The sequence below is a fragment of the Panthera uncia genome, chromosome B1 (assembly GCF_023721935.1).
Source record: "Panthera uncia isolate 11264 chromosome B1, Puncia_PCG_1.0, whole genome shotgun sequence".
Taxonomy (NCBI): Eukaryota; Metazoa; Chordata; class Mammalia; order Carnivora; family Felidae; genus Panthera; species Panthera uncia.
In genome coordinates, this window is record NC_064811.1 from 111,405,328 (window position 1) to 111,477,416 (window position 72,089).

A 72,089-nucleotide genomic window follows, 5' to 3' on the forward strand; every position below is an offset into this window, starting at 1 on the left:
TCTTTTTCACTGACAAACCTCACATACATTTTTTGTCTGTAATGTGGTGTGAAAATGTTAAATATAAGTTATTTCTGAAATATTAAAAATATTTAAAAGTAGATTATACCATTGATCATCTGTAAAATCTAGCCTGAAATTTACAAAGACATTTATAAGCACACTCTGAACAAGAAAGTCGTTTTTTTTTTTTTATTACTTTCAATGAGATATTTCCACAGTTCATTTTAAATCTTATTCATTAGTAGGATAAGTCATAATAAATTTCATAAATATTAAATATTTTTAAAAAGTATGTATAGTAATAAAAACAGAAGAAAACCTGAGAAATTAAGTATATCTCTAAGAATGTTGAGCCAATAGAAAAGTGGCACAACAAAAAAATATAAAAGGACTAGAGAACAAAACTATAATATCCAACATATAAGTTAAAAGGATTTCCAAGAAGAGATAAGTGATAAAGTGAAAAATCATTAAACAAGCAATAATGAATATTTCTGAGTTATATAAAGATTTGAATCTTTACAACAAAAGACAGGCTGGTATCAGGCAGGGTGAATTGAACAAGACCACTATTTTCCGCATATTGCTGAATTTTCAGAAAATCCTCACATCTATCAGAGTTGGGAAAATATAATATACAAATGAAATAAGAATTGGAATGACATGAAACCAGTTATCACACAAACCAAACATTAGAAAAACAATGAACCAAAGATCTTAAAAAAATTATCTTGAACTTTTGAACTCAAAAGTCAATATCCATCAAAAAAAAAAGAAAAAACTAAAAAACAACAAAACATGTAAGAATAAGTCAAGATTTCTTGACATGTAAGGCTCAAGTAATTTTAAGTTTATTGATTTATGATTTATTTATTTATTTTTTTATTTATTTTGAGAGAAAGAGAGAGAGCATGTGAGCAGGAAAGGGACAGAGAGAGGGGGAAAGAGAGAGAGAGAGAGAGAGAGAGAGAGAGAGAGAATCCCAAGCAGGCTCTGCACTGTCAGTAGGGAGATCCAACTCTTAAGATCATGACCTGAGCAGAAATCCAGAATTGGATGCTTAACTGAATGAGCCACCAGGCGCTTCTCAAGTAATTAACTTCTAAAGAAGTATAGAGAAGTTGGGGGCGCCTGGGTGGCTCAATCAGTTGGGCGGCTGACTTCGGCTCAGGTCAAGATCTCACAGCTTGTGGGTTTGAGCCCCGTCCGGCTCCGTGCTGACAGCTGGGAGCCTGCTTCAGATTCTGTGTCTCCTTCTCTCTCTACCCCTCCCACGCTCACGCACTCTTTCTCTTTCCCTCTCAAAAATAAATAAATGTTAAAAAATTAAAAAAAAAAGTATAGAGACATTGAATTACAATGTTGTAAACCTGCAAGTAATGTAACATTATTTCTTAATTATACTCCAATAATATTTAAAAATATATATATTTTTCCAACTTTAAATCATATAAAAGTAAATAAATAGGGGTGCCTAGGTGGCTCAGTCAGTTGAGCATCCAACTTTGGCTCAGGTCATAATCTCACAGTTCATGAGTTCGAGCCCCAAATCGGGCTCACTGCTGTCAACACAGAGCCAGTTTCAGATCCTCTGTCCCCCTCTACCCCTCCCCCCCACTTGAGTGCATGCGAACGCTCTCTCTCAAAAATAAACAAACATTTAAAAAATAATAAATAAATAAGGGACACTTTTCATAAGGAGAGAAAAATGGAAAGTAGAATATACATTACTATATAAGTTATAAAAGACAGAAGACATATAAAGAGAATGAAAAGAAAACCCAGGAGGATGACTTTGAAATAATCCTTACAGTAATCATTCTAAGTTAGAATAGGAATGTAATAGACAATTCTACTTTAAAATGAAATATACAATAAAATAAATTGCATTGACTACCCTAGAGTTACATTCTAGAAGATCTTCATAATATGATAAAGAAAGCATGTCTCAGCAAGATAAAAGAAAAAAAAAAGTTAACTGGACTGTCAGTGGAAGGAAAAAGAAGTCATATGACCAAGTTATGGTCCAAATATAAATACTAAATAGCAAGGCTTTTTCAGTGTTGAGCATTATAATAAATTAGAATTTAAATTTTGAACTTTTAGATTCAGTTTCTAGAAAACTACAGTAACTGAATCAATTTATAAATAGGGTAATACTGACAATGTAAAAAATAAATAGTGCATTATTATACTTTTAGTCTTTGTCATTATTTCAAATTAACATGACCCACTGAGGGCAGTTGCCAATATTGCTTAAGTAACAATCTTTGTTTGGGGTGACTATTAAAACCACCAACCTAATAAACTTAAGTCCTCCCCAACCACCCCCTTGCCATCTTTCCCTAACCTCTCTGTAAACTCCCTTGGCTTTTGTGACCTACTATAATGTTCATCCATTGTACTAATAATGTACTAATATACTAAATACTTATGATATGCTAGGCAATAGAAAATTTTCATGGCACTTTTAAAACAGATAAAGATAAGTAACAGATTTTTCAATGCAGTGTTGTAAATCCTACATAGATATAAGCCCATGTTTGACAGGTAGTTTATAGAAGTAGTCGATACCTCTATTCGACAACCTGTATAGAAGTGGTCAGAACTTCTGCTTATAGAAGTAGTCTATAATCGCCATAATCTCCATTAGCTCTCAATGGAAACTTAAATATCAACCCAATCATTTATATATTTCATCCTTATCAGCTTGTATATTCTCTGTGATTCTCAATTCCCTTCTTTGGAATCCAGGCTAAGATAGCAATTATATAAAGTTTTTATAAAGATGTTATCAGAAAAATGGTACCTACCCTGGTGTCTGGCACAAAGTAGATAATTCAGCAAATACACATTTTTCCTCCACTGCAATCATTAAGCACTTATGATGTATAGGCATACATTGAAGAAAAGCATTATTTGGTATATTATACTATAAAAATAATATATTTTGAGTATGCTGCATTTTTCAAAAGAACACTTTAATATAATTTTGTATTTATTAGTGACAATAAAATTGTGGGGAAGATATTTTTATCCACAGATCTAAGTATAGCATGAGCAGGATATTTAGAATAACATAAAATACTTTGACATGGTTGGTTAGATTTTTTTATACAATATCTGCATATTTCCAAGTACTAAAGAAAACCGTGACTTAAGTTTGATCATTTTTCACTGATACAGCATTATCCTGGCAATTCTATCACTTTTTCAGATTCAGGTTTTTGTCTCCTCTGGGAGGTTAATGGGAGAATGTGTGCACTCCAGTGGTTCCCCTACTTCAGCTGTTTCTCCTGACTATATACTTAGCTCTGGTGCATCTCTGGCCATGAACAAACCAGAATGCCACTGAGTCTTTCTGCAAAAATTATTCAAAATGGAACAGCATTCTGAAACCTCATTTTTAACATATGTCAATAGCAAGTTTTACGAAACAAACTAAACAAAATGAGAAGGCATAATGTTCAAATCATGTTAAGATGTATATTTATATACATTTTTTTTAAATTTCCATAATACAGAAATAAATGATGTTTCTCTTAAGTATGTATCTTAAAACTGTGATGCTTCAACTTCTTCTGCGCCCGACGTGGGGTCAACCTCTTGGCACAGTTGACCTCAGAAGGTAATGACTATATTAGGGATGTCACTGTAATGTTTGGATACTGGTGGTGGGGAGAGAAACAACAGAATGAATTCAGATGGGAATATAGACAAATATACAGCTTTCTTTCAGTAATATCTTCTTGTTTTACTTCATGAGAAAATATGTATTTTTATGTGAAAAGAAATAGGTTTTATGCATTTATTAAAACAGTGATGTTATTAATACAAAGAGGCTAAATAACTTGTTAGAGATCAAATATATAATATTGACACTTTAACAAATTAAATGTTAATAGGTAAATCCTATAAGAGAGGGATTTAGGAAATGAGAATGAATGTGTAGGGGAGGACAAATTTTACTGTCCTTTGAGATTCTTCCACTAGACTAAGAATTAAATTGACATGAGACAGATTAACATGAGAAAATAAAATTTAATTTTGCACCAACTGGGAATTCACACAGACATGAATTTCCAAAGACAATCAGGTCAAATGAGGAATACGTTTCATTGTGAACAAAGAAAAGGGATAGGGGTCCAGGACTTCAAAGGGAAGGAATGCAATTCACAGAAAGATGTGAAAGAGTGCATGTTTGATAAACAAATGTTTGCTGAGATGTTCAAAGACAAAGAGACAGAGAAGATGATCAAACAGGCCCTGCTAGGTTCCTCACTATCTACCATAACTAGTTTATATTATAACATAGTTATCTGTGGTAACCTGGTGATGGCTCTTTTCAGGGAGTGGGTCTTTTATTTATATGTTGCTGTTGTGGTTTTGTAAACGTGCCCTCAGGAACAAATATTTCGTAACACTATCCTGTATGTCACACCAAAGCATGAGCAAGAAAAGAAAAAAAAAAAAAATAGAAAGCAGATTTCTATCAGAATTAAAAATGTTTGTGTACCAAAAGATATTATCCAGAAAGAAAAAAAGACAAGTATACAACAGTTAAATTTTTAAGTTTTTATTTAAATTCCAGTTAGTTAACATACAGTGTAATATTAGCTTCAGGTGTACAATACAGTGATTCAACACTTCCATACACCGCCTGGTGCTCATCAGAACAAGTGCTCCCCTTAATCCCCATCACTTATTTAACCCATCCCCCGACCCACATCCCTTCTGGTAAGCATCCGTTTGTTCTCTATAGGTAAGAGCCTATTTTTTATTTTGCCTCTCTTTCTCTCCAACCCCCCCCCTTTTTGCTCATCTGTTTGTTTCTTAGTTTTTTGGGGGTAGTTTTGGGGGAGATGTCAAAGTTTCTTTCTGAGTCTTTTAGGCCTTGATTATTTTCAGCTAAGCATAGTCTGCATGCCAGTGTGGCCCTTCTTGGGGCTGCCTGCCCTTGGCCCCCACAAATGGATTCAGAATTTCTTCATTTCTATGGTACACAAGCACAAAACACTCATTTTCCTTTCCTTTTCTGGTGGAGAAAATAATTTTTACATAAGAATAAATGAAGCTATTATTAAAAACATTGTCTGAAATGAGCACTCCAAAATACTATTTAATTATCTATAAACAAAAGAAAAAAAGTGTCAAAACACATCAGTACAAACTATCCCGACTGTGTACTAATGTCAGAATCTGGAAAGTATTTGCACTAAATATAAGACTAGCATGCCAAAAATGATACTTAAATTAAAGGATTTACACATATTTCTCTATAAAACAAAATATAACTTTAAGTCTAGAAAAAGATAAAAAAAAAAGGTCTTGTCATTTCAAATGCTAAAATATAGTGAAAGTAGACCAAAGGCCCTTAAAGATTTTAGGAAATGATGGACTCGCAAAATTCAAAGCTGTATTGAGACAACAATAATTTGAATTGACACAGTGCTGAAAAGTATACATTTTAGAATTTCAGAGCACAGAGAAATATTATACAGACTACTCTTAAGATTTTTCTGGGAAATTGATGTCACCCAGAATTTTATACCTAAATCTCCCTTATTGTTTGAAGGCCACTAAATTACACATTCAGCTATTTAAGACCAAGAGAAGTGAGCAATTAGCTATTTAAGACCAAGAGAAGTGAGCAATTTTTCTAACCTTTAAAAAAATGTTAAAATCCTAGAGACTGAGAGAAAATCGAGTCTATAGTAGGCAGTGCCTAAGAAGGTCCCCAATGATCCTTGCTTCCTGGTATTCGTGTCCTCATGCAATCTCTTCCCATTAAGCGTATGCAGGTTTTACTGACACACTTCTAATGAAAAGCATATGACAGATATAATGTTATGTCATTTATCAAGATTGGGCTAAAAAAAAAGACTGTGGCTTCCGTATTGGCAATTCTCTAAATCTCCCTTGGAGCATTCATGCTAGGGGAAATAAGGGGTCATTTTGTGAGGAGATATCCAGCTATGGAGAGGCCCAGGATGTATAGTAAAGAAGTGGTGTCCTAAGTCCAAAAGCCTGTAAGGAACAGACACATGCCAATAGCCAAGGGAGTGACTTTGGAAGCCGATTCTTTGGCTACTGTCAAGCTTCCAAGGGTTGCAGCATTGGCCAACAGCTTGACTGCAAAATCATAAGAGATGTTGAGCTAAAGGTACCTGGCTAAGTTACATCCAGATTCCTTGTCCACACACAGTATAGACAATAAATACTTGTTTTAAGCTGTTAAATTTTGGAATAACTTGCTACTCGGCAATAGATGACTAATACAGGGTCCATGAGGGACTCATAACTGTGATTGGTTTTGATGAGAATATTTGGTAGTAAACATTAAAGCTAGTTAAATAACACTAAGTCTGATTTGCTGTTACAACTATAAAGAATTAAGTTTAAATATTTCTCTTACTATACATACTATAATCTTGCCCTGCACCCTATGCTTACAGATTATATGTGGAGATACAGCTTTTAATTACTTAAAAGGTTCTCTCTAGCTTCTGATGATATGAAAATTGAATTATTTCTACTTTAATGAGCAGTTTTCATCTTTATACATGTGCTTTGTTCTTGAGAGATTTTCAACTTTACTACTTTTTTTTTTTTAACACTGTACAAACATATGGGCATATTTATATAACAAACAGGCACATACATATTTATAATGGGACAATACTTCTTATTTTGATTACCTAATCTGAACTTCAAATTTGAGGTTAGCAATAATGACCATTTCAAAAAGTACAGTCTCCATATCTTTTTAAATTAAGGTATGGTGTAATAATTGAGTATTTTACATGGAAAGATATCAAGCATATTGAATTGCTGCTGTTCTCAGTATAACTCAGTATAATAACACGTTTATTCAAGGTTATAAAATATACAGTATAAAAATCCAATGGATTTAAGAATTTGTGTGCCAGTGTTCGCCCATAAAATAATAAACTCAAGAAATATAGGCCTACCACAAAACATGTATGACAATAATTCAGCATTACATGGAGTTTCGTGTAATAGCTCAATTTTAGCTTTTTAGGGTGAATTGAGGACTATCATGCAGCACGTAATTATAAGCCTGCACCAAATCAAATTATTTGCTATTTTATAGCAGATAATCACTTGCATAAATGCATTTTTATTAATACCTTCTATGCTTGCTATTCTGTTTAGCATTAAAGAAATTAGAAAAATATTTACTCTTATATGCCTTCTTTGCTATTAAAGAATCACATACTATATAAATATCCATCAGAATTTAATTCATTTTAATTGCTGACATGCTTACATTATGTAAATATACACCTAATTGTTTAGCCATTTTATCATTGATAGGCATTTCAGATTTTCCTAGTTTCTAGATATTATGAATAATGCTGCTTTGAAAACTCTTGTACATGAATTTTGATACCCATTTATAAGCATTGTGCTGTGTGTAAGCCCAGGAGTAAAACCACTAAGTTATAAGATCAGCTTATGTAGTTACTGACAAAAAGATTTCCAAAGTCATTGTATTAATTTCCACTCCCACCAGCATTTATGACACCACTTGATTCTAACCCTTGTCAACATTTGGTGTTGTCAGTTTTAGTAATTGTAGGCATTCTTTTGAATACAAGGTAGTATCTCATTTTGGTTTTAATTTACACTTATTTCATTATTAATGAGGTTGAAACACTTTCACATAATTTGTAATTTATTGGGCACTAGGCTTTGTGTCTATGTATATATCTATGGGGTAAGTGGGGAGGAGTGTTATCTTCTTTTCCCAATTGATTTATAGAAATTCTATATGTAACCTTGTTATGTGTTCTTTCTTTTATATGTATTGTTAATACACTCTTTGATTTTGTAACTACTTTAGTCACTCACTTAGTGTTTTGTTGTTGTTGAACAGATTCTTTTAATTCAATGTACTATAGCTTAAAATTCTTTCCCATTATCAATTTTTTTCCTGTATAAGAAAATTTTGCCTACTCTCAGGTCATGATTAATTTCCAATTTTATCTTTTAGAACAGTGGTTCTCAAAGAGGAATGATTTCACACATATACATACACACACACCCCTCTGGGTACTTTTGGCAGTATCTGGAGACATTTTTCTACTATCACTACCAGGGATTTGTGCTATTGACATCTAATGTATAGAGCTCAGGGATGATACTATGTATTTATATATATGTATTATATATAATATATATGTATATATACATACATACACACACACATATATCTGGATTTTATGCTATGCTTGGATATTTTTGTTTCCCCTTATGAATATGTAGTCATTTAGTAAGAAGATCATCCTTTCTCCACTTGTCTGAAGTTTCAACTTTGTCTTAAATCAAATGTCTGTATACTAGAAGGGGGCTATCTCTGAACTCCCCAATTTTTTTCTATTTCTCCATTTTTTCCAAGCCTATATCAATGACACTGTCTTCATTTCAATAATTTTATAAAAATATTTTATATGTGGTAGTGTATGCCTCCAAACTTCTTTCACTCCTCCTCCTTCCTTTCTTGCTCCTTTCTTTTCTTCTCCCTTCCTTTCCCCTTCTCCTGCCCCTTCCTTCCTTCTTCTTGTCTTTATTTCTTTGGCATTTTCCTATTACTTGAGTGTGATTGTAACATCAGTCTGTCACTTTGCTCCAAGAAAATTGGGATTGAAATGCCTTGCACTGATTTCATAGATCAAATAGGAGAATTTGATATATTTCACTAAGAATCTTTCCATGTATATGGTGTTTACCTTCATTTAAGTCTTCTTCAATGTCTCCCAGAAATGCTTTAGAGTTTTCTTTGTCATGGGCTTGCACTTCTGTTATTCCTATTTACAGATCTTTGAAATTTAAAACATTATATTGTAAACATCATAATTTACCTTTGCAGCTATTATTTGTATTTTGTTAGGATATAAAAATATAAATCACTTTTATACTGATTTTATATCTAGTTATCTTAAAAAATACTTATTAATTCTGATAATTCACCTGTAGATTCTTTTTGGTTTTCTTGGTATACAACCATCAAGACAAGATAGTTAATACTAAAAGTGCTATCCCTTCCTTTCTGAACATCGTCTCTTTTTCTCTTTATTATCTTGTTGTAGCTTTAAAGGTTCTGATCACCATTTCCCCATTTCATGTGGTTTCCCCACACGACCAAGCAATTTAGTTTGGGGAAAAGTGTGAAGTTTCCATGCCCTCTCCAAGCATACATTCTCCCAAAATCTCCACATGCTCACCAACTCACAAGTTCCGTGAACTCCATCCTATTTGATTTTTATGGAGATTTTATTACACAGGCATGGTGGATTAGATCATTGGTCATTGGTGATTGATTCAATGTCTTGCCACGGAAATGCCAAAATTTTAAGAGCTCTACGCTAGAAATGGTGAGGAAGACTAAATATATATTTCTCTATATATAACAATATGACATAGCTCTAGTAGAATTCTGAATAGAAATAAGAATGGTCATCTTTGTCTTCTTCTTGCTATCAGGTAGATAGATTTAAGTATTTTTACCATCAATTTAGATATTTGTTAGATTTTCACATTTATTAAATTTTAATTTTTTCTCTAATTATTATTTACTCTTTATTTTAAATTATAAGTAGATTTAGATTTTATCAATTTATTTAAAAATATCCACTAAAAAGAACATGAAGGATTTTTTTTTTCTATTTAATCTATTAAATGCAATGAACTACATTGAAGTTGTATATAATTAAATGATATTTCTGGACAAAATTGAACTCTTTCATATTATTCTTTTCATATATGATGGATTTCTTTGATAGCTTTAAAAGTATTTGTGAACCTATGTATATAGATTTTTTTTTTGATGTCACATTTGCTGTACAAATTATGCTAGTATGACAGAATGAGTTGAAAATGTTTCATTTTTTTTTTTCTCTTCCATGGTAGGCTTTATGTATACTTGATCTTATTATTACTTCTTCATGTTTGTTTGAAATCATAAGTAAAATTATTTATGAATTCTTTATGAGAAGCTTTTGCTTTAAGTTTCACTTTCTTTAATAGGTATTGATTAACCATAGTATTTTTATTGTCCCGTTTCTCTAGGAATGAACAATTTTATCTAATTTTCAAATTGTAAGTGTTAAGTTGTTCAAAATATCAACTCAATTTTAAAGACTATAGTATCTGTAGTAATCGCACTTGTCAGTTTATCAATTTTTTCAGTCTCTAAAAAAACTCTGTTATATATTTATCTTCTATTTTATACATTTCTGGATTTATCTTTATTATGCTCTTTTTCTTGTTTTTTTTTTTTTTTTGGTTTCATATATCTTTTGTACTTTAACTTATTCATAGAGACACTTAAACAGTGGGTTTTTACACTTTCTTCTTCTATGTATTTAAGGATATAAATTTCTTCTTAAGCACAGTTTATCCAATTTTACTAATTGTTATTGTTATATCTTCTTTGATCCAACAGTTATTTAGAAATGTGTAGCTTCATTTACAAACTTCTAAAAAATTATCATCTTGCGCTTCTTTTCTTCTAAAAATTTATGAACAGTGGATATATTCTCAAATATTTCAACATAAAAATTGTTGAAATTTCCTATGTAGATTTGGGAGAAACAATATGCATTTGAGCTTAGTATTCTATATATGTCAATTAGGCTTTGAAAGCCAAGAGGAAAATCTAATTATAACTCTTTCTCTAAAATCGATTATGCTCTACACCAATATTTGAAGTGATGAGTACCATGCATAGTTTCTGTTATAACTATTCAATTCTGTCATTGTAGTGTGAAAGCAGGCATAGATGGTATATAAATAAATGAGCATAACTATGTTCCATAAACTTTTACAGAAAGCGCTTTACACAAACTGCTATTTGATTTTCATATACTTTTCATTTTCATAAAACATTATTATTTTGACTTTTTTCCAACATTTAATAATATAAATACCATTCTTGGGGCACCTGGGTAGCTCAGTTGGTTAAGCATCCAACTTCGGCTCAGGTCACGAACTTGCAGTTAGTGAGTTTGAGCTCCATGTCGGGCTCTGTGCTTACAGCTCAGAGTCTGGAGCCTGCTTCTGATTCTGTGTGTGTGTCCCTCTCTCTCTGCCCTCCCCCACTCATGCTCTGTCTTTGTCTCTCTCTCTCAAAAATGAATAAACATACAAAAATTTAAAAATATAAATACCATTCTTAACTTGTGGGTCATACAAAAATAGATGTTGGCAAGAAAGACACATTGTTTGTAGTTTGCCAATTTCCGATCTATATCCTTACCTACTTTTGTCTGTTCTGTAAAGTACTAGAAAACCAATTTAAAACTTTTATTATGATTTTTGGTTTATCTATTCTTCCTTTAATTTTGTCAGATTTAGCTTCATAAATTTTAAGGCTATATTATAGATACCTAAAAATTTAGACTTATTATATCTTCTTGTTTGGTTGATCCTTTAACATTAGAAAATGCTTCTGTTTAACTTCACTAATGCTTTTGCCTTGTTATGCTGTTCTTATATTACTGTAGCTAAACCACATTCCTTTTGGTTTGTACTTGCACGGACTTTTTTTCTATCCTTTTTAGACTTTCTGTATTCATATTTTAATAGTGTTTTGTGAGTATCATATAGTTGAACTTTGTTTTGTGAAATATAGAGTTTTTATTCCTACCATAGTGCAACTGAGTATTTGCTTGTTTTACATTTAATGTAGATAATGATGCATTTATGTCGGAATTTGAATTTACTACTTTACTATCGTTTTGCTATTTGCACTGGTCATTTATGTCTCTTTTTTTTTTCTCTTCTATTATGTCCTTTTTCTCTTCTTCTATTTTCTACATTTTGTGTTATTAAAGTATTTTATCAATCTATACTCTCCTCTTTTACTTTAGGTTATTTTATTCTTCTTTTAGTGGTCATCCTAGAAATCATAAAAAAAAAAAAATCTTTGAATTAGAGCAGTCTAACATAAATCAGCATAGCTTTTAACTTCCCAGACAATGCAGATTCATTAGAAGCTTTAATTCTTATTTCTTTAAAGATATTTATTTTGTTTTCTTTCTTCCATTGTTTCTGCGGAACAGACACTTCTCAATCTTATTGTTGGTCTGTAAACTATGTCTTTTTGTTTGTTTGTTTGTTTTCATCTGGCTGCTTAGTTTCCCTGTCTTTGGTTTTTTGCATTTTTCTTATGACATGTATAGATATGTTTTCTTTGTATTTATCTCACTTGGGTTTTATTGAGCTTTTTGAATCTGTGGTTTAATGTCTTTCATCACTTTCAGACCATTTGGTCTAGTTCCTTTTCTCATATTGCTACTACCCGTATACTTGCTCCTATCCTTCTGGGTTTCCAAACAAATGTTAATACTATGTTTCTTATATTCAACTTATTTTTTCTGTATTTTACATCCATGTCTCCATTGGAAAATTGTCCATCATTATATATTCTGATACTATAATCTTTTCCACTGTTTCTAATCTATTGTTAAGTCTTTTCTTCAGCTTTTAATTACAGGGACTTTTTTCCCAGTTTAAGAACTATCACTTGAGGGGCACCTGGGTAGGTCAGTCAGTTCAGCATCCAACTCTTGATCTAGGCTCAGGTTATGATCTCACAGTTCATGAGTTTGAGTCCCATGTCAGGTTCTGCACTGACAGTGTGGGGCCTGCCTGGACTGGAGTTCTCTCTCTCTCTCTCTCTCTCTCTCTCTCTCTCTCTCCACCCCCCCCCAAATAAATAAACTTAAAAAAAAGTATTATCACTTGAATTTTTTTTTAAGTTCAGTCATGAATATTACATATTGACTTCATCTTTTTTTCTTTTCTTCTTCTTATTCTTTTTTTTTTTTTTTTAATGTTTATTTTGTGAGAGAGCTTGCACACAAGCTGGGAAGGGGCAGAAAAAGAGGGAGTGAGAGAGAATCCAAAGCAGGTTCCATGCTGTCATCACAGAGCTTGACACAGGGCTCGATTCCATGAACCATGATCTCATGACCTGAGCCAAAACTAAGAGCCAGATACTTACTGACCAAGTCACCCAGGCACCTCAACTCCATTTTCTTTATGTATTAACTACATTTCAAAATAAAGGTTTGATAATTTCAATATTGAGATTATCCGCAAATCTATTTTCTCCTTTATATTTTATAAATTTGGTCCCATCGTCTACCATTCCTGAAAATTGTTTTATTATACGCTGAGCGTGGTGCATTAAAATGTATAGTTAATTTGAAGCATAGCTGAACTGTCATCTTCCAAAGAGTATTTTTTACTTATGGTGAGCAATTAGAGTAGGGATATATCTCCTATTTCAACCTGAAGTAAAATTGTTTTGAAAGTTGGTATATTTCTTATTTGTGACTGATCCTACTGTGTTTCTATAGGAAACTGTGTTTACTGGGATTTTGAGTAAGACTTTTCTACCTTGGCTAATCTCTAATTTTTATCTAACCAGGATCATGTGCCATTTTATTTATTTTTATTTATTTTTCATCAATTTTTAACATTTATGTATTTTTGAGAAACAAAGAGAGAGAGAGAGAGAGAGAGAGAGAGAGAGAGAGCACAAGCAGGGAAGGAGCAGAAAGCAAGGAAGACACAGAATCTGAAGCAGGCTTCAGTCTCTGAGCTGTCATCACAGAACCTGACAGGGGGCTCAAACCCACAAACTATGAGATCAGGACCTGAGCCAAAGTTGGATGCTTAACTGATGGAGCCACCTGGGCAGCCCTCATATGCCATTATAGCTGTTGTTTCCTGATTGATTCTTACTTTTTTGGATGCTTATGAACTGGATAATGTCTTCAGGAAAAAGGTAGTGTAGAAAGTTGGAACCACCTCAATGTACTTCCTTTCTCTCAAAAATCAAGTGCAGCCTGCACTTGAAAGTAGTCATGAACACTAAGTTTGTCTCTGTCTTTAGAGGCTGTTGAGAGCTCAACTAAGTTTCTGAAACCCTGTGTACTACTTACTATATGTTCAACTTTTTAGCCTCTCATATATTGCCACATTTAACTGAACTTTATGTTCAACATTTAACCTCTAAATGCTATGCCACATTTAATTGACAAGTACCTTGAGAGAAATTGTCACAGTGATGCTGAGCTCACTTCTGTCTGTTTTCTTACTCTTTGGGACCCTGTTTCTCAAGTCTTGACTTGTCTGCTTTCTTCATGCCTAAAACATATGTACTTTGGTAAATTTTTCTGCTTTTGTATTTGTACATGGGGAGAAAGAATGATATTATCTGTTCTTAGAAGTAACCCAATGGTCTTGCCATATAAGTCTACTAGAGTCTACTACACTATTCAACCAACAGATTGAACAGATTTTACAATTCTCAATTTCTTTTGATGGTATTAAAGGAAAACTCCATTAAGAGAAATAATGACAATTTATGGACAAGTTTTTATTTTTTTTAATTAACTTATTTATTTGAGAGAGAGAGAATACACAAGTGAGGAAGGAGCAGAGAGAGAGAGAGGAAGAGAGAGAGAATCCCAAGCAGGCCCCACACAACCAGTGCAGAACCTGATGTGGGGCTTGAATTCACAACCATGAGATCATGACCTGAGCCAAAGTTTGGTGCTTAATGGACTGGGCCACCCACATGCCCCTATGGGCAAGTTTTTAAAACCCATTCTCTAAACTTACTTTTATACTTTCCAGAAAATAAATAAGAAAAGTAAATTTCTATAAATCCCGAGACCAAAGAAAGAAAAACTGACCCTAAAAGGAATCTGGGAGGATTTAAAAATAAGGCAATGCTGGCAGCATTGGCAGCTAAGGAAGCTATCAATGGCTGAAATCTCCTCTACTGGTTCTGTAGGCAGGCTTTCTAGAAGGCAAGCTAATGATTTATGAATACCTACTAGAATTCTTCTGCACCAGTATTGATTATAATTGGGCTAGGACAATCTAGAGACCATGATTGCTCTCTAGTACCAGATAAATGTCTTTTTATTCAAGTATGAATGAACAAAAAATGTGCCTTGAGGATCATGTGTTAAGGTTTGACATTATTATTATTGTTGTTGTTCCTTCACGGATGCATACACTATAGGATGTGAAAGTAACCTAACATTTACTCTTTATTTCACCACCACAGAATATAGCTGTGATGAGAAATATCAGCCAATAATTGAATCAACGTGGTCAGAGGCAATAAAAAAAGAAATGTGATCCTTTGTAGTATTGCATCAGTATGTAAAAATATGAAACTTGAGAAATATCAACACTATAGAAAAACATTTAAAGTGGCAGGAACATGGAGCATGCCTCAGAACTTTGCATAAACTATATCCTCTGTATAGAAATTTCTATGCACAGTTATCCATGTGGCTTACTCCTGTACCTCCTTCAGATTTGCGCTCAAATATCAAAAAGGCCAAATTTGAGTATTATAGTAGTCACAGCCACAATATTTTTAGACTCTAACATTTCATAAATGAAAGTGTACCAAATATATACGAGTCTGGAAAACTTTGAAAAATACAAATAAATAAAGGATGAGAATTAGAAAACAAATACCTTAAGAAAGCATGCATGTAACAACCTCTTTTAGTCTTTCTTATAGCCTTCTCCAACAAACTGAGACTCTGTATCTCATGTACTTATAAAAGGAAAACTTTAAAGGCAATTGTAGTTAAGCTTCAGGCTAATACTAATTCTGGGAAACCAGAATTTAAATGAAGTTCAGTGTACAGAATGGGTACTGTGAGGAGTAAATTGATAATTTAAATTCCAACAAAATTTGTCTCACATTAATTGCAGTGATTTTCTGAATCCAATGTGATCTTTTTAGCAATTCCTCAGTCTAAAAGTAGAATGGGATATTTGTTACATAATAGCACTCCTGTGATGGCTAACTAACTTTTGGAATCTAGCCAATTTGTGATAGGGAGGACACACTTAATAAAAACAACAAAATGTTGCTATTTTTCTTACCCGAGAGAATTAAAGACTTTTGCAAACTTCAAAACCTGGAAGGGGGCGGCTGGGTGGCTCAGTCGGTTAGGTGTCTGTCTGACTCTTGATTTCGGCTCAGGTCATGATCTCATGGTTTCTGGGATTGAACATCAGGCTCTGGGCTCACAATGTGCCTGCTTGGGATTTTCTCTCTCCCTGTTTCTCTCTGCCCTTCCCTGACTGGCAAACGTGTGCATCCTCTGTCTCTCTCTCTCTCTCTTTCTCAAAATAAATAAATAAACATAAAAAAAAAAAAAAAACCTTGAAAGATGCCAGCCTTGTGATTCATGGCATATCCTTATTCTCTTAACTACTTCAATTACTGTAAAATACTAATACATCTTTAATAATAAATTACTGTAGACTTATTTAATAAGTCCAACTGTGCCTGCTATTCAGATGCATTCTGCTTATTAGAGCATGTAAATATATGACTTGGCAACTGGTATGATTTTATTGATCTAGCAATTACATTTTCAGTGGAATACAAATTAAAACAGAGTAGCTTGCTTTCACCTGGCAGGATGGCCTCTGAGATATTCTGCTTCTGGGATATTTCAGCCCTCTAGTTCTCTGCCATAATACAGTTTTCAGTTATCTGATTCACCATCCTATAGGATGTCATTACTTCCACTATATTGTTGACATCATGTTGATATCAACATGAATCTGAATCTGCAATAACAATAATAGCACCAACAAATATTTATTGTTAACATATTTACTACACTCAGTTAATTCTTAGTAAAAGCCCAATGAAAGAGTTAACATGATATTCTTATTTTTTTAATTGAGGAGCAAGTGTCACAGGGCTATTAAGTAACTTGCTCCCAATCACATCTAAGGAGCTGAATGGGATTCAGCCCCAGGCCATCTGATGTCAAGCTGGGCATTTATTCACTATGAATAACTACTAGTGAAGGCAGGATTTACAAATTCCCATTATGCCATAATAAAAACACACATGAGAGAAAAAGGAAAGTATGTTTCTTGACAATGTCAGTACTCGCAGTGGTCCTGAGCAAGCGTACTCCTAGTTTTCTGTTACCGTGTGATAAATTAACACAGACCCAAAAGCTTAAAACGACACAAACTTATTATCTGACAGTTTCCAGAGGTGAGGAGTCTCAGAACAGTTTTTCTGGATCTTCTGCGTGGGATCTCACCAGGCTTAAATCACTGTGATTCTCATCTAAGGCTAGGGGTCATCTTCCGAGCTCACTGTTTTTCAGAGAAGTCATCTCTTGCAGTTGTATGTTTGATGCCCCTGTTTTCTTGCTAGGTGTCAGTAAGTTACCATCGTTAGAGCCTAGAGGCCACCTACAATTCTTGGCCACAGGAGCCTCCAACCTGGCTGATCTTTTCCTTCAGGCCAGCACACGAGCGTCTGTGAGACGTCCTTCTCTGCATTCAGCTGGGGAAAATGCTCTATCTTTATTTTATAATTTTATTTTTAATGTTTACCCTTTGACTGTTTTCTAGTTTTAAATGGCTCTCCGATTAGGGTAGGCCCATCCTTTTGCCAGAGAATAATAGTGAGATCTTAGAGTCACAAGTTCCTTCCACACTAAGGGGGATCAATCATAGAGGGGAATTCTGAAGGAATTCTGCACATCGCAGCATGTCTGCAGTTTTTCTCTAAGGTGAAGGTTGTGTTGTTCCTTAAACCCACATCCAAAAAAGTTGCCCATGGACTTTACCTTGTACTCTGTTATTTGCAAATTGTTCACGATTTACTAAAACTCAGAGAACAAGGAAGCAATTGACCTGGTGAAGACAAAAGAGTCAGCAGCTCTACTACTCTTTCTTCATGACCTAACAGGTCTAGTGCTGAAGGAAGTGTTGATGGCAGGTCAGTATTGTGTAAAACACACAAATAAGAATGTGATAGCAGGTAATCCTGAAATTTGGATTTAAAAAAAAAATGGATTTAAAATGGATTTGAATTTTTAAAAAATTATCAATGAATATTCTAATTTTGAAAAACAAAATAAACAATAAAGTAAAAATAATACTTGCCTTTCAGGGAAAACTGAATATGCTGACGTGGGATACCCAAGTAAGGGCATCATGCTCTCAGTGCTTTTTGATCTGCCTAACTATACATTTGGGCATGACCAGAAGTACTCCACCATTATGTGCCAATGTATATATGAAAGTCCCTACCAGGCTTTGAAGGTACGAGTGAATTATTTGAATGAATAGGTTTATCACACTCTTAGGACACAATCTCTTCTTAAAGGACCTCCCCTCCCCTCAACTTCAAACTATAAGAGATAACTAATAAATGCATGAGCAAAAATTAACAATTACAAATATAAAACATAATATACACATGTTTTATTACTTACATTGGCATTACTCAGAAATAGACAACTTTTACTTTCTCTCTTAAGAGTGACTTGACCATGAACGGAAAAGGAAAATTCTTATAAGAGGAAGAATTTTGAATTCTACATTCACTAGTTCTATTTTTTTAATATTTTATTTATTTTTGAAGGAGACAGAGAGCAAGCAGGGGAGGGGCAGAGAGAGAGAGGGAAACACAGAATCCAAAGCAGGCTCCAGGCTCTGAGCTGTCAGCATAGAGCCTGATGCAGGACTCCCATGAACTTTGAGATCATGGCCTGAGCTGAGGTTGGACATTTAACCAATTGAGCCACCCAGGTGCCCTTACATTCACTAGGTTTAAAAGGAGTGATGCCTGGAATGAGCATCTATGTTGATTCCTAAGCAATGGCTAATGGTTTGTTTGGATAGCTTGAAGAGAGAAGATTAAATAATTGGTCATTAAACACAATAAGGATGAATCTCACAAATACAATGTTGAGCTAAAGAAGCCAAGCACAAAAAGAAAGGAAGGAAGGAAGGAAGGAAGGAAGGAAGAAAAGAAAAGGGAAAAAAAGCCAAATTATGGAAATAGCCCAAATGTACAGTGACTGATGAATGGATAAACAAGATGTGATACATATATTATATGTGATATGTTATGTACATATAGATGTGTGTGTGTGTGTGTGTGTGTGTGTGTGTATACTCAATGGTTGTGGTGAATATTGATCAACCATAAAAAGGAAAGAAATCTTTCCATTTCCAACAACATGGATAGAGGTAGAGAGTATTATACTAAGCAAATTAAGTCAGTCAGAGAAATACCATTTGATCTCACTCATATGTGGAATTTAAGAAACAAAATAAACAAAGGGGAAAAAAAAAAGAAGGGAAGGTAAACCAAGAAATAGACTCTTAACCACAGAGAACAAACTGATGGTTGCTAGAAGGAAGGTGGGTGGGCAAGTAGATAAAATAGGTGATGGGAATTAAGGAGTGTACTGGCTGTAATGAGCACAGGGTGATGTATGGAAGTGTTGAATCACTATATTGTATGCCTAAAATTAATATAACTGTATGTTAACTAACTGTAATTAAAATAAAAACTTAAAAAATATAAAATTAAAAAGAACTATTTTATTATATTCACAGAGAGTTCAAAACCACACAAAACTAATCTATGTTAAAAGAAAGCAGGAGGGTCACTACTCTTATAGATATAGAAACCGGAAGAAAGTGTACTAGGGGCCTCCTGAAGCATAAGCAATGTTTTATTTTATGTTCTCAGTGCTTCTTGTACAGATGTGTCCAGTTTGTGAAAATTCATTGAGCTGTGCCCCGATGGTTTGTGTAGTTTTATGAATGTATGATGTTATCAAATAAAAAGCCAAATAATTTCAGTGAATAAGTAATTAATCTCAAGAAATTTTTTGGAAGAAGCCTGTAGTTGGACCTCTAGGAGTGGGCCCAGAACATGAAAATGTATCTATTCTTATGTAGAATAATATCTTAATAATCAGGTTACGGGATAACAGATTTTTTAGATGTCAGTATCTTCTATGAAGACCAGAATTTGCATAATAAGCTCATGATTAAAATGTGCATGATGGTAGAAAGGAACTTTAAAAACTAGATTTCCTCTTCTCAAGATACCCTAGCCACAGACAGTAATGAATGTGCAATTAACAACAAAAGTAATTAAATCTTATACCTCAATATGTCTCAATACTTCAGGTGAATCGCCAGCTATGTGGTGGCTTCCTGATGCTTACATTAGAAACTTTCCATGGCTTGGGGGGGGGGGGTGTGGTGTGGTGAAGATTTGTTTTTTTTAATCAGATAGAAATTTATTGTAGACGTGGATTTTATGTTCAGACTATAAACATGCTTTCTCAGGAACCTCCAAATTTGGATTAACTAAATGCTTCAAAGATTATTATTATGCCTATTCCATAAGCATTGTCTCCAATTAAGAAATTTACTTGATGGGGCAACCGGGTGGCTCAGTCGGTTGAGCTTCCGACTTGACTTCGGCTCAGGTCATGATGTCGCCGTCCGTGAGTTCGAGCCCCGCGTCGGGCTCTGTGCTGACAGCTCAGAGCCTGGAGCCTGCTTGGGATTCTGTGTCTCCCTCTCTCTCTGCCCTTCTGTTCACGCTCTATCTCTCTCTGTCTCTCAGTAATAAATAAACATTTTAAATAAATAAATAGATAGATAAATAAATAAATAAATAAATAAATGAAATTTACTTGAAATTAAAGAAACAATGCTTTGAAACCATTTATTCTGCTACTCCAATGACTCAAGCAACTGTCTTTATTAAAAAAATTAATGAAGATTCAGCTATAGTTCCAGGAGAATGACTTATCTGATAGTAGATAAGTAGAATGACTTATCTGATGATCAAGAAGAAGTGGAGATTTTGCTACAGAAATAGGAGTAGAATCCAAGCAATACTCTGGGGTGTTCCCATGTAATAACAGGCCTACTAATAAATATTAGATAAGACAATGTAATAGGATCAACAGAGGCTCCAATAACAAAGGATGGATAACTTAGTTCAATTCACAAGTTAAATAAATAAAGAAATATGACTTGAGAATATTCTGACCAAAGATAAAGTTATATGAAATAGAAATTAGGAAAAAAATCAGTGACAAGTTTCCTTCCTCTAATCATTTGCAGCATTGTTTATGCTTACTCTATGTCCTTTCTCTTGCTTTTGTCCACTATTAAACACAGAGTGTATTGGCTGAATTTGTCCACAGATCACAGAATATTGAGATACTATAATGATCGAGCAACGAAGAAATAGACTTAACCCAGAGAACACAGGCTTCATCTTTGGAAGTAGCAACCAAAAATCACTTTTGTTTTTCTTTTCCTGTGGTAAATAGAATAAGATTTTTTTTTTTCAACTGTTGAGACACACTGTGTAAAAGAGGAATATTTTAGGCATTATATACACAGAAAAAAAAGTGAGTGAGTATCTGCCTAAGACTGTGGACAGGTAGGGTATGGAAGAGGATTTCTATTGTTTTTGCCTGCTTGTTACCCCTTCTTCTCCTGGAAACAGATCCCAATATCTATGAAAACAGGCAGAGGCAGTATGTGATGCAGACTGGCTCAAAATATCTCCTGCCCCTGACACTCATATAATATGCAATTCTGTGAATATTAATCTATCATAAAGAGGCTGAAGATTTATTAAATTACTTTATTTTAAGGCTTCACCCTGGTGAGACTGCCCTTAACTCTGCTGTCATTCCCAGTGTTTCCCTGAGCTACCTTTCCTCAGACATGGATATTTAGCTTTAACTATTTCACTATTCTTCATATAATTCTCTTTCATTTGTTTAAGTTAGCTGAATCTGAATCTTTCTGTGATCATTGTTAATCTGGGAAACCAAAGAGTGTACATGCTACTAAATTAGAGTAACAGCCACAGCAATGTGATTTTAACATTTTGTATCATTTTTACCAGCAATTAGTTCGCCAAACATTTAAGAAGGCAAAAGAGTTCTGAGACACACAAATCTCACTGAAAGTTACTTTCTGTTTCACTGAGAGATAAATCAAAATTTGGTGTCACTGATGGTGGTAATTATGTTGCACAAATTTTGGTCACCAACATCAGAAACTATTTAAAGTACTGAAATATGCAGATATGGTTTAAATATAGTTATTGAGTTAAAGCTATTTTACTAAAGCTTTCTATGAGCCTGGATTAGTGGTTAGAAAAACATAAAGTGATTAATTAAATGAACTAATGTAAAGATGAAAATGTTATTAATATTGCCATTATAGAGGAATGATCGGGTCCATAAATTCTTACTTAGAGGTAAACAAAGTGTTTCTGAAGATCCACACAGTTATAGGCACATAATAGGTGCTTGATGTATGTTTTCTAATTGTGTGAATGACTTAATAGAAATTAAACCTTGAAGGATATTCTTCCATTGGATATAATAAAAAAAAAATATCTGAGATAAAAGGTTAATTATCTAAAGAAAATTAGATAGAAAAGAAAATATAAATTTAAAAGACAAATAAAAATATTGGGAAAATAGTCATAGGTAATTTAATAAAAATAGATATTTTTAAAAATATAAGATTATATAGTCTTTTCGCCTCTCCAAACATTTACTGAAAAACATGCAAAGGATTTCACGTTATAAAATAGTAAAAAACAATTGATACATATTTTGGAAAATGTTCTGTGTTCTCTGATGTTCTACTAGTGTCAGAACAAGAAAATGCAAATTTAGCCAAAAATTAGATGCTGTCTTAACCACTTTAAGAAATAAAAGTCCCAAATGAGAGTAATAAGAAACCAACATTCTTTTGGAAAGGATTTTAGAGATTTAAGAAGAATCTTTTTTCATTCCCCTCCCCTAGGCCTCTTCTTCTAAGCAGTAGCTAAGTGCAATTCATTCTATTTTCTAAAATCTTTCTCCAATCTCTACTCCTCTCCACTGCCCACAGCTGCCTCTTCAGCTTAGTTTAACATCATAGCTACCTAAACTCCACAATTACCTTCTATTTTTTCCCTCAGCCTCCAGTCTTATTCCCTTTGATACATTCTCCTCATTCTGCCACAAAGCAAATTAGATCGTGCCGCTCTTCTGCTATTGTAATACGCTCTCTTTTACCTTACTTAAAATCAAACTGATTAATATGTTTTTAAGACACTTCATTTACTTTTGTGTTTCTGTTCCATTACTTATCCAACTTCATTTTCTCTTTTCCCTGTCCTTCAACACCTTCTCCCATTCTAAAACTCCCGAATCTGAGTTCCAGGCACCCCAACTTCCATCTCCCCGTGTTCTAACCTCTTGACCTTGGCCCAGGTTTCTTTTTGCAAACCATGCTTCCTTTAATCTGACTAAACTCTAAGCATCCTAGATACAGATTCAGTTTTGATATCAATCACTTAGCCATTAATACAACTAGTTCCTTTCCAGTAAACTCCTATGGAAACCTACAATTAGCCTATAACAGCTACCTGAATTTGGTTTCATTTAACCCAAATCAAGTGTAGATTTTAAAACTGCATCAAAATTTACTTTGATTTACCATTTAAAAATGATTTGAAAACCCCCCTTTACAGCTTTTAATATTTTTGTTTTCCTTTAATGATTTCTCTACAAATCTAATCTTTTCTTATCTGTAGAGTTCATGTTACCATCTCTGCTTTTTCTGCTTTTTTGCCTTCTTATGATTTTTCTTTAATTAAAGGCATACTTTTAAATTTTAAATAATGCTTTCTAGCATGTAAATAATTTTACCAGGTCATACCCTGAAAATGCCAAATATTTATAGTTTATTCAGAAGCCATAGATATTTTTGACCATATAGTATTTGCAAAGAAACACCTGAACACTCCGTGTCCTTTTCTATGGCATATGTTAACATAATTTTTAAATAAAAAGAGACATTTCATGAACATCAACTTTTTTACCCAAATATACTGAAAAGATCAAGAACATACTGACATTACATTTTATTGGTATTTATAGAAATAGGTGGCATAATATAAAAATGTAAAACTTGATCTATTTATCATTTTCCCCACTGGATATAATATGACTAGTTTTACTCTAACCTCATTCAGAATAACCATTCATGAAAAGTATCCACAAAAAAGACTGCAATAGAAGATTATCCACATCTATTCTAACATACACAATTTTCTCCCCTTTTTATTTAGCAGGAAAGATTCGACTTAAAGGAGAATGAAATATGACCTCACAGTTCGTTGAGTTCAGCCCTGAAACTGGCTCTGCACTGATGACATTAAGCCTGCTTGGGATTCTGTCTCTCGTTTTCTCAGCCCTCCCCAGCTTGTGTTCTCTCTGTCTCTCTCAAAATAAATAAATAAATTTTAAAAAATAAAATAAAGGACAATGAAATGCATCCTTTGATAAATACAACAAGCTCATATTCTGAGGAACATGAGCTTTTTAAGAACATAAAAGTGTCTTCTGAAATATTCTATAAGGAATACTATCAGCTGAATTTTTCCCAGAGAGATATCTATAATATTCTACTTTCATTGAGAGGAATTTTGAATGTTTAAAAAAATATTTAAATAAAAAAATAAAGAGAAATGCATGGTTAAGATTCCATTCAGATTTAAAATGTTAGGTATTACATAGCAATCCTCTAGTTCAGGATCCATTAGGGAACATGGGTGTGGAGGACGAAGAAAGGGCCATTTAAGATTATCTCCATTTCATAAATAAAGTGATGGAATCTTAACTTTCATCCACCATAGAGTTAGCTAAGTATAGAAACAATATTCAAAACTAGATCTGTCTCGTTCTCTAGTCTGTGATTTAAAACAACATGTACTTCCCACCATCCATTGCACGTGTAGTGATTTTATTGTAATATTTGATTTAAAAATCTTATGCATAATATTTTATAACTGTATTACTCTACTATTAAGAGATAGTCAGTGGTTAGCTAATTACTCCAAGTAACATTTAATTATATTAGAATGACTAATAGGGATTCAAAATAAATAATTAATCAAAAATCTCTAACACCGCCCTGTCTAACCAGTGTGTCAGGACATAGTGCTGGGTCACAGGCAGAGGACGAACAAGGAAGTGGAATCCAGGAGGCATCCTCCTGCCTAGGATTTACCTTTTGGTGTTGTATGATAGGGAAATATAGAGATTTGGGACTGGAAAGCCTCTTTGGTAGGAGGGGCACTCAGGGGATTTGGGAAACAGGCTATTGACCAACCGGAGTAGGAGAATTTTAATAGTATAATAAACAATGTGTATTCAAAAAGCATGCTGAATCTTTATCAGCCTGGTTTTAGGTGTGCTGAGATGCTGATTGTCTCAGTATCTCAGGGCGGTCCAATAAGGCCTGGGTAGTCAGTTGCCTCATCTGCCTGGAACCCCTGTTGTAGTCTCCTCTAGGCACAAGTAGCCTAGGTCGGAAACCTCACTGAGCCATACTAATATTATTTTTCTGTGTCTATCTTAATGGCATAATCTGTGAAGAACTTTTCTAAGTCAAAATAGAAATGTGTCACCCACTACTTTATGCAATCATTACTTTTTAGCTAATTTAAGTAACGTGCTTTATTATATTTATCTGTATTTATAGTATCTTTGCTGCTGTTGTTTATTAACTAGAATATAGCCAGGTGAGGCAAGAAGCTTAGGTTCTAAATTTAGCTTCTGTAAAGTACTTTGTGAATATAGAATATAATATTGATTCCTTTAAAGTTATATATTGCCTCATCAGTAAAAGAATGAGATTGTAAGAGATTTATTCATCCAATTAACAATGATGTGTTGAGTTTTTGCTAACTTTAAAATATCCTGTTTCTGTGGCATCAGAAACTTAGATGTTTGGAAAAGAGGAATTGTAAAAGAAAAATTTGAAAAAAAATTCAAAATCATACGTTAACAAATTTCTTTAGGTGAGGTGGATTGTTATTGGAGAAAAACCAATAAAGGAACCCAAGTGCTGAAGTCAAGCACAACTCAGGTTTCAACTTAAGTTTTCACACACAGTCACCAAAACAAGTCATTTCATCTATCTAATCTTCAAATTATTTAGAAGATATTTGCAAATGACATATCAGATAAAAGGTTAATATCCAAAACCTATAAAGAACTTATAAAACTCAACACCCAAAAAACACATAATCCAGCAAAGAAATTGGCAAAAGACATGATTAGACACTTTTCCAAAGACAATATGGCTAACAGACACATGAAAAAATGCTCATCATCACTCATCATCAGGGAAATACAAGTCAAAACCACAATAAGATATCACCTAACACCAATCAAAATGTCTAAAATTAACAACTCAGGCAACAACAGTTGTTGGCGAGGATGCAGAGAAAGAGGAACTCTTTTGCACTGCTGGTGGGAATGCAAAGTGGTGCAGCCACTCTGGAAAAGAGTATGGAGGTCTCTCAAAAAGTTAAAAACAGAACTACCCTTTGACCTAGCAATTTCACTACTAGGTATTTATCCAAGGGGTACAGGTGTGCTGTTTCAAAGGGGCACATGCACCCCAATGTTTATAGCAGCACTATTGATAATAGCCAAAGTATGGAAAGGGCCTAAATGTCCATTGACCAATGAATGGATAAAGAAGATGTGGTATACACACACACACACACACACACACACACACACACACACACAAAGGAGTATTACTTGGAAATAAAAAAGAAATGAAATCTTGCCATTTGCAACTATGTGGATGGAACTAGAGGGTATCATGCTAAGTGAAATTAGTCAGAGAAAGAACTATCATATGACTTCACTCATATGTGGAATTTAAGATACAAAACAGGTGAACATAAGGGAATGGAAGCAAAAATAATATAAAACCAGGGAGGGGTACAAAACATAAGAGACTCTTAAATATAGAGAACAAACTGAGGGTTGCTGGAGGGGCTTTGGGTGGTGCAATGGGCTAAATGGGTAAGGGGCATTAAGGAAGGCATTTGTTGGGATGAGCACTGGGTGTTATACATAAGGGATGAATCACTGGGATCTACTCCTGAAATCATTATTGCAATATATACTAACTTGGATGGAAATTTAAAAATTAAAAAAAAAAAAAAGAAAAAAGAAAGAAATTGGATTAGAACAGTACATACTGGCCATTGGCCACACCTGGTGCTGTACTGCAAGACACCTAGGCTCTCGCAACCCACCAAGAAAGTCTGTTTATGCCGACCGTCTCTGCCCCACAGAACCCGGAGCTCAGGCTGCCAACATGGCTGTGCAGATGGCACTTATGGCAGCGGGGACAACCTCTGCCAGTGCGAGAGATTTAATCTGCGTGTGACGGGCTGGCCCGGGCACCTGCTCCCATAATGCGGTGCATGGTGCATCATTAATGACAGACCATCATGGCTCCAGCAAAGCTGTGAAACTCACCAGTTCAGCTCAAGAACCTGGCCAGAGTGCTGATATCACCACCTTCTGCTATCACCACCTTCCCAGGTCAGTAACGAGCAATGTTAGCATACGTAGCACATTTCTGTCACTTAGGAAATCAGTGTCACAATTTACAGTTTATAAGCATATTTTCATACTTCATTCTTTGGAAGTAACAGCTGAAGAGAGGAGAGGAAAGTTTGTGAAGATTGTAATAGGTGATGAGCTGCCACCTGCCCAAAGTATCTTCTGAGAGACACTAACCTCTTTGTGGTACTAGAGCAAGGTCACTGGATTAAAAAACAAAAACAACGGTGCCTGGGTGGCTCAGTGGGTTAAGCATCTGATCTTGATTTCTGTTCAGGTCATGATCTCAGGGTCCTGAGATCCAGCCCCACGTAGGCATCCATGATGAGTAGAGATTCTCTCTCCCCCCTCCAAATAAACACATAAAAGGCATAAAGCAAAATGGACTATGTCCTCTTTCAAGCTGCCACAGCCATACTGGAAGCAATTGTCTGAAAGTGGATTCTTTTGGAAAAAGCTAGCATCGAGTCACTATCAACATTTCTTTTAACCTAGGCCTAACCTCCAAAAGTATGATCGAGAACAGATTCTATTTGCAGTGGCATTAATTGTAAAAGGAGGATTGTTAGATAAATCTGTTAACTACAAAAGCATTTTTCATGAAGTCAGCTAGTTGATTAGTGGCAATCCCACTGTGCAAACTACGGCCCTGTTTTATTCTAATTGCACTATTGAGTGAACACTCAAATTCAAGTAACATGGGCAACATTGAACTGAATATGGGATTACAGAAGAGTTTTTCAGGAAGAAGACGTTGTCACATCTTCATGGTAACTGTTGACATTCTACAGGAGTTCATCAGGTGGGGCAGACTCAGTATTCAGATGTCTTAAGTATTTCAGCAGCAGTTACCTTGTACTCCCCAACCAGGCCTTTAGCTGGAACTTTCTCCCTCCAAATTTGGGTATACACTATTAGCTATGTTTGAATCTTCACAAAATGTGTTCTTAAAGCCAACAGAGCCCAGGCAGGAGAGTCTTTTGGACAATAGGGTTTTGAATCTTTTCCTCACAGTACGTGGAAAAATCAAAGATTCAGATATGGCACAAGGTTCTCTGCAGTGCCTTGCACAGTTAACATCTCTTCATGGACCAATGTTCAACCATAAAATATCCCTAGATGATTGTGGAAGGATTACTGAATGCTATCGATGAAATTGAAATGAAAGATCTGCAAGCTGTGGGATTCTCCAGCATTAATCAGCAACATGATAACTCCAAATGTCTTAAAGGCCATTCCAAATGAACTTTTCTCCTTTGTTAACTGCCTCAGATACCTCACTTATTCTTTGGATGAAATGCTGCATTAGAAGTTTTGATAAGGATGACATGGTATACATGGAAATTTGTGACAAATTGCTGGAAGGAATACTAGCTAACTTGAATCCAAGATGACAAACATTGCCATAAAGGCTTTTTAAATTCAATATGCAGTTCAAGTTTTTAATTCCTGTATTTGGTGCTACCTAAGAAATTTGACTGCCAGTGGTGTGGAGGAAGAAGAAATAAGTAAATATATCAAAAGAATGATCAAGACCAACTTTCAGATCAGCTGCTAATCAGGCTCTGTGCTGACAGCTCAGAGCCTGGAGTCTGCTTCAGATTCTGTGTCCCCTCTCCCTCTGTCCCTACCCCATTCATGCTCTCTTTTTCTCTCTCACAAAAATAAATAAATAATAATTTAAATAAATGCTCTTGAGTCTGCAAGTGGAGGCTGATTAGCCTTCAAATATGAATAGTTACATAAAAAATTGAACTAGCTAAACCAGACCATATAAACTTTTAAAAGAAGATGTAATAGCTTAGAGTTATCACTTGACGTATTTTATTACTTCTTTCCTTCCCAATAGGTAATTACTCCATTGTAATGTTAAAATTCAGGCTTATAAATGCTGTTTATGAGACTATAAAGAGTTTTTTTTTTTTTAATTTTTCTTCCTTTCACTAATCTCTCTTTGTCTTGCAGCCAGCTCAGTCTCTCACCATGAGAAAGAGACAGACGTCAGCAATATGTGGTGAAACAAGATTTAAAAAATAGAATACTCTCTAAAATAAGATAGTTTTAATGTTAATTACTCATAATTACTCAAACTTTTCATTGAAATCCATCCAATGAATTAAAGAATAGTTGGCTTGAAATTAGTGTTTGAAAGTATTCTATCTTGAAAAATATATGGTCATGTATATGTATATTTTTATAGATTAGATAGGCTATGCCTAAATTTTACCAATACAATTTAACAAAAAAAGTACTAAACTTATTTTCTTATCATAAATTTATACCTAGTTTCTAAGAAGATTCTGTCATGCCACTCTGCTGCCCTTCCCTGCTGGTTACATGAAATTAACAAAATTGATTTGCTGAGATATTTTTCAGATATTCTTCAAAGTCTTCAAGTTGGAGGGGAGTGGTCAATGAGATATGAAAACAATTATCATGTGGATTTTAAGCTCCAACACTTACTAGGTATGTGAATTAGATAAGATAAACCCTCTGAACCTCAATTTCTACATTTTAAAAATAGAGAATAAATTTACTGCATAAAGATGTTATGTAGATTACATCAGATGATGTCAGTCCCTCTTACACGGAACCTGGTAGCGAGGACACACTGGAGGTGTTCTTCTCCTGCTCTGTTGTTGAGGATACTAGTGAGTAAATCTGTGTCTAAGAGGGAAGAATGTAGGGGCTTTTATGGGTGGATATTATTACTGCTAGTAATAATAATAATTAGTATTGATTGTATTCTGGATGACAATTGAAGATACTAATGACAGGTGTCAGCCACTTTTCATGTATAACATGAATGGGGTGCTTACACTCCCGTTTAATATTATATACAGAATTAAATTCTTGTACCCATTTGCACTACCCAAATAAATAAGGAATTGATTAAAAGTGGAATGCTAATTAATCCTTGAATTGAGAAATATCCTTAGCTTAGATTTATTTAGCTTTCCAAATTAATATGAATTTCCTGGTTGCGTTATCGCCCTTTAAGGACCTGTAGTCCATATTATAAGGAAACAGCATTCCCTGTTCTGGATAATTCTAAAAATGTCAATATCTATTTCTATTCTTTTTAATTCAGGGATTTAAAAAATTACCTCCTCATCAAAGATTTATACAGAGTCCTATGTATCATGGCCCTTTATATTCATTGAAGTTACACAATTCCCTGTACAAATCAGTATTTTAGAAGATATCCTTGACCCCATGATGAGATTTGAAAGTCACTTTTATGTTTTCTGAAAAACACCAGCAATCTGACTATGGATAATTTATTTTGTGTATCAATAGCTCATTCCTTCCTATTGCTGAGTGGCATTTCATTATGGATATGCCCCCATTTGTTTATCCATTTCCCAGGTGGGGGGCATTTGAGTTGTTTCCAGCTGTTAGTGATTTGAATAAAACTGTTAATCATACAAGTATCTGTGTGAACACAGATTTTTTTCCCCCTTGGATAAATATCCAGAAATGAAATGTCTGGAATGCATACATAATTATATGCTTAGCTTTATAAAAAACTACCACATTATTTTTCCTAATGGTTGTATCATTTTGTATATTGACCAGTTATATATGAGATTTCAAGTCTGAATTATTCCGCCTATGTCCTTAACCCAAACTCCATCCCATTATACCCCTTGAAAATTCCTTCCTATTACAAATAATATAATAAAGCTTGTAGAATAAAATGATCTTATTTTTTTTTTCCTAATTGAACTTAAAAATTTGCTAAAGATGTTCTTCATATTAAAGGCCTTCTTTAGTACAGGGCCACACGCCATCATTTACCTACACCATCAGAATAAACGAGTCAGGCAAGTGTGGAGGTGAGGGAGTCAGCATTACTTTGTTAGTGCCACTTCTGAACCTTTACTTCTCTACTTTTATGTAAAAAAATAAAATAAGTAATAATAATAATAATAGGAGGAGCCAAGATGGCAGAAAAGCATGGAAGTTTTTTGTGTGTCTCATGTCCATGAAATACAGCCAGACCAACAATAAACCATCCTACACACCTAGAAAACTGATTGGAGGCTTAACACAACAATCTGCACAACCTGAACCACAGAAGTCAGCAGGTACGTGGCGCAGAGAGGTGAACTTGGGGAGAGAGAAGCCGGCGGCAGGCAGGGCCTTTGCAGGTGGAGAAAGGACGGAGACTGGGGCGGGGGAGAATACGGGAAAAGCACCCCTCCCCAAAAGCAGCTGGAGAGAAAGTGGAAAATTGGAAATAGACTCAGGGACTAAACTAAAAAGGGAGAAAAGAGAAAGGAGAGGGTTTAAATTCCATTAAGACTAAACAAGGGGAGCGCAAAGGCTGTAACTCTGCAGCTCAATACCTGGCGGTGCTCTGGTGGGAAATGTGAATCCTCAGGAACATAGTGGGGTCCGGGAGGTCCTCGGGCCACACAGGGAAAAGCAGTTCCACTGCTGGAAGGACATTTGGTAGAGACTGTTGAAGCCGCCTGGTCACAGCAGAACCCAGAGAACAGCCACATTCGCTGGTGCTGGAACAAGGTCGTTACGAGCGAAGTCGGGTGCCAGATGTGTGCTGTGATTTTCCATAATCCCTGAAAAGCTGCTGCTACACTATCTTGCGAACTTTTACCGGGGCGGGATGTCACCTGGCCGCAGTCTCAGGGCACCGGCAGCAGCAGGGTTCAGCAAGGGTTCCTGGGTGCAGCCGACATTTGGCCATTGCTCAGTGAGACCCTCCCACAGAGGGGCGGAAGGGGCCAAAGCCACAGTCCTTCAGAAGTAAGGGGCCAGGGAAAACAGCCGCATCTGAGACAAAACTCGGGAGAGGTACTACCTGAGTCTTGGTCACAGACAGTGAAAAAGCAGGGAGAGGATAAAAGCTGAAGACAGAGGATGGGTGCGTGATTGCTGATCGCAGAGAACAGAGTCCCCATATGAGAAACAGAGTAACTGAGTGACGCCATTTTCACTTCTACCGCGCATGCGCATACGCACCTACCTGCTCTGCAACAATACACCCCAGTAGCCTAGCAGTGCCATCTAGTGGAAAATGGAGCCATTACACTGAGCTCCGCCCAACTGGGCCAACCTCTCTCTTCAAGAACACAAGCCTCACCGCCTACTTAGTTTATGGACTATAAGGTGCTACATCGTCTGACTTCTAGGGGAAAATGAAGCAATTTCAGTTCTATTTCAATCTGTTAGCAGGTCCAGCTATTCGATTTTCTTTCTTAGTTTTTTCTTTTTATCTTTTACACTATTCTTTTTGTTGAATACAGAAAGAAAAAATTCATTTTTGTTTTCAATTTTTATTAAAAATATTTTTTTTAGGGGCGCCTGGGTGGCTCAGTCAGTTGGGCGCCTGACTTCGGCTCAGGTCATGATCTCACAGTATGTGAGTTCAAGCCCCGCGTCAGGCTCTGTGCTGACAGCTCAGAGCTTGGAGCCTGCTTCAGATTCTGTGTCTCCCTCTCTCTCTGCCCCTCCCCAGCTTATGTTCTGTCTCTCTCTGTCTCAAAAATAAAATAATAATAATAGTAATAATAAAATAAAAATATTTCTTTTAATTTTTTACTATTTTTTTTACTTTTGTGTAATTTTTTTCAAATTCTATCTTACTTCCATCATTCTATTTTAGTCTACTTCAGTGAATTCACCTTTTCAAATTTTCAAACGATTTCCTTCTTTTCTTTTTTCTTTTTCTTTTTTCTCTTTTTTGTTTCTTTCCTTTTTCTTAAATGCAGAAAGTGAAAAACTTCATTTTTACCTTCAATTTCTATAAAGATATTTTTCTTTAATTTTTTCACTATATTTTTGGTTTTACGTAATTTTTTTCAAATTCTATTTTACTTCCATCATTTTATTTTTGTCAAATTCAGTGTATTCACTTTTTCAAATTTTCAAATGATTTCTTTTTTTTATCTTTTTTGTTTCTTTTCTTTTTCTTGAATACAGAAAGATAAAAAAATCATTTTTATTTTTAAATTTCATTAAAATATTTTTCTTTAATTTTATTCCAACTATATTGTTTACTTTTGTGTAATTTTTTTCAAATTCTATTTCACTCCCATCATCACATTTCAGTCTATTTCAATGTATTCATTTTTTCGAATTCTCAAATGATTTCTTCCCCATCCCTTTTTTTTCTCTAATTTGTCAAACCACTTTCAACACCCAGACCAAAACACACCTAGGATTTAGCATCATTTATTAGATTTTTTTTTTGTGTGTGTGTTTTTAATTTTTTAATTTTAATATATTTTTAATTTTTTTTGATTTTAAGTTTTCTACCTCACTAATTCCTTTTCTCACTTCAAAATGACAAAATGAAGGAATTCACCCCAAAAGAAAGAGCATGAAGAAACAACAGCCAGGTGTTTAACCAACACAGATACAAGCAAGATGTCTGAACCAGAATTTAGAATCATGATAATAAGAATGCTAGCTGGAGTCAAAAACTGATTAGAATCCCTTTCTGCAGAGATAAAAGAAGTAAAAAATAGCCATAATGAAATGAAAAATGCTATAACTGAGCTGCAATCATGGATGGATGCAGCAGCGGAAAGGATGGATGAGGCAGAACAGAGAATCAGCGACATAGAGGACAAACTTACAGAGAATTACGAAGCAGAAAAAAAGAGGGAGATGAAGGCAAAAGAGCACAATTTAAGAATGAGAGAAATCAGTGACTTATTAAAAAGGAACAATATCAGAATCATAGGGATGCCAGAAGAGGAAGAGAGAGAAATATGGGTAGAAGGGTTATGTGAGCAAATCACAGCAGGAAACTTTCCTAACTTGGGGAAAGACACAGACATCAAAATCCAGGAAGCACAGAGGACCCCCATTAGATTCAACAAAAACCGACCATCAACAAGGCATATCATAGCCAAATTCACAAAATACTCAGGCAGGAGAGAATCCTGAAAGCAGCAAAAGAAAAAAAAAAAAGTCCCTAACCTACAAGGGATGACAGATCAGGTTTGCAGCAGACCTAGCCACAGAAACTTGGCAGGCCAGAAAGGAGTGTTACGATATATTCAGTGTGATGAATCAGAAAAATATGCAGCCAAGAATTTCTTTATCCAGCAAGGCTGTCATTCAAAATAGAAGGAGAGACAAAAAGTTTCCCAGACAAACAAAAATTAAAGGAGTTTGTGACTACTAAACCAGCCCTGCAACAAATTTTAAGGGGGACCCTCTGAGGGGAGAAAAGATGAAAAAAAAAAAAAAAATATATATATATATATATATCAAAAGCAACAAAGATTCGAAAGGACCAGAGAAAACCACCAGAAACTCCAACTCTATAAGCATCATAATGGAAATAAATTCCTATCTTTCAGTACTCATTTTAACTTTTTTTTTTTTTTTTAATTTATTTTTGAGACAGAGAGAGACAGAGCATGAATGGGGGAGGGTCAGAGAGAGGGAGACACAGAATCTAAAACAGGCTCCGGGCTCTGAGCTGTCAGCACAGGCGCCCGATGCGGGGCTCGAACTCACGGACCGCGAGATCGTGACCTGAGCCGAAGTCGGCGCTCAACCGACTGAGCCACCCAGGCGCCCCTCAGTACTCATTTTAAATGTCAATGGACTCAATGCTCCAATCAAAAGACATAGAGTAACAGAATGGATAAGAAAACAAGATCCATTTATATACTGTTCACAAGAGACCCACTTTAACCTAAAGACACCTTGAGATTGAAAGTAAGGGGATGGGTAGCCATCTATCATGCTAATGGTCAACAAAAGAAAGCCAGAGTAGCCATACTTATATCAGACAATCTAGACTTTAAAATAAAGACTGTATCAAGAGATGCAGAAGGGCATTATGTCATAATCAAGGGGTCTATCCACCAAGAAGACCTAACAATTGTAAACATTTACAATGTGGGAGCACCCAAATATATAAATCAATGAATCACAAACATAAAGAAACTCATCGATAGTAATACCATAATAACAGGAGACTTCAACACCCCACTCACAACAATGGACAGATCATCTAATCAAAAAATCAACAAAGAAACAATGGCTTTGAATGACACACTAGACCATGTGGACTTAACAGATATATTCAGAACATTTCATCCTAAAGCAGCAGAATATACATTCTTCTCCAGTGCACATGGAACGTTCTCCAGAATAGATCATATACTGGGACACAAATCAGCCCTAAGTAAGTACAAAAAGATCAAGATTATACTATGCATATTTTCAGACCACAACTCTATGAAACTCAAAATCGACCACAAGAAAAAATTTGGACAGGTAACAAATACTCGGAGAATGAAGAACATCCTACTAAAGAATGAATGGCTAACCAAGAAGTTAAGGAGGAAATTAAAAAGTATATGGAAGTCAATGAAAATGATAACACCACAACCCAAAACCTCTGGCACGCAGCAAAGACAGTCATAAGAGGAAAGTATATAGCAATCCAGGCCTTCCTAAAGAAGAAAGAAAGATCTCAGATATACAACCTAACCTTACACCTTAAGGAGCTGGAAAAAGAATAGCAAATAAAACCCCAAACCAGCAGAAGACAGGAAATAATAAAGATTAGAGCAGAAATTAATGCTATTGAAACCAAAACCAAAAACAAACAAAAAAAGAAAATAAAACAACCAAACAAACAAACGAAAAAACCCAGTAGAACAGATCAATGAAACCAGAAGCTGGTTCTTTGAAAGAATTCACAAAATTGATAAACCACTAGCCCGTTTGATCAAGAAGAAAAAGGAAAGGACCCAAATAAATAAAATCAAGAATGAAAGAGGAGAGATCATAACCAACACAGCAGAAATACAAACAATAATAAGAGAATATTATGAGCAATTATATACCAATAAAATGGGCAATCTGGAAAAATGGACAAATTCCTAGCAACATATACACTACCAAAACTGAAACAGGAACAAATAGAAAATTTGAACAGACCCACAACCAGTAAAGAAATCAAATTAGTAATCAAAAATCTCCCAAAAAACAAGAGTCCAGGGCCAGATGATTTTCCAGGAGAATCGTACCAAACATTTAAGGAAGAGTTAACACCTATTCTCTTGAAGGTGTTTCAAAAAATAGAAATGGAAGGAAAACTTCCAAACTCTTTCTATGAAGCCAGCATTACCCTGATTCCAAAACCAGACAGAGACACCACTAAAAAGGAGAACTACACACCAATTTCCCTGATGAACATGGATGCAAAAATACTCAACAAGATATTAGGCAACCGGCTCCAACAATACATTAAAAAAATTATTCACCAAGACCAAGTGGGATTTATACCTGGGATGCAGGGCTGGTTCAATATCCGCAAAAAAATTAACGTGATTCATTACATCAAGAAAAGAAAGGACGAGAACCATATGGCCCTCTCAATAGATGCAGAGAAAGCATTTGACAAAATACAGTATCCTTTCTTGATAAAAACCCTCAAGAAGGTAGGGATAGAAGAAAAATTCCTCGAGATCATTGAATGATGCAATGCTAATATCCTCCTCAATGGGGAAAAAAATGACAGCTTTCTCCCTAAGGTCAGGAACAAGACAGGGATGTCCACTCTCGCCACTGTTATTCAACATAGTTTTGGAAGTCTTAGCCTCTGCCATAAGACAACACAAAGAAATAAAAGGCATCCAAATCGGCCAGGAGGAGTTCAAACTTTCACTCTTCTCAGATGACATGATACTCTATATGGAAAACCCAAAAGATTCCACAAAAAAATTGCTAGAATTCATTCATGAATTTAGCAAAGTTGCAGGATACAAAATCAATGAACAGAAATCGGTTGCATTCCAATACACCAACAATTAAGTGACAGAAAGAAAAATCAAGGAATCGATCCCATTAACAATTGCACCAAAAACGATAAAATACCTAGGAATAAATCTAACCAAAGAGGTGAAAAATCTATACACTGAAAACTATAGAAAGCTTATGAAAGAAATTGAAGAAGACACAAAAAAATGGAAAAAGATTTAATGCTCCTGGATAGGAAGAAGAAATATTGTTAAAATGTCGACACTACCCAAAGCAATGTACATATTCGATGCAATCCCTATCAAAATAACACCAGAATTCTTCACAGAGCTAGAACAAATAATCCTAAAATTGGTATGGAACCAGAAAAGACCTGGAATAGCCAAAGCAATCTTGAAAAAGAAAACCAAAGCAGGAGGCATCACAATCCCAGATTTCAAGCAGTACTACAAAGCTGTAATCCTCAAATCAGTATTGTACTGGCACAAGAACAGACACTCAGATCAATGGAACAGAATAGAGAACCCAGAAATGAACCCACAAACGTATGGCCAACTAATCTTTGACAAAACAAGAAAGACTATCCAATGGAATAAAGACAGTCTCTTCAGCAAGTGGTGCTGGGAAAACTGGACAGCGACATGCAGAAGAATGAACCTGGACCACATTCTTACACCATACACAAAAATAAACTCAAAATGGATGAAAGACCTCAATGTAAGAAAGGAAGCCATCAAAATCCTTGAGAAAGCAGGCAAAAACCTCTTTGATCTTGCCCACAGCAACTTCTTACTCTACATGTCTCTGGAGGCAAGGGAAACAAAAGCAAAAATGAACTACTGGGACCTCATCAAAATAAAAAGCTTTTGCGCAGGAAGGGAACAATCAGCAAAACTAAAAGGCAACCGACTGAATGGGAGAAGATATTTGCAAATGACATATCAGATAAAGGGTTAGTATCCAAAATCTACAAAGAACTTATCAAACTCAACACCCAAAAAACAAATAATCCAGTGAAGAAATGGGCAAAAGACATGAATAGACACTTCTCCAAAGAAGACATCCGGATGGCCAACTGACACATGAAAAAATGCTCAACATCACTCATCATCAGGGAAATCAAAACCACAATGAGATACCACCTTACACCGGTCAGAATGGCTAATATTAACAACTCAGGCAACAACAGATGTTGGCAAGGATGTGGAGAAAGAGGATCTCTTTTGCACTGTTGGTGGGAATGCAAGCTGGTCAGCCACTCTGGAAAAGAGTATGGAGGTTTCTCAAAAAACTAAAAATAGAACTATCCTACCACCCAGCAATTGCACTACTAGGCATTTACCCACGGGATAAATGAAAGAAATTTATTTTCGAAAGGACACATGCACCCCCATGTATACAGCAGCACTATCAACAATAGCCAAAGTATGGAAAGAGCCCAAATGTCCATCGATGGATGAATGGATAAAGAAGTGGTATATCTATACAATGGAGTATTACTTGGAAATCAAAAAGAATGAAATCTTTCCATTTGCAGCTATGTGGATGGAACTGGAGGGTATTATGCTAAGTGAAATTAGTCAGAGAAAGACAAAAATCATATGACTTCACTCATATGAGGACTTTAAGAGACAAAACAGATTAACATAAGGGAAGGGAAACAAAAATAATATAAAAACATGGAGGGGGACAAAAGAGAAGAGACTCATAAATATGGAGAACAAACTGAGGGTTACTTGAGGGGTTGTGGGAGGAGGGATGGGCTAAATGGGTAAGGGGCACTAAGGAATCTACTCCTGAAATCATTGTTGCACGATATGCTAACTAATTTGGATGTAAATTTTTAAAAAATAAAAAATAAAACAAGTAAAAAAAAATAATGTTTTTGAAGGTCATCTCGGTTAGTCTATTCCAGTAATGTCTTGCCTCCTAATCATTTTTCCACAATAATCAGAGTCCTCGACATTTATCTCCTCCTTTCCTTTTTTTTCCTGAGTTATAACACCATAATTTCAATGATGGTCATTAATGTTAGTCATCAAGTATTTTGTTCTCTCCTTTCTGCGCACATGTTAGGATAACATGCAAGTTCCCCTGTTCTAGCAGAAGAGTTGTGAGCAGAAGTGATCTGTCATTTCCTAGTCAGATAATTTAATTGCCAATTTGTGATACTCTAGCGTATTCTTTCCTACTAGTATGTCAACAAGCAATAATTGAATTTATGGTTAAAAAAATTAAAATAATGGTTACTGCTTCAGCTAGATTCCTAAATGGTTATTAAAAATTGAGCACATAAGCAGACTTGTCAAGGACTAGTAGTATGAGTGAAATGTAAACCTTTGTTGTTTTAAGCCACTGAACTATATCTATTGATAACTCAGCATAAGTTGTCCCATCCAGCCACTGAGTAATGTAGATATTGTTATGTAATGTATAAAAGAAGAATTAACATATGTAGTATTGGTTTATAAATTGGCTGCAGGTGGTGAGCAACTCTTAGGCTAAGCTAGAAGGATGGCAATACCTATTATACAGTGGCAAAACAGTGAAATTCTTACCTATGATAGGAAATGTATTTTATGAACTCATAAATCTAGACAAGAGGTTGGTAAACAAATGCTAGTATGTGTTGGCTATAGCTGTTAAATTACTACAAGAAAGAGATGATCTTAAAAATCTTTCTATGGTAGCAAACAGAACTTCTACTAACCCATAAGAGTCATACATGATCAGGGAATAAAATTTTATTATTTTAAATCACTGAGATACTGAGGTTGCCGGCCCCCTCTACTTATGCCTATTCTGACCAGCATACTTGAAAAACTCAATGTCTAATTAGATAATCCAATCACAATTGTCTTCATTCAGAAAGTCATTCTTGGCCTTACACTGCTCCTTTTTATAAACTATATTTATTTTACCTATGAAATCTTAAGCTTTATCTTTGTTTTCCTGCTAAACATAATTTTACTCTTTTGAAGGATTATATTTCTAAACATTCATATTGTAGAATTCTGTGCTATCAGTAAAATTGCCTTTAAATTCTGTTGAGTTAATTAGTCTATTATTTCTCTGAAATTCCCAGCCCTGGTCTATCACTGAAATAATAAAAACTTCCAATCTTGGCCCTTGTAAAAGTCTTTATTTTTTTTCATTGTTCACATTTGTCTGTCTCCTGCTCTGTATCCCCACCAGCATGACAATGACAAAATTGAATTTAGCTCAAGCCCCATGATCCTGGAAAACATTATAATTAAATAAACCCCCTTTCCCACACCTTTGTTTTCCAGGAATGGATTACAGCAAGGTATCATTCTTCCCTATATGACTTAAGTAAAACCCAAGAATATTTCATTTGTTTACCTGTGAGAAGGCCAGATGCAGGCCCTACAAAATGCCATTCTTTGCCTCATAAATGATTAATTGAATTGTTCAGACTCAGTGACTAATCTGGATAAAATATCTGCTATTTTGACTTGACCAAACTTCAGCTAAGTTTCTTTCCTACTTCCTGCTGCCTGGACTTTGACCCCTGCTCCCCACCCTGAGTAGGCATATAACCCCTTCTCAACAGCTCCTCCAGAACAGAAACCTATCTCTGGGGAAAACATTCCCTAATCAACTATCTGATTGGATCACATATTTATCCCACTTAACCATACCCATTCTTTCTAATCTTTTTCAACCCTCCCTCTTTAAAAAAGTCCTTTTTGCCTTACATTTGAGATATTTGTTGATCCTGTGGTCAGTGTGTTCTTCCTATTAGAATAGTTCTCCTCCCCCTTGGACCCTGCAATAAACCTTTTAAGTAGTTTTTTCTCATTTACGTCCTGATTTATGTTTTGACACAAAATACACCTTTGGCAAAATTATCACAGTTTCTGAAGTGTTATGTCATATATCAAGGTAATGTAAACATTATCACCAAATATAAAGGAATTCTTATGAAAAATTTAAATTCTCAAATTTAGTATGCCATGTCCCCATAGAGGTTCTCTGATATTACCCCTGCTTAGCCTGGTAACAGCAAATTTTGATAATGCATTTTTTTAATTCTTTTATTCCAGATTCATTGTCCTTTCCTTTCCTCAGTGGCACAACCCTACAATCACATTTGCCTATAGAATTTTGTCTATACTATTATCTATGCTAGGAATGTTGCCCCCACACTCTTCACTATCTCATTTTCCTTTTCAAACGAAACACTCAATTTGGAAGTCAGTTCTTCAGAGAAACCTTCCTCAGACCTGCACATCTGTTTGCAGTCACTTTTTTATACTACCTCATTACTAAATACTTCTCCCACCAAGCCCTGAATTGTAATTGTGTCTTACTTGACAGGTGGAATGGTCATTCCTTTCAGGGGGGAAATTACTAAAAGATAATGCTGATAATAATGCATTCTGCAAAGCCTGAGTTATTCAACCTAGAGTGCCCTTATAAGGAAAACAGTGGAAAAGTCCAGAGTGGTTTGACATTATCAGTCTGGTCAACTCCTATGTGCCCCAATAATATGTGTTCAAGATAAGCCCCATTTCCTATGGATTTGCTCCTAATCTCCTGGAGAGAATACAATTGATTCTAATAACAATTTACACAGGCAGCAAAGTACAAATCTATATCAAGGGGAAATGCTCCTAAAGGCAATCACATGTGAAAGATGTTACCTATTACCAGGCACACAATAAAGAAATCTTTTTATATTATTATGCAGAACAGATAGACCCCTATTGAATGTTCCTGAATAGGATCTTGATTTTAACTTTGAACAGAGAAGGCCTACTGAAATGTTTGATTCAAACAAGAGATCCCTTTACTCCAAAGGTGAATTCAAGCAATGCAGAGAGGTTACAGTGCTTTTTCACCCACTTCTTCTCTCTTTTCCTCAACAAAACTTAAAAATGTTGACAAACTTTAAACCTTTGTCCTAAGCTCTCTTCTATTTGCATTATTTCCTAGTGTGATCCTATTCATAACCATGTGTTTTAGTAAACAATGACTCTTACATTTATTTATTTTTTATTTTTTTTTAACACTTATTTATTTTTGAGAGAGCATGAGCAGGGGAGGGGTAGAGAGAGAGGGAGATACAGAATCTGAAGCAGGCTTCAGGCTCTGAATTATCAGCACAGAACCTGATGCAGGGCTCAAACCCACAAACTGTGAGATCATGACCTGAGCCAAAGTCAGAGGCTTATCCGATTGAGCCAACGAGGCACCCTTAGACTCTTACATTTAAAACATAAACTAACAACTCTGTTTAAGTAAGTTTTATAAGTATTGAGGGATGAATGTATTTAAATCAAAATTGTACATTCATATCCTCAGTATCTTTCTTTCTTAGTAATTTGCATAAAGACAAATAGCACTAAAGGCCCAACTGCACAAAAGTCTTTGAGCAGAAAGAGACCCAAAATTTTGGATCTGAAGCTTTTATATCTGGTGGTTAGGATCCATAGGAAATATTATACATAATTATGAATATAAAAGTTAGACATAAAAGATAGTATTTGTTTGCAATGAGAAGGTAATTGCCACAAATTCCAAATGTAAAGAAGTTGATGGATACTATGAACACCATTCCAAAACATCATATGTCATCAGGGCAAGAAGCATCAGATGCACATACATTCAAATAATTTGGATGCCCAAAACAAGTGATGTTGGACTCCAACATAAAAATTCTCTATTGTACTGAGAGATTAAATATACAAAAGGACAAAAGTCAGACTACCTGTCTGTATCTATCATCTATATTTGTATCTATATCTATGTCTATCTATATCATCTATATCTATGTCTATCTATATCTATATCTATATCTATATCTATATCTATCTATATCTGTAACTCTAACCCATAATCTTCAGCAATGAACCCAGGAAGTCAACCTACTATCTATAATAATCAGAATAGGGAGTCAGACTACTATAGCCAACAGCCATTCCCAGAGGCTAACATACAATCCTTATATTATTTGGTCCCACACAACTGGGTTTTGATTTATAACTGAAAGCTCCTCTAAGTTTTGCTTCCTTTTCCAACTTAGGCACTGGGGAAAGCCAAATATTGATTTTACTAATCACATAGGATGTCTTGCTTCTATTAAGCTTCTCCATGCCAACGGCTGTCAGTCAGTGCACATCCGAAGTCTTCTTTACATCCTACTATAAAGTCTTTCCCACCCTCTGCCTGTCTTTGAATCTCTGCCAAACTCAAGAACGGTGGCTGTCATGAGCACACTATGAAGGCACACACATGATCTGTATCTTTCTACAATGTCAGCTTTATTCACTCATGAAGCAAGGTTAACATAATTATAAAGCAGATTCAGGATTCCAAACTCAATTACATTTCACCACGTGTTTAAACTTGGCTTCTCACACATCACACAAAGCAAAGCACAAGACAAGTTCCACAACACAAACAAGATAGAACAGGGGGTAGGAAGAGGGGGTAGGAGGTTAATGCAAAGTCAGTCTATGAGCATTAGTTGAGATAAGGCCTTGGTCTGGTCTAGATCGGCTCTCGGCACTTACTGTTTATTATGTTTAAGCAGTGGAGGATCTCTGTTCTGTTCACAGATCAACTGGGCAGATTCAGAGCCTTCAGTGGCAGCTGCCTTTTTGATGTGGTCAGAGGTGAAGGAGTCAGTGTCAAGAAAGTCTGACAGTTTGCTCCAAAATTCCTCCCATTATAAAGGGATTTAATCAGTCTTGAGGCTTCACCGACCTCCTCTGTTTCTGCTGGTTATCAGTTGTGAGTGTTATCAGGCAGGGCTGGCTTCAGAGATATCTGGTCTTAGCTTCTTGGATGCTTGCATCTCTGCTTGACATAAATTACTGCTTGACATGAGTGACTTCATCTTGCTTTCCACAGTGGTTGACTCCCTTGCTATAGCAATCTTTGAATAAACAGCCCATGCTGTTCTCCTTTAAGAGGTCTGGGTTTATTTTTACGATACTGCTTCGAGTTCCCTAAAAACACAGGAATTCTAAAAAAAAAGTTCAATTTCATGATTTTAATAAAGATTTATTAAATTTTCAATTCATTCATTGCAATAGCAAGTTCTTTTTCTGGCAGGTAAAAATTCCACTTTGACTTCTTCATATATATCTTCATATTTTTCTGTTGATTGTAAGGCTTTTCCACTCACTATCTTCTGACTCTGTTCATCACAACCTTTTGTTTGTTTGTTTGTTTTTCTTTACAAAGGTATACCTCCTGTGCACAATGCTAGGTGACTTAGCACAGTGGAAGGTAGAGTATTCCTAGAAGTCTTTTCTACATGAGGACAACCAGTGATAAATATATGTGTAAGTAGCATTAGGCTATAACCAAACTAAATATATCTCTTACTCATTTTCCTTGAAGCTTGATCTCTAAAAAAAAAAAAAAAAAGGCTTTTATCATTCCAATACCACCATTCACTAAGAGGAAATCTGACAGAGAAAAAAATAAGAGAGTGGAAAGTGATAGTAGATTTAGCTAACATGTTATTGTTAAAATATCTTATTTTTTGCAAATGTTACACAAACTTACAGACACATTGCTAGGACTCTTCCCCAAACCTTGGAACATGCCCATGAAAGAAAGGACCCTAAGGCATAAATCTCATTACTTTCATGATAATTACATCTCTGATATACCATAGTTATATGAACTTTTGACTTTCTTTCCCCTACTCCCATACAATTATGGTTAGTCTGTCAAAGAAGATCCTCACAGATCAAAATGGAAAGTTCAGAAGACCAATGCCCCTTTGAGCAGAAGACTGGAGACAGTTTTGTGGGAAGAGCAGACAGAGAAGACAAACTCTGAGGTAGTGCATTAGCTTACAACTGGACTGGGAACTAGAAGTAAGAAATTTCTGCAGGAGATTGTGCTCCAGAGCTCTGAGGGTTTATATATTCATCTTACAGGTTCAATGCTGGGTTTTTCTTTGCAGTGGTCTTCCTTCATTTTAATGCCAAGTGGTCAATGCCATAACAGCTATGTAACTTGTACTTTGGAGAACTAAGAGAGATTTATATCTTCCTCGGAGAAAAGTTAGTGAAGGGCATTATGGTTTTTCTTGCCTCACCTCATGAAGCTAGCACATTAGGTCACTGTTCCTATGTCTCTAAGAAGTAACTAAAACCAATGGAAGAGTGTTTGGTAGTGTTGAGGCAAAAAAGAACAGGAGAAGCAGAGAAAAGAAACAGAAAATGACAAGAGAGACAAAGACACAGGGGAGAACATGGCAAGAGAGCAGGTGAAAAATCTCTCCTGATGTTACTTCATAACATTTTATGAAGTATTCTAGGGAAACAAGAAATCACTACCCAAGGAAATATGCCAATTCATAATTATAGTATTAGTTAAGTTTATTATTGATAAAAGAAATCATGGTGCATGTATGTAGGTGGTCGCTACGTGAGTAAAAATTCATAAAGGATTTTCAGTACTATTTTTCTGTAAGTAAAGCTACTGTTGGGACACCTGAGTGGCTCAGTCAGTTAAGCATTTGACTCTTGATTTTGGCTTAGGTCATGATCTCATGGATTCATGAGATCAAGCCCCATGTCAGGCTCTGTGCTGATGGCACAGAGCCTGCTTGGGATTCTCTCTCTCTGTCCCTCTCTCTCTCTCTCTGCCCTTCTCTGATCACTCTCTGTCTCTCTCTCAAAAAGTAAATAAATAACTTTAAAAGTGTTTAAAAAAAATAATGCTACCGTTAAGCTTTAGCAAGCAGTAAGAAGTTACTCAGTTTGCATCAATACATACATTAAGCCTACTTTGATAACTTGTTTTATATAAATTTTTATCAGTACCTCCTATGGTTGTCCCTGACATTACATTTACTTGACTGTACACATGATTAGTCACATTCTTCAGCAATCCCCAGTTAGGTTAGGTTAAAATTAATTTCCTACACATTACTATATTCTACCACAGTGACTAGCAGTGCTTGGGAACTTCTTAAAAATGAAACTTTGAGGTTCCCATCTCAGACCTACTATAGCAAAATTCTTAGAGTGGAGCCCAGCTATAGGGTTGGCCAAAACTCAAGTGATTCTGTCACGCTCTTAAGTCTTGTTTACCATAACTATTCACCCAGAGGTATTTAACTACTATCTTTATTACTGTATCATTTTAACAAATGTCACGCTATAGCCAACATGATTTCCCACCATGACAATCTAGTCATATCAGTAACCTGAGGGCTCTAAGCATAATCTTCCCACCAGGTTACACTTCCTTGTCATTGATGCAATAATGCATGGAAACAAAAATAAGTGTGCAAACTAAAGAGACAAATTATACTTTTTCTTTAAGTCAACTGAAAAAAAAGCATATTTGGTAAAAGAGTTTCTGTATTATATTTGATTTAAATTTAAAATTATAATACAGATGTATTTTCATTATAGTCACATATTCATACTTTAAAGTATTTTTAAATAAGAGTATTTTATCCTTGGTTCTCAAATGGATTTAAATACCATATTATATGGCCTTATGAGCTCAGGGCAAAACAAAACCAAGTTCAGTGTATGCTTAAGTGTAATGGGGAACCTCCAATGATGAAGCAGAAGGCATATGGGAATACTTTAGGGAAAAGAAAGGAAAGTCCCTTCTAAAGTGTTACTCTTGAATATCTCACCAGAGTTAATAACTCAAATTTACATTGTCATTATCTAGTAAAGGTTTTACCATGATATGTTCAACAATAATGGTTCTCCACACAAATTTCCTTTTGAAAAACAAAGGCAAATTTCCTTTTGAAAAGTAAACCTTTATCTCAGGTCTCAAATAATTTAAACAGATAAGTTGTTCTAGAAAATTCCAGTAAACCATCCAACATATATTTAATTTGAGATTCAGAAGGAAAATGAAAGAGAATGTTAGAAGTGACAATATATGAAGATATATTGACTGAACATACCCCAAGGCTGAAGAAAGACACTAATCCACAAATTCCAGAGTTTTCTGAAAATTCCAGGTGGGATCAGGGGAAAAAAAAAAAAAAAAATCTGGGCCTAGACAAATATTGAAAAAATGCAAACCATCAGAGAAAACAAAACCAGAAAATAGTCAATGAGCAATAATTAGAAAAAGTGAATTGCTTTTAAAGGAGCAACTACCAGACCAATAGTTATCTCCTCAACAACAACTGAAGCCAGAAGACAGTAGAGTGGTGTCTTTTAACGGGCTAGAGATCAAGATGTTAACCTAGAAATCTATAGCAAGGAAAATGCAGTTTGTATTTGTGTTTGCCATTGGAGGATCTCAGGAGCAGAATATGTACTGGCTGAGAAATATGAAATGCAGAAAGAAATAAAGACCTTTCTTGAACTGTTCTGGCTACTATAAGAAACAATCATAGGCTTGGTGGCTTAAGCAACAAAGATATATTTCTTAAAGTTTTGGAAGCTTAAAAGTCCAAGATCATGGTGCTAGTAGATTCAGGATCTGGTGAGAATGTGCTTCCTGGTTTATAGACCTATCTTCTTCCTGGGGCCTCATATGGAGGAAGAGATAAGAAGGTCTCTTTTATAAAGGCTTTAATCCCATTCTTAAGGGTTCCACCCTCACAGCTTAATTACTTCTCAAAGGCCCCACCCCCTAATACCATCACACTGGGGGTTAGGATTTTAGCATGACTTTGGGGGGGACACAAAAATTTAGTCCATAATACTCAACCTTTATGCCTAGAATTCAAGCAGTTTACTAGGTATCCTGCAAAAGCTTCCAGTAGTCATTATCTTCCATTGAACCTGAATTTTTCATTCTTAAACTACCTCCACAGCCTAGACTCCCATTGTCTTTGGGTAATCAACATCAGCACTCTTGATGTGCGTTTATGCTTTATGCTCTGAGCAAACATGTTCACCAATATATGACTCATAATTTTGACTCCCAATGATCAGGTACAGAATGCAGTTTGTTTACCTTTAGGAAACCTTCCTCTCTTATAATTTATTTCCTAATCACCGAATTATCTCCCAAAGACCCCCAACTCCTAATACCATCATATTGAGGATTAGGATTTCAACATATGAATTAGGGGAGGGGAGCAAATATTCACTTCATAAAAAGACCGAATAAACTTACAAGTGTATAGCTAAGTCTCTTAAGCACTGATTTTATAAAACAATAAAAAATAATGTTTCATGGGTGTAGTAGAATAAGTTGGAATTTAAATATTTGAAACCAGTAGCATATAATTTCAAAAAAGATCTTGGTTAGCATTGAAATACTCTGAAATATTTGTATTCAAATAAATGTATAAGATGATAAAAAATTAAAATAACATAAAAGATCAATTGGGCAAATAGGAAAGACAGAATAGCATTGTATGCTTAAGTCCAAATTTATGTCACTATCATAAATATATGTGGAAATTTTTCAAAAGAGAAAATAAAAGCAAAAAAGTTACATACTATTAAGAAACATTTATTAAACTGGAAGATACGTAAAGTGTGAAAGTAAAATTATACAAAAAATACACCAAGAAACTATGCATCATAGCATTACCATGAGACAAAATAAAGTATAAGATAACAGAATTACTATCAAAAATTACCACGTAATAAAAAACAATGCAACATAAAATTAAGACAGTTCTAAACTTGTATGGACTAATAATATAGATTAAAATATAAACAGCAAAAGATATTAGAAATACAAGATTTAGACAGTCTTAGTTCTTATTAAAGAAATGGATACATTCCTTAAGTTATTGTTTAAGCAGATAAAAAAAAAGTCATTAAATATGAACAACTCTATGCCCACAAATTTGTTAACTTAGATAAAATGGACCAATTCCTTGAAAGGCACAGTTTATCAAAAATCACACAAGAAGAAATAGACAAGTTGAATAAGTATCTGTTTGTATCTGTTAAAAAAGTAAGTCAATAATTAATGACCTTCCAAAACAGAAAATATCAGTCCTATGTGGGTTCACAAGTGAATTTTTCCAAACATTTAAGGAAGAAATTATACCAATTCTTTATAATCTTTTTCAAAAGATAGAAGGATAGGGAATACTTCCTAACCTATTCTATGAAGTGAGCATTATCTTAATACCAAAACTAGGAATACCTCTCATGACCATACATATAAAACTTCTCATCAAAATACTAACAAATCAAATCTGACAATGTATAAGAAGAATTATACACCAAGGAACAAAAAGACTAGCCATAGACTGGGAGAAAGTATTTGCAAAAGATACATCTGAAAAAGGATTGTCATTCAAAGTTTGTTAAGTAGTATCAAAAGTCAACAATCAAGAAACAAGCAACCTGATTAGAAAATGGGTCTCACAAATCTTAACAGACACTTCACAGAACACATGGATTTGACAAATAATCATATGAAAAAATGCTCAACATATGTCATCAGGGAGATGCAAATGAAAACAAAAATGAGATACCACTGTATACCTATTAGTGTGACCAATATCTGGAACACTGACAACATCAAATGTTGGAGAGGATATGGAGCAACAGGAACTTTCATTCATTGCTGGTGTGAATGAAAAATGGTACTGTCACTTTGGAAGAGAGTTTGGTGGTTTCTAGAAAAATAAGCATAGGCTTACCATATGATCCAACAATCATGCTCATTGGCATTTGCCAAAAAAAAACAATTGAAAGCCAATGTCCACAAAAACAAAACAAAACAAAACAAAACAAAAACCATGTACCTGGATGTTTATAGCAGCTTTATTCATAAGTGCCCAAACTTGGAAACAATCGAGATGCCCTTTAGTAGGTGAGTGCATAAAGTGTGATATGTTCACAAAATGGAATATTATTCAGCACTAAAAAGAAATGAGCTATGAAGTCACGAAAAGGCATAGAGGAAATTTAAATACATACTACTGAGTGAAATAAACCGATCTGAAAAAACTAAATAATACTGTATGATTCCAACCATATGACTCTGGAAAAGGGAAAACTATAGAGACAATAAAAACATGTGTGGTAGTCAGAGGTTGAAGGGAAGGAGGGATTAATAGGCAGAATACAAAAGATTTAAGGCAGTGAAACTACTCTGTATGATATTATAAAGGTGGACACATGCCATTTTAAATTTTTCCAAATGCAGAGACTGCAAAACACCAAGAAGGAACTCTAATATAAACTATGAAATGTCCCAAAGTAGGTTAGCAATTGCAACAAATGTACCACTGTGGTGGGGGATATTGATATTGAGGGAGGTGATCTAGGCCTGTGTGGGAGCAGGCGGTATATGGGAAATCTCTGTACCTTTTGTTGTGAACCTAAATGACTTTAAAAAAAAAGTATATTAAAAAATCACTAAGGATGTATACAGTCTGAATAACATAAATAACAAGCCCAATCTAAGGTACCAGCATAAAATACAGAATGAATAGCTTCAGAAGACACTCTTATTTACAAAGAGAACATTTTAGAATATTGACAACATATAGGATCATAAAACAAACTCAACAAATGCCAAATGGCTGAAATCATAGATTTTATTCTCAACTTCAATATAATTAAGCAAAATATCAGTTCTACTCATATCCCATCCCTAAGGAGCACATAACAATGCTTGGAGATTAAGATCCACACTTGAGGAATTGATCTAAATACATTCCCCCTTTTCTCCTTTCAACTTAAAATATTGCATAAACGGAACAGAAATACAAATACAAGATTTGGCTTTTTATGATCTTTGTTCTTTTTCTTTGTTTTTATAATTTCATTTTTTTAAGTTTTTTTTTTTTTAATTTACCTTAAGTATAGATATTTTACATGTGCTTCTTGTCTCATTTTGTCTTTAACTTAATTCTTATTAATTAAAATAGTTTTATTCTTTGATTTAAAAGATTATAGGTTTGTAAACAAAGCATAATATAATTGAAAAGAGATTTTTGTAAAAATATTTTAATCATGAAATCAGTAATCTTTCTGAATTGATAAAAAATTACATAAAGTATCTTTATACTTTGTTTTTCTCCTTCTAAAAAAAGTAAGTTATTTTCTTTGAATGTGCTTTTTTTTTAAAGTAACATTAGCCCTTTCTTTTTTCTTAAGCTTTAGCCATATGCCATTAATTCTCATTGAGGCTAGTTTTTAGCCAGGATCATATTAAAGTATTGATTTTAGATGTTATCTTATTATCTTGCCAGATGGTATGAGAGTGAAATCTCATCTTGGGATCCTAAGAAATGAAATAACCTACTTTCCAGAAATAGAAGGCTGTTGCATGAGAACACTCTTTATAGATGTTTAATTTCTAATGATGTTAAAACATGAAAAACAAAATGTAGTTGAACTCTACTGAAAGTTAAGTATTTTAAATATGTCCCTGTCAAAAACTACATGATAAGGTTGAAATGACATTGCAGCTACTCATTATAGCATCAGAAGTTTAAAACCATAAGTAGTACTATTTTACCATGAAATAACAAAGTCAGACTACTAGTTGAAACTGGCATTTGGCTTGAAACCCCTTCTGTGTTTTTGTTTTTGTTTATTTTTTTTTAACTTTTAACTCAGTACACAGAAATTAAGATACAGATATGACCCAGAATTTGTACAGAATTTTCATTCGTTGGAAGGAAGGAGTTGACCATTCACTAAAACAACAGCAAACCAATCTTTTAATAAGAGGAGAATTAAAAAGTACATCTTTCCCTTGTGAATTTATAGCCACAGATTAGTGTATCAAGGACTAATGCTAACTAAAAATTAGGTTTTTCACTTAAAGGAATGCACCTCTGCTATTCCTGTATTTTAAAATTCTGAACAGTAAAGGTGAAGAAGAAGGAGTAACCCATAATCGCTTCTTGCATTCATGGGAATAAGGTCTCAAAGTAAAATGATAAAGGTGGTTAGCAGCAGGTTTGGAGTGATCATTTTTAATTTTTAATTTTTACTTGTATTTTTGAGCGTAGTTGACAGGCAACATTACATTAGTTTTGGGTGTAAACCAGTGATTCAACAAATCTCTATGATGCTATGCTTACCACAAATGTAGCTACCATCTGTTACCATACAATGCTATGATAATACAATTGACTATATTATATGCTGTGCCTTTTATTCCCATGACTTATCCCTTTTATCACTGGAAGCTTGTTTTTCCCACTTCTCTTCACCCATTTTTCCCATCTACCCACCCGTCTTCCCTCTGGAACCATCGGTTTGTTCTCTGTGTTGATAGGTCTGATTATGTTTTTGGGGTGTTCATTTTTTAACAGTTTCAATTATGAGAGAATAAAAAAATCCACTTATGTAAGGCAGAGACACTCTAATAGCTTACATCCACCCCCCCCCCAAATGCTTATCAGATACCAGGGAGTGTCCAACTCTTGGATTAAATTAATATATTTACTTGTCACAATAAACTTATGAGTCAAATGCTATTGCTATCACTGGTTTGCAGAAGGGAAAGTATGTGGAGTTTACATAACTTGCCCCAAATCTCACAAGTAATATGAATTCTTGTTAAATACTGAGGATTAAATGTCTTTTTTGCAGATCAAATGGTTCTCCGACAATACACCTGATATAGAAATATAGCCAGCATCCAAGTGGACAGAGCATAGAACTATGGAAATATAGACAGCATCCAAGTGGACAGAGCAAAACACTTTTTTGGCAAAAAGTGTGTCTGAATAGAAAAATAAGCACTTATGAAGGGAAAAAGATTTTTATTCTGAATATCCAAAAATAGTCTCTCTGGAAACGTATACAACAGAAAAACACTTTAAAAAATTAGTAGCATCTACAATATATAGAGAACATCTACAGCTCAACGCCAAAAAGAATAAATAATCAAATTAAAAAGTAAGTGAAGGATCTGAATAGACATTTTTCCAAAGACATATAGATAGGAAACACAAACGCAAAAAGATGCTCAGCACCACTAATCATTAGGGAAATGTAAATTAAAACCACAAGGAGATATCACCTTATACCTGTCAGAATGGCTACAATAAAAAAAGACAATAACAAGTGTGGGTGAGGATGTGGAAAAAAAAGGAACCAACTCTCTTACACTGTTGATGGGGATGCAAAGTACAGTAGCCACCGTGGAAAACTGTATGGAGGTTCCTCAAAAAATTAAAAATAGAATTACTATATGATACAGTAATCCCACTACTAGGTTTTTACACAAAGAATCTAAAAACACTAATTTAAAAAGATATATGTACCCCTAGGTTTATTGCAACATTGTTTACAATAGCCAAGATATGGCAGCAACCCAAGGGTCCACTGATAGGTAACTGGATAAAAAACATGTGGGGTATATACACTATGGGATATTATTCAGCCATAAAAAAAAGAATGAAACCTTTCCACTTGCAACAATATGGATGCTCTAAAGGGTAAGTGAAAAAAATCAGTCAGAGAAAGGCAAGTACCACCTGATTTCACTCATATGTGGAATTTAAGAAACAAAACAAATGAACAAATAAAAAATGAAATAAACAAAAACAGACTGTTAAATACAAAATGTTAAACACAGACTGTTAAGAACAAACTGATGGTTGCCAGAGAGCAGATAAGTCAGAGGATAGGTGCAATAGACAAAGGAGATTAAGAGTATGCTTATCTTTTTTTTTAATTTTGTTTTTAATGTTTATTCATTTTTTGAGAGACCAAGAGAGACAGAGTGTGAGCGGTGGAGGGGCAGAGAGAAAGGCAGACACAGAATCCGAAGCAAACTCCAGGCTCTGAACTGAGAGCACAGAGCCCCACACAGGGCTTGAATTCAGGGACCGTGAGTTCATGACCTGAGCCGAAGTCAGACACCTAACTGACTGAGTCACCCAGTTGCCTCAAGAATACACTTATCTTGCTGAGCACTGAGAAATGTGTAGAACCATTGAACTATTATATTGTGCACCTGAATTGTATGTTAAGATTGTATGTTAATTATACTTGAATAAATAAATTAATGGCATCTATCTGTTGGTGCAAGAAAATATAGTCTTTTCAAAACAGCACAAAGATCATGAAAAAATATCAAAATTTTATAAGCATATTTGTAATTGTTTACTAGAAAATGTTGTAACTTAATAACAATATATAATTTACTGCTGCATTTAACTGTGACATTTTAAATAATTTCCCCAATGCAATTCCATTATTAGCATTCTTTATTTTTTTACAGCTTACAAGCAATCACAACACTGATGGTTTTGGATGATACTCTCCATGTATAACACACCACACTATTTTTTTTTTTTTAATCTGGGTTAATTATTTTTAAGCTGATGAATTTTGGTATTCTATTTTTGACAGCTATTTCAAAAGAGTATTATTAATTAAATCAAAAGACACATAAATCCTAAATAATCAATCCTTTAAAAATACTAATAACTTTGAATGTAATACCCATGGCAGTTATCTGTTAACAAGATTATTCTAATAGACATTATTTAGATAAACAAGTAAATATTATCACTCATAGTTTTCCCTCTCTAATATGCTCCCATATTATATACTCTTGGACTTAATAATCAGAGACCTCCTCACTCACCTGTATAATTTTCAATACATTTCTTGATCATTCTTAGCTTGAGCTTTCTTATCTCTAAAATACGTGCACTTCTTAAGTTACTTGGCTGTAATAATCACTGAGTGATGTAATGGAAGTTATTTGATCATTACTTTGGAGACCCTCGACTTAGCTCTCCCCAAAGAAGCAATGATGCATTCTTAAATTGCTCTGTGTGAGGGAAGTGTTGGATTTTCCTGAGAGGAATTTCTACAAAGTAAAAACTTGTTACATATGTAAAAAATGAGTGTGCTTCTCACAGGATTTTATTAGGCTTAAGGAAAAGCCTTCCTACCAGAGGTAAGAAGGGCAAAAGTTGACAGAGAATTCAATCTTGTTATACTATATGAATATAAACTAAAGGATAAGATAGGCTTTAGAATTAATGCAGGTTGGAATCTGTTATTTTATATCAAAAGAAGATGAGCTAATGAAAACAATAATGTTAGTAAGCACTTACTATATGTCAACAAATATATAATCTCATTTTGCCCTCAAGCAAATAAAAAGCATGAAGAGGTATGGTTGTTAGTCCATTTTTGCACCTGATGAAATTGAGGCACAAAAAGGTTAAAAAAAAAAATGCCCTTGAAAACACAACCAGTAAGTGGTAGAGTATAATTTAAATGTCTTTATTCAGTTTGCACTTCCATAATTGGCTGAATAATCAACAATGAAATACCTAGAAAAAGAAAGACAGAACAGTGTCCAGGAAGTCATCAACAGGAAGGCATCAACAACATGAGTGTGATACCAACTTACTCAAGAATGAGAGTAAGTCAGGGGCGCCTGGGTGGCGCAGTCGGTTAAGCGTCCGACTTCAGACAGGTCACGATCTCGAGGTCCGTGAGTTCGAGCCCCGCGTCAGGCTCTGGGCTGATGGCTCGGAGCCTGGAGCCTGTTTCCGATTCTGTGTCTCCCTCTCTCTCTGCCCCTCCCCCGTTCATGCTCTGTCTCTCTCTGTCCCAAAAATAAATAAAATGTTGAAAAAAAAATTAAAAAAAAAAAAAGAATGAGAGTAAGTCATCAATAATTGGGAGGGAGAGACTATGTGGGAAGTCAGGGTAGTTGGAATTCAGGTAATTTAAATCATTTTTTCTTCCTGATGATCAAGGAAAAGATAACAGTATTCTTGATGAGAAAACATAATATAATAAAAGAGGGATGAGGTCAAATCTGGATGGCAAAGAAATGTGAATACAATTGACAATAATGGGGTAATCATAAAACAACAATAACCTAGGGGTTGAGCAATAAAGAATAAAGGAGAGTTTGGGGTCAAAAAGGGAATCTAAATATCTTCCCCTCATACCAATTCTCTATCCCTAAAGCTTGCTCATCTATTTCCTGCTCATGCTTTAAATCTCAGGTTAAATGTCACATTTCCAGATTAGATTCCCTTGCAACTGGTTCTGTTGAATATTTGTTTCTTTAGTAACCTTACCACAGCTGTAATTAAATAAGCTTTTTGTAATTAGGCAAACCTTTGTGTAATTACACATTATTAAAAATTTCTTCTTTTCCAGGCTAGATTGTATGTTCCCTGAGGACCGAGTTATCAATTGCATATTGTGATATCATGTTTCTTATCCCAGGGCTTGGCATGTAGTATATCTCAAAAAGTTATTTTTGATGAAAAACGGAAAGATCATATAAGAAAGATAGAGGATAAAAAAAAAACACTTAAATAGCTGCCAGATAATAACATCTACTATTTATTGGATGCTTTCTCTGAATTTGGCATTCTTTTCACAAGTCTGTAAACTAGGTGCTGTTGTTATTTTCGCCATGCAGACTAGGAAACAAGTGAAGTAGTCATTCATCACAGGCAGTTTGTTCACAGAGGATGGCCTTTGAGCCACTGTGAAGTATTGGTTCTGAGACATGCAGCTCTAAAGGAGAATGGTCATCTCTCCCAGGCACTCTGTGCCAGTGTGGAGTTAGATTTTATTCTGTCTGTCCAGGGCAACTGCTATATATATATATATATATATATATATATATATAGTGTGTGTGTGTGTGATACAGTGTGTGTGCGTGTGTGTGTGTATGTGTATATATATATATATATATATATATATATATGGGGTGGCATTATTCAATTTGCAAAATAGGAATATGTTATTCTAGTTAACATTTCGTGGAGAATTAGTTAGCTTTTGTATTATAGTAGTTTTGTGGCTATGTTGAAAACTGGTTGAATATACAAATACTGACATATCAAGATTGGCAATTTCTTATACAGACATACGTAAGAGATATTGTGGATTAGTTACAGACCACCACAATAAGGTGAATATCACAGTAAAGCAAGTCAAATCAATTTTTTTTGTTGTTTCCCAGTTCCTATAAAAGTTACGCTCATACAATACTGTAGTCTATTAAGTGTGTAATAGCATTATGTCAAAAAATACATACTTTTTAAAATACATTTATTTCTAAAAAATACTAACCATTGTCTGAGCTTTCAGCTTTTTCTGGTGAAGGGTCTTGTCTCAATGTTGACTGACCAGGGTGGTGGTTGCTGAAGATTGGAACGTCTGTGGCAATTTTTAAAAATAAGACAACAATGAAGTTTGCCGCATTGATTGATCCTTCCTTTCATGAACAATTTCTCTGGAGCATGTGATGCTATTTGATAGCATTTTATCCACAGTGGAACTCCTTTCAAAATTGGAGTCAATCCTCTCAAACCCCTGCTGCTGCTTTATCAACTAAGTTTATCTAATTTCTAAGCCCTTTGTTGTTATTTCAACAATCTTCACAGCATCTTCACCAGGAATAGATTCCCTTTCAAGAAACCACTTTCTTTGCTCATCCATAAGAAGCAAATACTCATCTATTACAGTTTTACCGTGATATTGCAGAGATTCAAATGTAATAATAATGAAAAACCTTGAATTATTGCAAGAATTACCAAATGGGACACAGAGACATCAAGTGATCAAATGCTGTGGGAAAAACAGCACCGACAGACATGCTTGAAACAGAATTATCTCAAGCCTTCAATGTAAAAATGCATTATTTGCAAAGCACAATAAAGGAAAGCAAAATAAAATGAGGTATACCTCTAGATGCTATTGGCATTCAGATGTATGTCTGAAATTATGAAGACATTTCTGGATTGGGACTAGCACTTTGAATCTTCAGCATATATATTGAAGTTGAGCCTTGAAGGAAAAGAAGCTTATGCAAAATTAGTCTGTGAAGAGGTAAGAAAAAGGAAGCATCCGTATCAAATACTAAAAATCAAATGAAAAGAAGTAAAATGAAATAACATAATATAAATAACATAAAAAAGCAGAAGAAATTTAATTGGAAGAGGGACTTAATAGAATCAAGGGAAGCTTGAAAAAAATAAAAGAAGAAAGTGTGTTTTCTCAGAAGCAAAAAGAAGAGAGTTGTTCGAGGAAAAACTGAACACACGGATGTGCAAATAGGTTGCGATGAGAATAATGTGAAAACATCCATCTATCAAGTCAAAGGGAAGTAGTAAAACTCTTGGGAGATATTTAAACTTTTAAGGTTAAAATAGTTGTAAAAACATGGCAAGAGTAGTGGGTGTAAATTGTTCACTTTATTTTTATTAAAAACGCTTAGATGATATATTTACACCTTTTAAAATTAAAAATAGAGTAGGTCAGGGAGCCTGGGTAGCTCAGTAGGTCGTGCTTCCGACTTTGGCTCAGGTCATGTTCACTCAGTTCATGAATTTGAGCCCCATGCCGGGCTTTGCACTGATAGTACAGACCCCGCTTTGGATTCTCTGTCTCTGTCTCTCTCTCTCTCTGCCCTACCCCTGCTGTGCTCTCTCTCTCTCTCTCAAATAAATAAACATTAAAAAATTAAGAAAAATAAATAATAAAAATAGAGAAGGTCAAGAAATGGACTCAAAAGATTAGTTGGACTTGAAAGCAAGAGCTAATTTTTTGTTAACCTTGACAATGGCAATTTGAATACTTTAGTTGGGAGCAGAAGGCATGCCTCGGTGGGTGGAGGAGTGATGTGAAGGTGAAGAATGAAACCTCACTGGTGGAGATAACTTTCAAAAAGTTGGATGTTAGGTGGGGAAGAATGCAGAAAGCAAAATATAAAATTTCCTAAAATTAGTGAGATATTTGGGTTTCTATTTATCCCTGAATATTACAGGCATGGAGCGGGGGAAAAATCCTTTGTTTGGGAAACACAGTTTCCAAAGCTAATTATCAATTAATTCGTCAATCTATTTGCCTAATTGCCAAGGAATATTGAAAATTATTGTAGTGTTTCTACACTATATGCTATTCTGTGTAAAGTGAGAATCAATGCATCTTACTTGTAAGAAAGGATGAAAAAAAAAACTTATGTTTACTACTTAATTTCCATCAGTGTGATGTTGGAAGGAATTAAAAACTTTTTCATGTACCCACTTGGGTTCAGTGATTGGGGCCTTTGAATTAACTGTCAAAATTCAAAGGACATATTAACAAGAGAAAACACAAAGTTTATTCATGTCCATGTGAGTGTACAAAGAGGTGGCTCCCTGGACAGCTAGAGATAATGGTTGATTTATCATCTTAATAAGAAGGGGGGTTGAGACTTCAAGGGAAGTGAAATAGCAGGAAACTAATGAGTAACAATGGGGGAGAACCAAGTGGAAGGTATGGAAAATTTTGTGTACGTAATTTCTCATGCAGGTACCAGTGTCCCGTCCCCTTTCTGGCTGTAAACCTCCTGGAGAAAGAATTTATGATAGCTCTTTTAGAGGCTTGTTTAAGTTAGCAAAAGGATTTGTATATATGTGTGTGTGTATGGCTGCTATTTCTTCAGATGTTTCATTTTAAAATAATCTTCATACTACTTTTGTGGGCCCAAGTGGATCCCATCACTGATGCTTAATTGTTTAATATCAAGTTTGTGCCTTTTTAATTTTATTTTTTCTCATACAATGTAACAAATGCAAAAAAATTAAGACAGCCAAACACCATTTATTTATACAAATTTTAAAGTCTTCAATGATTTCTCATTTTATTTATAATTAATTTTATTCCTTTTTGTATTCGTTTAAGTGGAACACACTTTGACTACAAACATATAATGGTCTTGATTCTTGCTTGTACCATTTTCAGGGTGTATGTTCTAGTTACAAAAAGCAATGAGTGGTAATATGCACTTCATGTGTTAATGTGTATTGTTTAACTTATTATTTCTGTCTGCATTAGCATTCCTGTCAAATCTTTCTCCAGGAGCAGTTATACGAAACAATCTACGAAAAGAAAAATCTGCCATTTGTTCACTAGTTATTCCATTGAAACATTTTGATAGTTGTACTTAGCTTTAGGCCTTTCTTATATTTACATTCATGTTTGTGATTAAAAGACTCAGCCATGAGGGGCACCTGGTGACTCAGTTGATTAAATGTCAGACTTCGGCTCAGGTCATGATCTCACGGTTTGTGAGTTAGAGCCCCGCGTCAGGCTCTGTGCTGACATCTCAGAGCCTTGAGTTTGCTTCGGATTCTGTCTCTCCCTCTCTCTCTTAGCTTGTGCCCTGTCTCTCTCTCTAAAAAATAAATGAACATTAAAAAGTTTTAAAAAAAAGTTTCAAATATGAGATCATTATGTAAAGTTTCAAATTCTGGCTTTAATTTCATGGTATAAATTTTGATAACTCATTTCATCACTGGTTGCTTCAGAATCTTCATCTGTAAAATCATGACCATAATAGTACCTATCTCATAGCATTATTATGAGGATTAAATGAGACGGTTTATATACAACAGGATAGTTCTTGGCAATGGTAAACACTTAATAAGCATTAAACATTATTAATCATCAAACATTAGGCATAATTAGGGGTGCCAGGGTGGGTCAGTTGGTTAAGTGTCCAACTTTGGCTCAGTTCCTGATCTTGCAGTTTGTGGTTTGAGCCCCACATCGGACTTTGTGTTGACAGTTCAGAACCTGGAGCCTGCTTCGGATTCTGTGTCTCCCTCTCTCTCTCTGTCTGCACCTCCTCCACTAGTGCTCTCTCTCTCTTTCATAGATAAACATTAAAAAAAATTAAAAATGGACATAATTAATAAACATTAGACATTATTATATCATGTAAATTATTAGCTCTTAAAAACTACCTCATTTTCTTTTATTTTTTATCCTCTTGGACAATCATATAAGGCCATTAAAAGTTATTAAAAGATTAATCATGATCTACTAAGGAATTTAGCCATATAAGAAACTTGTCAAATTCTTAACTTTGAAGAAATAGTGTAATTAGCAAAAAATTTTGAGAATCATAAAATGTATCAAATTATAAGCTCAAATTCTGGTAAATTTATAAATAATATATTCCAATTCTACATGTTTTTTAAAAAGTGTTTCCCAAATAATTACAGAAATCAATAAATTTTCAATACGTCAAAGTTTTAGAATAACAACATGGCATAATGAGGGAAATTAAATATATTACAATGTTAATTACGTTTTGATTCTGCTAATTTACTTAATCCAATTATTTATAGAATCCCTGTAAAGAAATGTGGAATTATATTGATAGACGGAAGATTTAAGTGTAACTTTTTCCTATAGGTAAAGAGGTAGTTTTCAAAGTAAATTATGCTTTGAAAATTTCTCAAGGTATCTGCCTTAAAATAATTAGAGATTATCATCAACTCAAATATCATCAACTAATCTTAAAGTATGTGCTTTCTAATGAAACATGTTGAGGTAATAACAAATTATTTTTTATTATTGTTTTATTCTTAAAGTTCTTTTGTAGTAACATATTTTAAAATAATAAAATAATGTTTTTTATAAGATATGTGTAAGTCACATCGTATTTTCTGAAACTAGATCAAGATTATTACACAAGGGTATGCACAAAGAATTGCCTAAAATTGTAATGTAATACATTTAAATAGCATGTATTAATTATTTTCTGGTAATGAAATACTGAATGAAGTGTAGGTTTATGGATTTAATTTTTTTTTTTAATTTTGGTGATAACAATAGTATTGAAACACGTAATATAGAAACTTAAAATGTTAAAAGTTAGAAAAATTTTTGTGAGTTATAGGTTAAAAAAGACTCTTTTGACAATTAAAAAATAATTATTTGGTACTAATCAGTGAAATCTACAAAACCATACAGCATCTACATCATGTTTATTTGAGAGTTTGCTAATATTTAGAAGAAAGGATGTTTTTTAAATTAACAGAAAGATTGTGGAAAGTTTGGAAAATGTGTGAAAAATTTAGGCTCTCTTTCTTACTTTAAATTCTATAAAATAATGGATTGTTGTTTGTTTAGTATTTTTAAACTGGGGGAGGGAAGCTAAATTGTTTTCTTGCTATTTTTGTTAAATGTGCTTAGTACTTATATCTAACCTGTAGAGATGAAGGAGTAAGCAATGATTATAGAATGTAATTGTAACCTTATGTCATTTTTACTTCAACAGCAGTAGCTTGTTGATGTTTATTTTTTTCCAACAGAAGTTGTTCTTTGGGGAGATTTGGTAGTATTTTTTTTTTAATTCTATTTAAGTAATATTAAAATCCTATTGAAATAACATTAGCATGAAACTTTAATAAGACTTGATATAACTCCATTAGCAAAAGGAATCTTAGTTTGAGCACATACAGCTAGATGCATCAGCTGCTTCAAAGTAATAAATCATGTCGAGATATGAAAAACATGGAACATAATATGATGTTAAATTTCATACATATGTGTGTACTAAATTTCCATAATCAATCATCTCAAATAAAGTGTGGTTTTAGAATATAGCTTAAAGCTGACAAGCTAAAAAAAAGTTTTTTATTTTCAAAACGTAATACATAAATTTACAGTATCTTGGGAATTTTTTTTTACGATTGTCTTACAAATTAGAGCATAGTGAATGCTTACTATAAAACTCTCTAGAGGTGAATACTCACATTTGCTAAAGATTTCCATGATAGTGATTAATTTTTAGACAAAAAGCATCCCAGAATTCTTCAAACTCATGAAAATCCTGATCATAGAGTGTGATAATAGACATAACCAGGCACAAAGGCATATAGAAGTGTAACAATCTATAAAACCTTTATTAATATTTATATTCATAAATTGAAGCAATTTAGAAGTACTATAAAGTCTTCAAAATATATAATACTGCTAATAATTAAGTGTTAAACAAAACTTTATTAACTGGTAAGATAAGAAAAAAATCATACTTTTACAGATAATACTAGGTTTATGTTCAAGGTTCAAGCCTTTAACATAATGATATTGCTGAAGAAGTTTGGTAAAGTATAATTCAAATTAATGAGTCAGGTTAGAAAAAAAGCCATATAAATAGAAGGAGTCAAGTTTTCCATTCCAACTTAGGGAAAAAAATATTATAATTATTTTTCTGAATGCAAAAGAGACTACCTTTGTTATACATTTTTTCATAAGGACATTTTAGAAAGAATAGCACAATTTTCGGTATATATTCTACAAGTTTCTAAAAGTTTCTGGGGGAGAACAGAGAATATGTAGGAAGACATAGCTGCCAAATTTCATTTAAGATGGTTACTACACTTGTTTTTAAACAGACACATGGATGTTGGGGCATCTGGGTGGCTCAGTTGGTTAAGCGTCCTACTTTGGCTGAAGCCACAGTCTCACAGTTTGTGAGTTTGATTCCCGCATTGGGCCCTGTGGATTCTCTGCCCCTACCCTGCTCACTTTTGCTCGCTCTCTAAAAAATAAATAAGCACTTAAATATTTTTTTTTAATTTTTTAAAATCTTTATTTATTTTTGAGAGAGAGAGAGAAACAGAGCGTGAGCAGAGGAGGAACAGAGAGAGAAAGAGACACACAATCCCAAGCAGCCTCCAGGCTCCGAGATGCAAACACAGAGCCTGATGCAGGGCTTGAACTCACGAACCACGAGATCATGACCTGAGCCCAAGCCAGACGCTTAACCAACTGAGCCACCCAGGCATCCCTAAATTTTTTTTTAAGACATAAGGATGTGGACAAATAATATTTTGGAGAACAGGAAATTTCAAAGTTAAAAAGTAAAAGTCAAACAAGATTATTTGTCTGGATAAAGAAGAATAAATGATTCTTCTGAATAGAATAAAAGGTGAAACAGGACAAAACAACCAACCAAACAAAAACCATGAACTGGAAACAGGCTCAAAGTCTCTGAAAATTAAGAGAAATGAAAATAAATATGGTCTTTAAGACAGTTTTGAGGGGCATCTGGGTGGCTCAGTTGGCTGAGTGTCCGACTTCAGCTCAGGTCATGATCTCTCAGTTCGTGGGTTCGAGCCCCACATCAGACTCTGTGCTGACAGCTCAGAGCCTGGAGCCGGCTTCAGATTCTGTGACTCCCTCTCTGTCTGCCCCTCCCCCACTAGCTGTGTCTGTCTCTCAAAAATGAATAAACATTTAAAAAATTACAAAAAAAGTTTTGAATTTTTAAAAAATAACTTACACTTACAGATATATATGTATGTACATACATATGTATATATCTTTTTTCCCTGAAAATAACACCATCCAGGAATAGACCACCTAACTTTGTCAAAAGACCTGAGAATCATTGTTGATAAAGTGTCTTAGAGATGGTGGCAAATGAAAATTTATCACATCATTAAATTTTAACTCAGCAAAAACATGAAAACATTTAGAAAAGTTTGGCAGTTTTAATCGTGAAACATGAAGCATTCTATAATATATAATGATCCGAGTTAATTGTGTGGCCTTGAAGCCAACATTTAACTTTTTGGAGGCTAGTTTTTCCTTTCTTATAAATTTAATGGTGGAAGTCAAGATTACGGTAGGGAAAAGGTCAACCAAATTGTCTTCCATATCACAGTTCTTTATTTTTTTCACCCGGATGCAGAAAATAAATCTCTTTCACTTAATATATACTTTGAAACAGGGTAGGAATATATTTATTCAGTTTATAAAGAAATTATTTGACCCTCAAGCAATATGTTAGTAAAAGTAATAAAAAGTCCTTTCCAACCACAGGTATATGACTTTTTTTTTTTTTTTCCTTTACAGTCGACTTTAAAAAGGGGATTTATTTTTCTCTTCCTTCTCTCATCCTGACCATGCCATGGACACTGTTCTTGTTTATCAGTGATCACTATGTTGTTAAATCCAATGGGCATCTTCCAGTTACCAGGTAATAAGTTATCTTATTTAACATCTCCTGTCCTTTCTTAAAGGATTCCTATCCTTTCTCCTTTCTTTACATAAGCATAAAAGCTGCCAAGATGAATTCCTGAAATTTCTGAATATAGAATATTTAAAACTCATGTATAGAAATATTTATGCAGGATACTCTGTGGTCATTTTGGGGGAAAATGTAATAAAGAGTGGTCACAAGGAGAGTTCAACCCTCTACCAAGACTGATCTTCACAGGGAATCTTCCTTTTTGAATTTGCCACAAACACAAACATTGTCTCAGCCTTGTATCTCGGAAACGTGGTTTTCCAGACTGCAGAGAGCAATTTCCTCTTAGCATAAAACTTGTGTTTCCTATTTAAATGTTTTTCTACTACACTGACTAGGAAGTGAAATATAACAGCTGAGGGGGAAAGGTCACTCAGACCCTCTTATTATTTGCTTTTACATTTCCCAGAATGTGAGATATATTGGAAATTTTATTTTTTTCATTTTTTTATTTTACTTTTTAAAAATTTTTATTTAGGGGCGCCTGGGTGGCGCAGTCGGTTAAGCGTCCGACTTCAGCCAGGTCACGATCTCGCGGTCCGTGAGTTCGAGCCCCGCGTTTGGCTCTGGGCTGATGGCTCAGAGCCTGGAGCCTGTTTCCGATTCTGTGTCTCCCTCTCTCTCTGCCCCTCCCCTGTTCATGCTCTGTCTCCCTCTGTCCCAAAAATTAATAAAAAAAAAAAAAAAAAAAAAAAAAAAAAAAAACGTTGAAAAAAAAATTTTTATTTAAATTCCAGTTAGTTAATGTACAATGTAATATTAGGTTCAGATTGCAATACAGTAATTTAACACTTCCATACATCACCCTGTGCTCATCACAAGTGCACTCCTTAATTCCCATCAACTATTTTATCCATCCCCACATCTACCTCCCCTCTGGGAACCATCAGTTTGTTGTCCACAGTTAAGAATCTTTCTTGATTTTCTTTTCTTTCTTCCACTTTGCAATTTTAGTTAGAATGCCAGATTTTAATCTAAAGAGAAAAAAATCATTGCCATGATGCTTAAACAATCATGTCACCTTATTTTGCCCTACCAGTATCTCCTTAGAAGCAGACACTAGGTATACAATGGGAGTTTCTCTCTGATCTAGGAAAAGGAACAAAGAAACGCAAAAGACACTTATACTAAAAAATATATGTTACCTGTTTGGATTAAGAAATAACATAGAGTGTGAGGTTGCAACCTACTTTACAGTCCTTCCTGCAGTTTTGATTAATCCTGTTACTTTGGCAGTCCTCTTAAATTGTCAGACTAACGATTTAATTCTGTGTGAAATAAGGATAAGTATACCCAACTTGAAAACCTCAAAAAATTATTCCGAGAATCATGTGTAGCAATGTATGTGAAGAACTATATCACCTGAAAAATGAAATACAAATATGACATTAATAATTAATTTTTCCCCAAAGAGAAAGCAATTGCTACTTTTATTAGTTAGATAGGGCTGCTGTAACAAAGTACCACAAACTGGGTACCACAAACTGGTACTTCTTCTTTAACACAAGAAATGTATTGTCTCAGTGTCCTGGAGGCTCAAAGTGCAAGATCAAAGTATTGGTAGGATATTTTTGTTTTTGTTTTTGTTTTCTGAGGGCTCTGATGGAGAATCTGGTCCAGCCCTCTCTCCTAGTTTCTTGTGATCTGTTGGCAATCTTTGGCATTTCTTAGCTTGTTAAGCAGATCACATAGCATTCTTCCTGTGTGCATGTCTATGTCCAAATTTCTTCTTTATAGAAGGACATCGGTTGTATTGGATCAGCTGCCCACCCTACTCCAGTATGACTTCATCTTAACTTAAATAATTATATCTGCAATGACACTATTTCCAAATAAGGTTACACACTGAGGTACTGGAAGTTAGGATTTTAACATATGAATTTTGGAAGGGCACAGTTCAGCCCAGAACACCATCATATAAAAAATGGACTTAAAGTTCACTCTTAATCTTTTAGTTACTTCCTGACTCTCATCATCTGTCAGTCACAGAGATTTCCTGTCCATACTCTTTAAAACAGTACCACTCACAGAAAAAGGATAAAAGAATTCACTTAACTCCTTACCTATTTGCTTGTTTAGACCATTAAAAAACACTTTATAGCTAAAAGATTGTTCTCTGTAAATCTATTTTTGCAACAAATTTTGAGAGCAATATGATCAAAGATGTTTATGTTTTTATTTTAGAAAAGAAAAGAAAAGAAAAAAAATACGGGCAATCATAAGTATTTCCCTATCTAAATCTCTAAATTTTAAGGAAACCAGGGATATTTAAGGCTCTAATATTCACCAAGTAATAAGAAGCCTATTTTTTTTTAACTTGGAAGTATTTACAGCTTGATCTCTAGCATGTCCATTCAAGAAAACAACTCCTATGTCTCTCTTTCTTATTTAATGTCACAAAGACAGTTTTTTCTCTTAGAGAAACAAATATTAATTGTGCAAGATCCTATCAATTGGATAATTCTTTTGAGATTCAATAAGCATTCTCTATATATCTATCATGTTCAATTTAGATTAGGAAGCAGGATTTATATTCTATTTAGGCTTCCCGTAAATTGTCTTTGATTATACAACACATGTTCTTGTAGAATTGGGCACATTCTGATATAAAGTTAGTAGCAGACAAGTAGGTATTATATAGCACAACTCCTCAAGGTAAAAAGGGGTGGGTAATTTAATTTCCAAGGTGACAAATTGCCTTATCATGAGTGAGCAGGCAATTTCTTCCCTGAAATAAACAAAGTTGCCCAGGACAGCTTTAACTAGATGAAATCATTATCCTTTTAAAGACACAAGGGTTGAATAAAGTTAATTTACTCTGTTTTAGTGTCATGGTAGAAAATGGCATAAGAAAATAGTGCTGCCTTAAGGTAATGTTAAGCTGTTTAAATTCTTCAGTAAGAGAATAAAAATAGTATTACTTTAGGAAAAAAATACATATGCACACACACATATTTCTAATGAATTAGACTGCAATAATAGACTATTAAAAAGACAAATGTCTACTCCCTCACCTTTCTAAAGGACAAGCACATAAAAATACTTATTTATACCTCAATTTTTATAACCATTTAAAAAACTATTTAATAAACCATAGCTTTAGTCATCTTCTGACCATGGCCTACAGCATTATGAGTTAATATGCACTAGGGATATTGGAAACATTTCTTTTCTTTGAATTCAGAATGGTACCAACAAAACTCTTTCCTGATAATAACCTGTCAAGCCTTCCTTACTATTTTTCTCTTCTAACTTAGGATAAAAATTATGCCTAATTTTCAGTACCCCAATAATGGTGAATTACCAGGGGAATAGTTTGAGTTTCTTATTCCTTAAAGTTTCTCAACCTCTTTCATGCCAGTTCAAAGGCCCAAATTTATCTTGAATTTCATGATCGTAAGAATTTATAGATTTGAATCTTAATTAAAATCTAATAGAAATTAACAAAGAAAGGTTCAGAGAGGCAGCTTCCAGGGACCTTGAGAGGCATAGCAGATAGACATAGCAAGTCTGTAAGTACCTGACCACCTTTTCCTAGAACATTTCTTATGGTTGTGCTTACAGCGAGTAAACTCAATAAATGAGGTAAGCACCCCCTCTCCTAATTCCAACTCAAAAACCAGTCTTGCATTTACCTACCACAAAAACAAGCGCAAACTCCTTAAAATAGCCTATGACATCTCCAAGCATGTTTAATGGGCCCTTGGTATCACTTCTACGGAGGGGACCTCATGGGGGACAGGTGGCACTGGCATAAACTATTATGAAGCTCTAGCTCCTGCCCTTTCTGGGACCTAAAACTTTTGTCTCTCACTCAGCAGTCACACGTCTTCTCCCAGTGTCCATGAACAGTAACAAACTAGCTTATTAGCTTGTAAGTGGGATAGAAGCTCAGACCCTGAGCAGTTTTTGACAGTAGAAATTAGGATATCCTCTTTGTGTTTGGTTTCTGCAGTTGAGCTAATAGATAGATAAGTAATTCATGTATTTGTAATTTGTAAGGACCATTCTTTTCTCACTGCTGCCCGAGTTATTTTAAAGAGGTGTGGAGACATGAAACAGTGCTAGGTTCTTGCAGTATTACGTAACAGGACCTTACTATCCCTAGTACTAAAACTATTGTAGTACTCACAACAGGAAACGGATAGCATTATGTGTCTTTCTTTAGAGGGAGACAGACAGAAAGACAAAGACATAGAGGGAGTAAAGAAAGACAAGAGAGAGATTGATTTTAAACTCTCAGCTCAAAAACTTTGAAATGTTGAGAATGGACATAATAATGGAAATTTTTGAACTGAATAAGCAGTTTGGACAAGTTACAAATGTGGAAATAAGCAAACGGAACACAATAGAACTAGAATGTTTTGTGAAGTATGATGACTTATAAAATAAATTCTAAAAGCAAAATGACATTGTATTCACTTATAAGTTAATATAAACATTTTTATAATCATTAGCCATTGCACATTAGAACCACAATATTAGATTTTAAAAACCTGGCACAAATCTGAACACAGTTATAAGTATGTTCTGTATTTCCTTTCAAATATCAAATATCAAATATCAAATATCCTCTGTTCATTCCTTTCAAATATCAGCCTTTACCCAACTGAATAGGCATTCCTTCAGGAGTGAGTTTAATTCTTTTGGATATTTTTATTTTCTGCAGTCATTTCACCTAAACTTCCTATATGTCGTGCACGAGAAAAGGACAGATGTATGAAATGTATTTGTCTCAGAATCTGTTGAGTTGAGATTCCCCAAGTGTGTGGGGGTGGGGGCACATCTAATGGGAATTCTCAGCATTTGATGTTTAGGTATATGTGAATTATATATAGGCACATCTTTGTACAGATATACACAATTTAGTTATATGTCATAGCAAATAGGTGGTTGCATTTAAAATGGATTTGATCTGTAAACATTGACACTGCTGAATACATAGGATTTTACATCAGAAATACTATAGTTCTCTTTTTAATCATCATACATTACCTAACATTATTAGCAAAGTTCATATGTACTGGTGTCTGGGTTCTTATTCTAATTGTCCAAATGTCTTTGGAAAATTAATAACTATAATATGAAAGAAAAACTTTGTATTATAGTTCTACCATAAGAATTTTTTTCCAACAGTGAGTCAAATGCCACTTTAATGTGGAAAATCATATTAACAATTTTCAGAACAATTTTGAATAAACAAGTGAAAATATTATAGGCAAAATGATGGTATAGCTTTTACTGATCACACTATTTTACATTTTTAGAGGTATTGAATACTCAGCTGTGATACATTCTGATAGGAGGAAATCTTATTTGTGATTGAAATTGAGAAACTTAAAATTGATAAATTGACAAATTGACTGTGTGTCTCATTGATAGAGTTTCCAAAGTTCCAAGTTACCTTGAGTTTAAGGTAAAGGGTCTACAAACTCATGGAAAGGATATCTCTACCTCCATGGAAAATCCTCTTTTATGTATATTTTTGACTACCATTTAAGTCTATAAGATATCATAACAAATGCATATTATGGTGTAATTTGTGCAGTGATCTAAAATACATCGTTTAACACATGGAAAAAAAATAAAGTGGTGTTATGAAAAAAAAAATCCTGCACATGTCAGAAAGTATGAGTTCGAATTTTAACTCAACCTGATTAGTTGCACGATTTGAGGAAATTTACTTCATTTTTCAGACTCTGGATTTTCTTTTCTGTAAAATGAATGTGAGCTAATTTCTAAAACTCTTGCCACCTCCTATGTTTATTGATTTGTGTAGAAGACCTTGCGAATATGTTTGTGACATTAGCAATATTAAAAAAAAAAAAGCTAGACATGCGTTTGTAGGTCACTATTAGTGTGAGCATCCTTTATGAAAGAATATATGACCACATAAGAGAAAAGTTATACTTAGGATGAGCCTTGAAGAATGAAAGGATGGAAAACATTCCAGGTAGAAATATATCCTAAATAAGGAATTGGTTTCAAGATCACCGTCCTTAGATGACAAGGAAAATGGGAGTGTAGATTTATTATTGATGGCAATGATGGTGGTGGTGGTGATAGTATTCATTGATTTTTGGTTTTAAACTAAGGGGGGTTTGAAGTGTTTGAAGGCTAGCAAATCAGCTGAAAAAGAAGAATATGTTAAAAAAAAAAAAAAAAACACAAGCTAGTGGGGCACCTGGGTGGCTCAGTCAGTTAAGCAGCCAACTCTTGATTTCTGCTCAGGTGATGATCTCGCGGTTCATGGATTTACGTCCCGCGTCAGGCTCTGCACTGATGGTGTGGAGCCTGCTTGGGATCTCTCTCTCTCCCTAGACCTACCTGTGCTCGTTTTCTCCTCTCTCTCTCTCTCTCTCTCTCTCAAAATAAATAAATGAACTAAAAAAAAAACAAAACAAAACAAAACAAAAAACAACACACACACAAGAAAACACAAGCTGGAAAAGTTAGCCTTGGAAACTTAGTTGAGCAAGGAAGGAAATCTATAACCATCAGGGAAAAGTAAGGTAAATAAAATGAAAATATTTGAATAGAGCAAAGTTGAAGGAATTTAGATGTCCAGCAAGGCACATTACATGCATTCCCATATGCCTTGACACAATGAGTAGGAATTATTAAACTTTTGAAATTATTCAGCTAGCTCTAAAATGATGTATTTCTTGAATTCTTAATTATTATTTATGTCTACCATAATGAAAACTTATATACAGTTTATGATAGAAGAAGAAAGTTACTGAAAATAACTCATAAAGGTTTGAAGTGATTTTTGTATTAATATTTTTTTACATTATTAAAGTAGCTTTTGAGTTTTTCAATGCTTGAATATATAATATGATAGATATAAAAATCAAAAATAAGAACTTTCAAAGTGTCATTTAATAAGATGATCAGGTTACTTCACTTGATATTTTAATAGGGTTATTGATAAGATTAAAGTTTATTTGTCAAACACCTGTATCTCTTTTCCTTTCATACTGCTTATTTGTGCTATTATGCTGGATTTTCATTTTATTTTTTTTCTACTTGGAAAAGAAAAGTAAACAATTTTATATTAAGCAATTTCTTCCATAAGGCCTCAATAGAAGACTCTTTAATCTAAAATTTCCTACATTAGGTTCAGGTTTTGGGGTTCTTAGGTGAGAAAAATGTGTTACTGAGGGATCATGAGAAGATATAGAATACCATTTACTACTTTGGGACAAATCAAGTTCGACAGTACCCTAGCTCAGGGCCATATTAGTTTTTCCCTTCAGAACTCTATTACTTGCCTCAAAGAGTGTTAACTTT

The 72,089-nt window shown here is 34.4% G+C and overlaps 1 pseudogene; it reads left to right on the forward strand.

Annotated features, from left to right (window-relative positions):
- Positions 1–27,069: 27,069 nt before the first annotated feature.
- On the forward strand, positions 27,070–59,363 carry LOC125922424 (exportin-4-like; annotated as a pseudogene).
- The last annotated feature ends 12,726 nt before the right edge of the window (positions 59,364–72,089 follow it).